The sequence below is a fragment of the Microcaecilia unicolor genome, chromosome 2 (genome assembly GCF_901765095.1).
Source record: "Microcaecilia unicolor chromosome 2, aMicUni1.1, whole genome shotgun sequence".
NCBI lineage: Eukaryota > Metazoa > Chordata > Amphibia > Gymnophiona > Siphonopidae > Microcaecilia > Microcaecilia unicolor.
The window spans coordinates 215,396,849-215,468,937 of NC_044032.1; positions in this window are offsets into that span (position 1 = coordinate 215,396,849).

Consider the following 72,089-nt stretch of genomic DNA (forward strand, 5'->3'; position numbering starts at 1 on the left):
CCCGGTATGACAGTGTCCCACTGGTTATCCTCCTTCCACCAGGTCTCAGAGATGCCTATTATATCTAACTAGTAAAAGAGGCCCGTTTCCAACAGAAAGGAAATGGGCGCTAGCAAGGTTCCAGGACCTCCTCCTCCCTCTCCTCCTCCCCCTCCCCAAAGACCCCCCACCCTCTCTCATCTGAAGACCCCACCTCCTCCCACCCTCTCTCTCTTCTCCTCCTCCCTCTCATCTCAGGACTCCCCTCCGATTTCCGCCGCCCAGTGCCTCCCTCCCTCTGTCTCTGTGGCCTCCGAGTGCAAGGAGGACGTGTGCAGGTGCCCCAGCCCTTCGTATGTGGCAGCTGCTGTTTAAAAAGTTTTACCTCCTGCTCGGCCGGCAACACTCAAGTCCACCAAATACAGACGCCGCTTCAGACAGGCTGTGGTTCGCTGTTCCTCTGGTCAAGTCCTAATTTCCTGTTTGTGGAAGGGCGGGACCACAGGAACAGCGAACCACAGCCTGTCTGAAGTGGCGTCTGTACTTGGTGGACTTGAGTGTTGCCGGCCGAGCAGGAGGTAAAACTTTTTAAACAGCAGCTGCCATGTACGAAGGGAGGCCACAAAGACAGAGGGAGGGAGGCGTTGGGCGGTGGAAATCGGAGGAGAGGGGGGACGTGGAACTCGAACGGCAGTGGGGCCATCACGGCCCGTGGAACTTGGATGACGGGAGTGGAAGGAGGGAGGGAGCGAGGGAGGTTGGGGATAATGGAACTCGGGTGGGGGTTGTTTGGTTACTCACCTTTGGTGGCTGCTGCTAGGTTCCCTTCCCTCTCACTTCCCATTGGTACGCCCTGTGACGTCATCCCCAGGGTGGACCAATAGGAATTCTGTTATGAACCCAGGCAGCAAGACGGAAGTGCAGAGGTCCAAATTATTATATAGGATTTTTCATGTAGTGCAATATATTCTAACACTCCCATCTTATTTCCTAGGCTTCTGGCATTCACATATAGACATTTCAAACTATGTTTGTTGTTCCTATTTACATCATCATCATCATCAGTATTAATTTGAAATATTTTGTCTGACTTTTATTTTTATTTAAGGACACTGGTTCTACTATGGTCTCTTTTGCAACCTCACTATCAGGATACCCTATCTTCCCTGATTTGGTGATATCTTTGAACGATACCTTATCCCAAACCATGCGCTTTTGAGCGACTGTCGGCCTTTCCTCAGTTTCTAGTTTAAAAGCTGCTCTCTTTTTTAAACGCTGATATCAGCAGCCTGGTCCTACCCTGCTTAAGGTGGAGCCCATCCTTTCGGAATAGGCTCCCCCTTCCCCAGAATGTTGCCCAGTTCCTAACAAATCTAAAACCCTCCTCCCTGCACCATCGTCTCATCCACGCATTGAGACTCTGGAGCTCTGCCTGTCTCTTGGGCCCTGTGTGTGGAACGGATAGCACTTCAGAAAATGCTACCCTAGAGGTTCTGGATTTGAGCTTTCTACCTAAGAGCCTAAATTTGGCTTCCAGGACCTGTCTCCCACATTTTCCTATGTCATTGGTACCCACATGTACCAAGACAGCCGGCTCCTCCCCAGCACTATCTAAAATCCTATCTAGGTGATGCGTGAGGTCCGCCACCTTCGCACCAGGCAGACAAGTCAGCAGACGATCGTCACATCCACCAACCACCCAGCTATCTATATGCCTAATGATCGAATCACCAACTACAACAGCTGTCCTAACCCTTCCCTCCTGGGCAGAACTTGGAGACATGTCCTCGGTATGAGAGGATAGTACATCCCCTGGTGGGCAGGTCCTGGCTACAGGAGTACTTCCTACTTCAGAGTGACACTGTGCTTCTAGGAGACCTCCCTCCTCTAAGGTAGCACAGGGGCTATCAGACTGAAGGTGGGACTTCTCTACAACATCCCTGTAGGTCTCCTCTATGTACCTCTCTGTCTCCCTCAGCTGCACCCATTCTCTGACAGCTAGGAGCTCTTTGCATTGGGCTTAAACATATAACCACTCACCAACTGGGAGATAATCATACATGTGACACTCAATGCAAAAGACTGGATAGCACCCCTCTCGCTGCTGGACTGCTGACTCCATCTTAGTATTTTTGAGTTTTTCAATAATTTAAAACTTGCTAATGTATTAAGGATATTAGCCTAATATGAAAATGTCTTTTAGTTTATATGATATATTGTGTGATTTATTTAGTGTTTCCTTCTTAGATGGTAATGAAATGTATTTAAAGCTCTTATACAATATAGCTAAACTCCCACCTACTTACCCAATCGAGGAGAGTGAAGAAGGCTATAACCTAAAGGATATAAATGGGGAATTAAAGGGCTACCTTGCTCAGCTAACCATGTCTCGGTTAAAAACTTAAAACTTACCAACAGCAGAAACAACAAGATCATATAACAGTAACATTGAGTTATTTACAAATATAACATTAGTATATAGCGAGGGTACCAGTGTACTAATAAACAATGACAAATCCATCTTAACAGGTTTTGCATATGAATGACGATTGTGAAGTGGTCATTTAAAGAAGGCCTGCAGGGCCAGCTTTGGGGGGGGGGGGGGGGGGGGCAAATGGCAGAGGTTTTCTAGCATGGGAGTGATTGAAACACGCTACCTTGGGTGAAATCCGGCTCCTTGGCACTCTTCCTCTGCCGCCTTGGTCCCGCCCAAGTGGAAACAGGAAGTTGTGTCAAAGGTGGGGCAGACTGTGACAGCAGAAGAGTGCCGAGGAGGCTGAATTTAGCCAAAGATAGCATGTTTAAATCACTCCCATGCCGGAAACCCTCTGCTTAGAAAAAAAAATTAAGTTAGACCAGGAAACTGAAGGAGACGCTGGACCAGGGTGGAGAGAAGGGGAAGGCATGTGGCCCATGGGGTCACCCTAGAGCAGCTGTTTTTTAACTAAATTGGGGGGGGGGGGGTTCAAAGAGAGGGGGAAATGCTGGAATGAGGGTGGTGAGGAAGGTGAAAGGGAAGAAATAATGGGAGAGAGATGGTGGACAGTAGCATGGAGGGAGGCAAGAACCTGGTAGAATCCCAGTTGTGAGAATGATATGGCCTACTTGCCCTCAGAGAAAGCAAAGTTACTTACCTATAACAGGTGTTCTCCAAGGACATCATACCAATTATTCTCACAAACCTTCCCTCCTGTCTTGGTGGTGTTTTTTCCAGTTATATTATTAGACTGCTAGTCCTGCACATGCTCGTCAGACAGGAAGGTACCCACACATGTGTAGTGGGATCCTGCCAAAGGCCTCTTAAAGAGACAGCATGCCACTCAGTGTCTGCACCAGACTATCAAATTACTGTTTATTGTTTATTTATATTTGATATAACACCTGACACCTAGCCTAACTGGCAGATCCAAGTGGTTTACAGAGCAATACCAATTACACAAACTTAGTTGAAAGGAAATACATAGTCATGATAGGAAAGAAAACAGCATCCATATCAGGAAAGGTAACTACTCAAGTACAAGGGGAGGGAAAGGCCAAGCAGACAGGCTGATAGTGATCAGAAATCATAACAACTAGACTAACTTATGCCAAAAACTTGTTGAAAGAGCCAGGTTTTTACTGCACTTTTAAAAGTTTTGAAGGATAGTTAGGAGCAAAGAATTCCCGAGTGACAGGGCAGCAAAGAAAAAGGCAAGGTATCTAGTGGATTGCATCTGAGCATTGCAGGGATTGGGGAGCACTAAACAGAAGTCACTTAATAGAGCAGAGTAACCAGATGGGCAAGTTAGCAATAGTGAGTGAAGGTAGGAAGGATGGGTCTCCTAGCCTAAATGCCTTAAAGGTGAGCATCAGCAGTTTATAAAGTATACATTTTTCAACTGGAAGCCAATGCTATTTGCGAAAATAAAGAGAGATGTGATCAGGATTTCGAGCATGACAGAGGTGACGAATTGCAGTGTTCTGGCGTAACTGTAGTCTTTTCAATTGAGATTTAGAGTAGCCCAAATAAACAATAATGCAATTCTCAAGCCTAGTGGTGAGTATGGATAAAATAAAGGAATGGAGGGAGTCTGGATCAAAATACCTCCTTAATGAACACAATTGTCACAAGACTAAAAAAAACAAAAACAAATTATTTCACATATTTTAGACACTTGTGGGGCAAGCAGTTAAACAAATAATGTTCCTTTACCTTTTTTAACTAGGTCTTGGTGAGACACAGAATATGTACATCTACAATTAAGAAGGTCAATGGAAACATTCATGGTGCTGGAGAGAGATAAACTAGTGGAACTAATTAATGTGATATGATGTACCTGAGGGTGAGAACTGGTTCTGGGACCAGCCATAGAGTGGTGTCCTGTGATCACCGGAATCCTACATCCTTGCAATGAACGTGTTGGTAGGAAAGAGAGAGTACCCTGAGCAGATGAGACACTCCAAAAAATTAGGTTGGCAAGCAAAAGGGAAGCAAAAATGTTCCTTGTAAAGAGGGACACCACACGCAGTTGTGAGAATAATTGGCCTGCTGTAGGGTAAGTAACTTTGCTTTCTTGCTGAAGAGTACATGCCCATCCAGTGGCTCATCTAAGTAGGTATTCCCAAGCCCTGATCTGGCCCTCTAGGTCACTCCTCTGATCAAGATGTGGCTATCTAACTTTCCAAAATTGGGCTATCAGGCTATGGCTTCTATTTTGCAGAAGTCCTCATGCACATACAACAGCATGCACTTCATGTTCAAATATACACACATAAATTTGTTCTTTCATATTTCTATATGTGTACTTTTTGCAGTACATATGAATTTGGGGGGGGGGGGATGGAAGGAGTAGAATTACATTTATTTTAGAAACTGTGCGGCTCCCACTCCATACTTTAGGCAGCCCCAATTCCTACCACACATCTCTGCTTACTTAACCAATATAATATTACCATCAAAATGGGAGAAAACCTTTAAGGGATAATGTTTGAACTGAGTACATACCTAAATAGTATACTCATGTGATTAATATTCTGAAAATTATTCCAGGGAATTTAAGTATTTACAATTTACGCTTGCTTTTTTGGGTTAACTTATGTGCACGCAAGTATAATGTCAATAGTATTCACATAACTGCAAACTCCTCCCTAACCCCATTCCCAAGGAACTCCTTTCTGTTCATTTTGGTTAAAGTGAACATGCATGTAACCTATACAAAAGCAACTTTACATGCATATCATACATAAAATATTATGAGCAACTTTGCTTTATCTCTAAAATGGTTTTTCAAATTCTCCATAACTGCAACAGCTAACCTCAGAAACAAAAGCATACAGCCAAGAGAAGCAGGGAAGGTTAAGAGCCAGACTGATACTGGTGAACATCATTTGACCTTCCATTCAGATTTTTTTCCAACCTAATTTTCTTGAGAGACAGCTGGCCAACAGAATGCGGTTAGACTTGGCCACACTACATCCCTTCACCAATGAAAATATTTGAAAAGTGATCATTTTTTCCCTCTTTCTCTCCTGCTGTGTGACTTCATGTAGAAACAGAAATCTTGCAAATCTCCTACTCTTGAATTACTTCAGGGTCAACTGCATTATTTAACAGCCTGCCTCCTGTTTGATTTCCAACCATGGGCCCTCTGGGGATATCTCTTTATTGTTGTGGCATGGCTGTATAGCTCTACAGACTAACAGATCAATTCAACCTTCAAAGCATCCTATCACCAGTCAATAAAAAATTCAAGCAATTACTGAAGTGGGATGGCTGCAAAGCTGCTGAAAAACATTCTTTATTGATTGGCTCATTGCACCATCCAGAGTATGATGAACTTGTTTAAAACAATCGATTGGTCGCATTGATTTTTTTTTTTTTTTATCAGAGAATCTTATGAATGTAATTTAAGTCACAATGGTTCAAACGTTTTTTTTCTTTTTTTTCTTGAGCGCTTTCAGGCACTCAGTAGTTGCAACATTTTTACAAAAAAGATAAACAGGCACTAATTTAGCTAGTAGAATTCTTGCTAATGTTTGGAAAGTGAAGCCTTTCTTTCTTAAAATTATTGGAACATGTACACAGTGCATTTTTTTCTCCATTAGTTCTCCTTTGCCACAGGAAATGTATGTTAGCTAGGTGGCATTCTTCAAAGTAACAAATATTTGAAACATGCTGCAGCTCACTTGCTCTCATCAATGTGATTGAGCAGAGAATTAAATAACTCACGCTGAAGAGTTTTGATAGTTTTACTACCAACTAAACCAATTAAGGTAGATTTGACTACAGAAGTTCAGCTTCTAATTGAGAATAGTGATAAAGAACCTACTGCCGACCTGTACTATAGGGAACTATCACTACATGAGCTTTATGATACTTCATTTCCCAATTTGATACTGGTTAAGGCAAATCAAACCTTTTCCTGCTTATTGATTCAACTCCTCACTGCCCCTAGGCATAGCTCAGGGTGGTTGAAGAAGCCATTTGCATGTTTCCACTATGTCATATTGTGCTAAGCATAGAAAAGAAGGCAATAATGATCAATTCAATTGACCAGTTCCACCATTTCTATCAGGGCTGGCATTTGGCATATCTGAGTATGTGCGTTGGGGGGGGGGGGGGGGGACAAGACAATTGTCCTGGGCCCCGTGGCTATAAGAGGCCCCTGAGAAGCAGTTGGAATCAGATTCTACATTTGAGATAGATCTGTACAGATAGGTAGACACTCCCTCTTCCTGATTATTTCCCTGCTCGATCAGCTCAAAGTATAACACGTTCATGAGGTAGTCAAACAATAGGGGTGTTGATTGGAATGGACTCTGATTTATTGAATGCATTCAACTAATTGTAGCCCAAGCCAAACAGTTGTTGGATTTATCTTGTGTTCTGGCTATTCTGGTGCAACACAGTGGGAAGACACCAAGGAGAAGGGAGAGACTTGCCTGGCTGCCTGGAGCTGTGCCATGCTAGTGCTTCTTCCACAAATTTTATTGATCAGTTTAGAGGCTGCGTTGCAACATTATTCTTGCTAACAAAGGTGGCTGGATAGAATAAGGAACTGAGAATAGGAGACAGAGACATGAGGCATATTTTCAAAGCACTTTGGGAGGCTAAGTGCCATAGATTTCTATGGAACTTTGGGAGGCTAAGTGCTTTGAAAATAAGCCTCTAGAGTGGCTTAAGATTGGGACTTAGAGGTTAGGAGGGAGAGAACACATTCAAGGGGCTGGGTTGGATTTGGGGACTGGGAATGAGTGAGTAGGTGCTTTGGGCTAGGGATTGGGATGGAGAGAAAGAGAGAGAGAGAGAGAGAGAGAGAGAGAGAGAGAGAGAGAGAGAGAGAGAGAGAGAGAGAGAGAGCACATGCCACCTTGCAGATAGGAAAATGGAGAAAAGTGCTGGGGTGAAGTGGGGAGGTAAATTTCACTGTGTGTTAACATATACTATATTTCTTATAGAAGAAGTTATATTGTGGGGCTTATAAGTGATTTGTTCACATTCTTGATGTGTCCTACTGTTGAAGAAAGCTGTTCTGATTGGTCTGTCTCCTGAACAAAAGTCATTTTACATTGAATGATTATTAGTGAATGGTAGCAATAGTAGGGGAGGGAGAAGAGAGTATTAGGGACCCCCTCCATTTTTGTGTCCTGGGTCTCAGTATCTCTGACATTGACCCTCTTTTCCATTACGTATACCTCTGAAATTTTGGGGACATGCAATCATAGGCATAGGTGATTAATTTGAGTTACGTATGTTATTTATAACAGAAGCATAGCTCTTGGTACAGGGTACTATTGTTAAACATATTTTGCCCTCTCCACCACCTCCCGCGGGAGGGCATTCCACATATCCACCACCCTTTCAGTGAAAAAATACTTCCTGATGTTACTCCTGAGTCTCTGCCTCCCTTCAACCTCAATTCATGTCCTTTAGTTCTACCGCCTTCCCGTCTCTGGAAAAGGTTTCTTTGCAGATTAATACCTTTTAAATATTTGAACATCTGTATCATGTCACCCCTGTTTCTCCTTTCCTCCAAGATATACATGTTCAGGTCAGCAAGTCTCTCCTTGTACCAGTGGCGTAGCCAGATAGCCAGTTTTGGGTGGGCCTGAGCCCAAAGTGGGTGGGCACAAAATTTTCTCTGCTCCGCCCTACCTCCACCTCAAAATATAAATACTTTAGCTAATGAGGATCCTCAAGCTCAGTCAGCTGAAGACTTTCTCTGAAGGTGGCCAGAACTCTCTTTTACCAAGCTTGGCAGGCAGCAGCAATGACCCTAAGCCACTGATGCCAGCACCCCACACATGCTTAGCTGTCGATGGCTCAAGGATGCTGTTGCCAGAGCTTGGTAGAAGGGAGTTCTGGCCGCCTTTGGAGGAAGTCCTTAGCTGGGGATGCCTGGGAATCCTCACCAGCTATACAGCAAGGGTTAGGACTGTTGTAAGACCTACTTGGCCCAGGTCAGAAAATAAAGGAGGGCTCCCCTCCCCGATTCCCTCTCCTCTTTGCCTCCCTTCCAATTTTCCACCTGCCATTACTATCACACCAACAGAACCTCACCAAACACAGAACAAGGGATCACAAATTAGAAATAAAAATATTTAGACAAAAATTGAAAAGGAACCCCAAGAAGTTAAACAGCATTACTGCAACACTGGAGACACAAAACATGCATTTCCTTTTCTACAGAACACAATACAAAGACATTTCCTATGCACATTTCCAAAAGCTAACATAGTCCATTTAAAACATTTGAAATAAAATGCTTTGTTTCTACCTTTGTTGTCTGGACATTTTATTTTTCCATCTTGCTGGTTCCAATTTCTCTTTTCTGCTTTCCTCTCTGCCGTCTGCTAATTCTTCTTCAAGCGGCTGTAGTCCATTTGTCTTTTCTCCTCTCTCCTGTCTGTTCCCTCAATATTCCTGCCTCTGACATGTTGGTCATTCCTTTGTAGCTCTTTTCTGCCTCTCTCTCACCCTTCTTTGTCTCCTTTTTACTTTTCAACTACCTATCAAATTTCCATCTTCTTCTTTCACCCACTAGCTCTCCCATTCCCCATCTTACTCCTCCCCATCCCTACTTTTTCTTTTATCTTTAATCTACTCCCCATTACCATATTTCTACCCTCTGTAATCACTATCTCTCATTCATTTCCTTGCCACCCCCTCCTCCCCCTCTTGCCCTCTCCCACAGGGTTCCACCATTCCCATCATCTTCTCCCTCCACCCTTCTAACCAGCATCTGATCCCCTCTCCACCCCACCATGGTAGCCTTATATTTTCCTGCCCCTTCTCTCTTCATTCCTGTTAAATAGTAATAGTAGTAATCCTCTCCCCCATGGCCCAGCATTTCCCCCCTCACCACCTACTGTGTACCTCTCATCCACCCCCATGTCTATCTCCCCCTCTCATTCCCACTGTCCAACGTCTCTCTCCCCTTCCCATACAGCATATCTACCTTCCTCCCCTCTACCAGCATGTCTAACATTTCTCCCTTCCCTCCACCCCTATGCCCACCATTTTGCCCTCCTCTCCACCCCTATGTTTAACATATTTCCCCCTCTTGCCACCTATCCCCTCTCTATGCAGCATGTCTCCCTCTCCTCCACCTCATATGCAGCCAAGACTTCTCCCTTCCTGACCCCTCCACCCCTTTAGTGGATCTCTCCCTTCTTCCCCATGCAGCTTCTCCCCCACCCACCATGCCTCATCATTCCATCTTCCCTCCTCCCTGTGCAGCATCTTTCCTTCCATCTTCTTCCCTCCCCTCCCCACCCCGTGCAGCTGCTGTCCCCGTCTTCCCTCCCCCATTCCAACATCTTTTCCCCATCATCCCTTGCCCCGTTGCGTGCCGCAACTTTCATCCCCATCTTCCCTCACCCTCGCAGGCCCGCCCAGCAGCGATTCCGATCGCAGGCAGCTTCTTCGGCTCGTACACGCTGCCTGCCGGCTGCCGCTCAAATCTCCTTGCAGCTACTAGCAGCGCTAACCCGGAAGCCTCTCCTCTGAGCTTCCGGGTTAGCGCTGCTAGTAGCTGCAAGGAGATTTGAGCGGCAGCCGGCAGGCAGCGTGTACAAGCCGAAGAAGCTGCCTGCGATCGGAATCGCTGCTGGGCGGGCCTGCGAGGGTGAGGGAAGATGGGGGTGAAAGTTGCGGCACGCCACGGGGGAATGGATGATGATGGGGACCGGAGCCTCCGGAATCGCTGTGCTGCTGGGCGGGCCTGACCCCAAATTGGATGGGCCCAGGCCCACCCGGGCCCACCCGTGGCTACGCCCCTGCCTTGTACGGTTTGCAACGCAAATCCCATTCCATTTTTGTAGCTTTTCTTTGCACTGCTTCCAGTCTTTTTACATCTTTAGAAAGATACCGCCTCCAAAACTGAACACAATACTCCAAGTGGGGCCTCAATAACAACTTGTAAAGGGGCCTCAACACCTCCTTTCTTCTGCTGGTTATACCCCCTCTATGCAGCCTAGCATCCTTCTGGCCATAGCCATCACCTTGTCACATTGTTTCTTCACCTTCATATCCTCTGACATCCACACCCCAAAAGGACGGTGATAGGAGTGTACTACTGTCCGCCTCGCCAGGATGAGCAGGTAGACGCAGAAATGATAAAAGAAATTAGAGACGCAAACAAAATGGGCAATGTGATAATAATGGGTGACTTCAATTATCCAAATATAGACTGGGTAAATGTAACATCGGGACACGCTAGAGAGGTACAATTCCTTGATGAAATCAAGGACAGTTTTATGGAGCAGCTGGTGCAGGAGCCGACAAGAGAAGGAATAATTCTAGACTTGGTCCTTAGTGGAGCGCATGATCTGGTGAGGGACTGGGGTCGCTTGATAACAGTGATCATAATATGATCAGGTTTGATATCAACCTTGAAGTAACTATACATAGGAAGTCAAATATGTTAGCGTTTAACTTTAAAGAAGGAGACTATGATAAAATGAGAACGGTTAAAAAAAACCTTAGGGTGGCAACTGAGAGGGTAAAACCTGTACAACAGGCATGGGCGCTGTTCAAAAATACCATCCTGGAGGCCCAGGCCAAACATATTCTGTGGATTAGAAAAGAAAGACGAAAGTCCAAAAGACAGCCGGCGTGGTTGAAAAGTGAGATGAAAGAGGCTATTAGGGCTAAAAGAAACGCCTTCAGAAAATGGAAGAAGGAACCATCTGAAAATAACAAGAAGCAGCATAAGGAATGTCAAAGCAAATGCAAGGCACAGATAAAGAAAACCAAGAGGGATAACGAAAAAAAGATAGCATTAGAGGCAAAAAAACATAGTAAAAATTTCTTTCGGTATATTAAAAGCAGGAAGCCGGCAAAAGAATCGGTTGGGCTGCTGGATGACCAAGGGGTAAAAGGGGCAATCAAGGAAGACAAAGACATAATGGAGATTTGGATGGGATACCGGTATTGGAAATGGTATTTCAAGCGGACGAGTCGGAGAAACTTACTGACTTCACAGTAAACCTTGGGGCAGTTCAGCAAACTGAAGAGTAGCAAATCTCCTGGACTGGATGGTATTCATCCTAGAGTACTGATAGAACTGAAAAATGAGCTTGCGGAGCTACTGTTAGTGATATGCAATTTATCCTTAAAATCAAGCATGGTACCGGAAGATTGGAGGGTGGCCAATGTAACGCCCATTTTTAAAAAAGGTTCCAGGGGAGATCCGGGAAATTATAGACCAGTGAATCTGACGTCGGTGCCGGGGAAAATGGTAGAGGCTATTATTAAAAACAAAATTACAGAGCACATCCAAGAACATGGATTACTGAGACCAAGTCAGCACAGCTTTAGTGTGGGGAAATCTTGCCTGACCAATTTACTTCAATTCTTTGAAGGAGTAAACAAACATGTTGGCAAAGGGGAGCCGGTTGATATTGTGTATCTGGATTTTTAAAAGGCGTTTGACAAGGTACCTCATGAAAGGCTACATAGGAAATTGGAGGGTCATGGGATAGGAGGAAATGTCCTATTGTGGATTAAAAACTGGTTGAAGGATAGGAAACAGAAAGTGGGGTTAAATAGGCAGTATTCACAATTGAGAAGGGTAGTTAGTGGGGTTCCTCAGGGGTCTATGCTAGGACCGCTGCTTTTTAATATATTTATAAATGATTTAGAGATGGGAGTAACTAGCAAGGTAATTAAATTTGCTGATGACACAAAGTTATTCAAAGTCGTTAACTCACGAGAGCATTGTGAAAAATTACAGAAGGACCTTACGAGACTTGGAAACTGGGCAGCTAAATGGCAGATGACGTTTAATGTGAGCAAGTGCAAGGTGATGCATGTGGGAAAAAAGAACCCGAATTATAGCTACGTCATGCAAGGTTACACGTTAGGAGTTACGGACCAAGAAAGGGATCTGGGTGTCGTCGTTGATAATACACTGAAACCTTCAGTGTGCTGCTGCGGCTAGGAAAGCAAATAGAATGTTGGGTATTATTAGGAAAGGTATGGAAAACAGGTGTGAGGATGTTATAATGCTGTTGTATCGCTCCATGGTGCGACCGCACCTTGAGTATTGTGTTCAGTTCTGGTCACCGCATCTCAAGAAAGATATAGTAGTATTGGAAAAGGTGCAGCGAAGGGCAACTAAAACGATAGTATGGATGGGATGACTTCTCTATGAAGAAAGACTAAGGAGGCTAGGTCTTTTCAGCTTGGAAAAGAGACGGCTGAGGGGAGAAATGATAGAGGTATATAAAATAATGAGTGGAGTGGAACAGGTGGATGTGAAGCGTCTGTTCACGCTTTCCAAAAATACTAGGACTAGGGGGCATGCGATGAAACTACAGTGTAGTAAATTTAAAACAAATCGGAGAAAATCTTTCTTCACCCAATGCATAATTAAACTCTGGAATTCTTTGCCGGAGAACGTGGTGAAGGCGGTTAGCTTGGCAGAGTTTAAAAAAGGGTTAGATGGTTTCCTAAAGGACAAGTCCATAAACCACTACTAAATGGACGGGAAAAATTCACAATTCCAGGAATAACATGTATAGAATGTTTGTACATTTGGGAAGCTTGCCAGGTGCCCTTGGCCTGGATTGGCTGCTGTCGGGGACAGGATGCTGGACCCTTGGTCTTTTCCCAGTGTGGCATTACTTATGTACTTACGTTTCCCTCCTGAGTCATGCTCACTAATCTCTCCCCTCCGGTATCTCTCTTTTGGGTTTCTGCACCCCAAGTGCGGCACTCTGCACTTCTTGGCATTACATTTTACTACTACTACTACTACTTATCATTTCTATAGTGCTACTGGACATACACAGCACTGTACACTTGAACATGAAGAGACAGTTCCTGCTCAACAGAGTTTACAATCTAATTAGGACAGACAAACAGGACAAACAAGAGATAAGGGAATATTAAAGTGAGGATGATAAAATAAGGATTCTGAACAACACTGTAACCAAACTCTGGGTTAACCTATTGGTCAGTTTTCTATTGTAGAAAACTGAATTAATCCAGGAACCTCTTGGTAATTTTTAAATACAAAAAATGAAATAAACAAAATAATAAAGCAAAAAATAATCATAAAGAATATATAAATGTGAAGAGTGCTCAGTTTTTATGGTGCATTACACAGACGGGAGTCATCAATAAATGTAAAAAAAACCCACTCCCACATCATAGCAATTCCAATCCTTCCATCCTAATATGTCAAAACCTTCTATTCACGAATTTCAGGAACAAAATGATCCAAAACACACAAAAGATGTTACTTATCTTAGTTCACTATGATGATTCACAACTAGGTGGTGTAATCCTCGATCATCAATACAGTTTGTGCAATGCTTTTTCTTCAGTGCCACCAAACGAATCTAAATGCCAAACCTTAAAAATCCATGAATTAAAAATCCATGTACAGTCAGTTCCAATGGTGGTATGTCTTATCCTCAATAATAGTGTCCTATGTCCTCAACATGGTCCATGTTTCGCATACTGTAGCATCATCAGCTCCCCTCGTGGGATAGCCACCTTTTCCCTTCTTCTACCAGCCTCTCCTCCCAAGCAGCCCTCTGCTGTTTCACCTCCTTTCCTTCCAGTTTAGTCAGAGCAGCAATCTCCATCGGCTCCTCTTGCTCTAGTTCCTTCCCCTTTTCTTCCCCTTGCCAGTCCATAGGTTCCTCCCCACACCCATTGCTCTGCTGCTCTCCATTTGCTTGATTGGGAAGGTTCAGAACTCCTTCCCTCATCCTGGCTCTCTGGGACAGGTTTTTCCAACTCCCTTCTCTTGCTCTTCTCCTGATCTCCTCTGGGGGCTGTTGGGGATTGAAGTCCCTGTTTCTACCATGGGACCTACTCAGGAGCTGCTGGGAATTGTAGTCTTTTCCTTTTCTTCAATCCCCCAGGGTAAAAGACTCCTTCCTTTCCCCACCCAGTCTCCCTCCCTCTCAAGCCTCCTCGTTCCTCCATGGGCCTTCATTCTCCCTCTCACCCTCATATTCCTCACAATATGTATGCTCTAGAGGAGAAGAGGGACAGGGGGAGATATGATACAGACATCTAAATACTTGAAAGGTATTAATATAGAAACAAATATTTTCCAGAGAAGGGAAAATGGTACAGCTAGAGGACATGAATTGAGGTTGTGGGGTGGTAGACTTAGGAGTAATGTCAGAAAATTATTTTTCACGGAGAGGGTGGTTGATACCTGGAATGCCCTCCTGAGGGAGGAGGTGGAGAAAAAAAAACTGTGGCAGAATTCAAAATGGTATGGGATGAACACAGAGAATCTCTAATTAGAAAATAAATGTTATAAAAAAAACAAAACTTAAAGGGTTAAAAATGTGTTTGCATATCAAGCGGTACTTAGATGGCAACTCTGCCTGTATCAACTAAGGCCAGTGCTGGGCTGGCTTCTACGCTCTGAGTGCTGCATATAGCAATCTGGTTTAGGATAGGCTGGAGAGAGCTTTGATGAAAAATCCAGTAAGTGAGTACAGATATGTTAGATGTTTATGGTCTGTGTCCCACAAATGATAAGGCGGATTTGGATAGACTTTGTGATAAAGTCACCTCCAGGATAGTTGGGTTAAGGCAGTTTCAGTCTGAAATACAAGTCCCAGAAGGCATTGCAGGCAAGGAGCCAGAGGGAGAGATGAAGAACCCGGACTGGACTCCTAGCTGCAATCAGGGAAGACATGGGTGTAGGCTGGCAGGTTGTGTAGAGGGGCTGCCACTAGGTGGAAAGAGAGTTAGGAAACCCTGTATGCAGGAGCTCATCATTGGTCTCATTAGTTTAATGCTCAACTCAGCTGGTATGGGTGTGGGGAAGCTAATGGAAGGAGAATGATTGGTGGTGGAAGCTGAAGCCAGGGATTGATTAGGCAGGTGGGAAGGAGTCCCAGCAGTGGAGTTCAGTTCAGGAGAGGAGCTGAAGGAGAGAAGCAGTTGCAGGCTGAAAACCCTTGGGTAGGGAGGTCCCTAAAGTACGGAAGCAGGCTGAGATTCCTTGGGTGAGAGGAAGTCCCAAAAGTATTGAATTCACTTTGAAGCTGATGCAGGGGAAAACCCTTGGGTAGAAGGAGTCCCTAAAATATTGAACTCTCCTGAAGGTAAAGAGGATAGAAGGTAGAAAATGCTGCTTGGTGACTGAACTGTGATGATGAACTGAAAGAACTGTTTGTCTTGGGAATTGAATTACTGTTTATTGTGCACCGGATAAAGAGCCCAGAGTGGAACCTGTAAGCCTGTATTGAATCCTGGTATGTGCTATGCTGCTGTTGAAACTGTGTACTAGAAACCTGCGTGGAATAAAAGTCCTTAAGATTGAAATTACTGGTGGACATCTATTTCTTTATTGTACCGGGAGCCTGTGGCTGGAGGAGATTTTTCTATCCTTGCTGCACAAGAGAGGCATCTGGTTACAACTTTGACAGCAATTCTAGTAGTTGGAACATAAGGACCGAGCCAGGTAGACTTCTATGGTCTATGTTTCAGAAACAACAAAGAAAGACCATGATCAAGTATATAATATGTTCATTGTTAATGTAATCAAGAATTGATATTGAATGTGATTGTTGGGTAGGCTGGATGGACCATTCAGGCCTTTATCTGCCATCATTTACTATGTTATATGTGTTGCATACTTTATGTAGACTGTGCCACAACCATAAAACAGCCACAGCCATCATGTCATGAACATTGAATACACTTGAGATGGTATGTCAACCACTGCTTCCAACGCTGTGGTTCATTATTCATTTGCAACCACATTTTGCTATTAAGTTGCATACAGATTTAAAGCGTTATTGCTCCTAACTTAGGTTTTGGCATTTACAATAGGTTTTAGCAGGTGTAAGTCCAACACCCAAACATTAGGCGTGGGATCTGCACTAAGGGGCCCTTTTACTAAGCAGTGGTAAAAAGGTGGCCTCAATGGCATTGGTGCATGGGATTGTCACGCACTGAGACTGCCTTTTACTGTATCAGGTAAAAGTATTCTTTTTCCCAGGAGGCAGAAAATGGCCACATGCTACTTAGAAAAATGGAATGCAGCCATTTACTGCCAGAGCCCTTACCGCCTCCTATTTAGGAGGTAGTGAGGACTCCGGTGGTAACCCAGCAGTAATCAGGCAGCATGTGGTGCTGCCCAATTACTGCCAGGCACACCTAGTCCCCGCCCACTGGAGACCAGGAACTACAGCCAGACTCCTGGGCAAGTCCCGCGGTGGTGCTGATTTCATGCGTGTAACCCCAATGGTAGCCCTTCTGCCATTTTATTCTATATAAGGCATGCACCCTTTATTGAATAGTGCTTAGCGCTGAACTTTTTTGATGCCGAAGTTTTAGCGCCGTTTATTGAATTCTCTCCCCTGTGTTCTGAGTGCAAACACAATTTCCATGGTGCCATTCCGTTTCTCAGAACAGACTGAAGTTGGAGAGTGATTGAAAAGAGAGAGAGCCTAATGTCTTGGTTGTGAATTTGATTGCTAAGCTAGGCACCTTTGTCTTCAAGTGGTTCCCAGATAGCTTTTGGGCTTTTCCAAAGCAGTCTCTGCTTTTAGCAAAATTGTTAATTATAGATCATAATAAGCCATTAGGAATGAAACACACATACATAATTTGAATGTGAAATGAGGCACAGTACATAGATAAAGGAATTGTTTGCTTAAGAGGTGATTAGCAGCAGCAAAACAAGCAAACTGATACTTGAACCAGAAAGAAATCGCTCTAATTTGCAGTCATTATATCATTTGCTTATTTGTGCACTACAACACTGAGGAAGGTAAATGCATAATGGTGTTAGTTATTTTTTTTTTTTTTTTGATGGAAGGGCCTGCAGTAGATATGCCATATTTGAACTAACATGATATCAGAAGAATAGCCTGCCAAAGGAAATAACTCAGATTCACATAGAAATCGGACAGGGATTTCAATTGCTCTGTACCACGATAAACCATTTCCTACATGTACAGTATATTTTATGCACAGGAAATAGTCCTCACAAAACTCTAGGGCTATAAAGGTGCACATAAGTTCATATGTACACTGAGAATAGGCATTCCCAGGGTGGAGAGCAGGTGGAGGTGATACTTTGCAAAGGTACCTTGTTACCAAATTAGACCAATATGTTTATTAAAAAATAATCTAATCAATGGAGGAACAAAACAGCTTGATTTTACTAAATGTGCTTCTTGGTTGCTTTCACTTTGGGTTTCCCCCTCTCTCCCCCAGTGTTGAACTGTGTGCTGTTTGCCTTATGAAAGAGCATTGATCTTTGTGGACTCAACTTTGCCAAGTTCATGAAGTCATATATATTTTCAATTTCTTTTCTTATGCCCCTAGTAAGATATGTATCTTTACTTTCCTATGATAATGAAAAATATTTGAGCTGAATAATGAGAATAGTGTCTTACATATAGACATGTTGTGTTTACCCACAAAACAATCCCTATCCTGAATTTTGGAATTATGTTGCCAAATTTCCATCAGGAATGGTTTGCTATTTGATTTAACATAGGCAAGGTTTTAAAGTAGTTTACAATAAAAAATTATGCAGTATAGCTGAGTACAGCAGAACAAAATACATACTATAATTGTGATAGGGTATATGTCCTGTGACAGGGGAAGGGGAACCCCTCACTCTGAGACAACTTGGGTATAGCAAACATCGGGAACCCTGCATGGAATGTTATAGTCTAGTAGGGAGGGCTATGTGGGTGGTGTCAGGGAAGGGACCAGGGGCGTAGCTATGTGGGGCCACAGGGGCATGGGCTCCCCAGATTTGGCCCTGGATCCCCCGCTACTGACCCTTTCGACCCCCTTCACCCTGCCGCCGTCAGGTACCTTTGCTGACGGGGGTCCCGCCATAGTAACACTGAAACTAATTCCAATTGAGTCCAGTTTTTCTAATAACAAATCATGATTGACTACATCAAGTACTGTGGAAAGACCTAATTGCATTAACACAGCTGATTGAACTTTGTTAATTATACTACTAATACTACTTATTTCTATAGCACTCCTAGATGTATGCAGCGCTGTACACTAAACATATATGACACAGTCCCTGCTCAACAGAGCTTATAACCCTTAGGTAAGATGTTACACTAATACACGTGTTTCAGTGCTATAGAAAATTTGAAATTTGAATATTCAGCCATCAGCTGTGAGCATTTTGCAATTAGAAGACACTTTGCAGTGTCGGAGCAGTTCTGTAAGGAGTGATAAAAGTTTTTGTTTGGATCATGTAACTTGAGTATCATAGAAGTCTGGACTGACCCCTAATGAAAGGCTGTCTAGCTGAAACTAGGCCAGATTGGGTCTTCTCTCAATAAACAGTTATTGCATAACCTCTAGTGACTCCTCCTTTCTTTGAACACCTTAGTTCCTGTATGTGCTTTATGCTCTGTTGAGGGTTTCCTCTTTTTTGTTGTGAACCTTCATGTACAGCCATTAATCAAAGAATGGGAAATCGACCATTTTACTGCTGCAGTAGAAAGTGGCCTTAGTGCATGGGACAAGGGCGCATTAAGGCCATTTTTTTTCCCCTGTATCTTTGTAAAAGGAACCTTTAGCCAGTTATATGTTTTAATCAACAACCACAGTATCAACATCTCAATTCATAAATCAACAACCTATGCAAAACAAGGTTTTACATTTTAACTGCAAATTCTTGTAAATGTAGAAGCCCGAAAGGTATGCTCTTAAATTTAGGACTTCCATTTATTTGCCTAGATTTAGGAGTCTAATTTAAATACCTAGTGCTGAAAATCAGAGCTAAGGTCCTTTTTTCGCTGTTCCCTCCCCTCCCCCCCCCCCACACACCCCTTACACACTTTTTTGGGTCCTAAGTTTAGGATTCCAGTGAAACTAGGAGTATAATTTTAGGCACTCTGCCTTTGCAAATTTTCAAAGAGGTCCAGTTTTCTACAGTTTACCCTGGGAGGAGGGGAGGAAGTGTTAAGAATCGTAATAAGGGTTACAGAAGCCTGGAGGGTGGTTTTGTAACTTGGGTGTAAAGAAATGAGTTAGTGGTTTGAGTGGGATGTTTGAAACATACACCTGGTTTTTATTTTATTTTACAGGATACCATTTCTCATTTAATAACACACAGTAAAATACAATAACTGACTGAAACCACCAGGTGTATGTTTCATAGATGGCACAGGGACAAAAAATCATGAAACAAGTCTACGAACTAAACAATCATTTGGTCACAATGAGCAAGTGCTCCATACGGCTCATAAATCTACATTTGCAACTAGACACAGATGCACCCTTGCATATAGTCATTCTAGTAGGAAGTACATTTATTAGTGTGCCTTTTAAAAATTTGACCCATTCTAAATTGACTAACCTACCAATTAATGGTATGTTAAGTGGATTAATACAGGTTACAGCAATTTAGCACTTATTTTAAAATGTTCTATTAAAACAACTTTGTGAAATGAACCCCACCCCCAAACACCTGAAAATCAGGAAAGATTTGGAATAAAGATTAAAACAAACCATACTATTTTTCACTGCACACATCCTTGTGTGTTCTAGCATTCAAAATAAACAAAAGACTTACAACCACGCTATCCATGATATACACAAAGGTTTATTTTTCCCATGGAAGATCTTCTGATTGAATCTTTAAAATGCTTCTAAACCAAGGTTCCTTGGCTGAGCAAACAACAATATACACTTAATTTATGTATAGACATTTACAACCTAATTCTATATGTGTGTCACGGAACCCGGGATGGTGAGCCCTTGGGCTGCAGCCAGGCTGCAGCAGACAAGTCCTCTGGGGAGGCGCAGAGCAGAGGCGAACCAGGCACTGAATACAAACAGGATACCAGACATGGCAATTAGACAGAGCACACTCAAGACAAGCTTAATAAGCACCACCAGAAAAGGGAGATAGACCACTCAGGCGGCCTCACAGCCGATCCGGAACCCACTCATACAGAGTCCAAGCGTACGGGCCTCATGGCAGAACTGGAACCAAATCATACTAGAGGGAAGGGAAAAGAAACAGAACGGAATCTCTTGAGCTAGTACTACTCAAGCAGTGCATACACACTGCACTAAACAGAGCCACAAACAAGGGGTCAAAAGACCCTACACACAGGCACAAAGAAACTCAAGGGGAAGAAACAACCCCACTAGACTCACATGGTAGGAACCACAAGTAAAAGATAAGAAAACCACACAGGAAGGCAGCACCGGACTGGGCTTAGAACCTCAGCTATCAATGAATAGTCCTAACCAAGTAAAACACACATGACACAGAGAGGTAGCTCAGGGTTGAGCTAGTAGTCACAGCAAACAGAAGAACCACCCACTCAAACCAAATCAAACAGAGAGGATGCACAGGACTGTGCTAGTAGACACAGCTAAACAGAAGAAGCAATCCACTCAAACACAACCAGAAATCTCACAGAGAGAGAACTCAAACAGAAAGCACACAGGGAACTCTCAAACAAATACAAAGGAACACTCACAGCTATGCCATACAGAACTCAAGAATAAGGGAAGCCGCTCATAGGAATACACAAGGCTGGCCACGCAGCACTCAAGGGTAAAGGGGAACCAACTATAGGAATACACTCTAGGGCTGAACCATACAGCACTCAGGGAAAAGGGAAGCCACTCATAGGAATACACAAAGCTGGCCATGCAGCTCACAAGGGTATAGGGAAGCTGCTTATAGGAATACACAAGGCTGTGCCATATGGCACTCAAGGGTAAAGGGAAGCCACTCATAAGAATACATAAGACTGTGCCACAGAGTCAAATAACAGACAGTAGAAACAAAGGGAAAAGCAAGCAAACAGGGAAAGCTGCCTTTACACACACAGATAAGGAGCAATGTTCACAAGAATCAGAAGACAGACCAAGCAGACCAAGAGTTAAAGCAGGCTAAAGGGAAGAGCTGCTTCTAAAACACATCAGAAAAAAGCAGGGCTTACAATGCAGTCAAAGGTTTAAAGCAAACAAAGGAAAAAACAACAATGTTCTTACCAGAACTCAGCCAGGAAAGGAAGGGAAAAGCAGGCAGAGACAGATTACACTCAGCTGCATGGGAGCAAGGTAATCAGGGAAGCAGCTAGGCTGTGGAAGCAAAGTAATCAAGAAAAGCAGCTGGGCTGGCAACAACCGGCTCTCTGAACAGTGAAAGGTAACATGGGAAACCACACAAGGAAACAAAACAGATTTAAGCTAGAGAGCCTAGAAACAAGAAAGGAATCTATTCAGGTTCAAACCAGAACCACACACAGAACAGGACTTTGCTTGAGGAGCAAAGTTAACAGACAAGTAATCCATACAGGTTTAAACCAGAACAACAAAGACAGAAAAACAGAAGAGGGCTTTGCTTGAAGGCAAACCTAACAGGAAGGTAATCCATACAGTTTCAAACCAAAACCACTTATACAGGGCTCAGGGCTGTGCCTAAAGACACAGATTAACAAGAAGACCAGTTCCCTCGGAATCAAACAACAGAACAACAAGAAAAAGGAAAATAGACCTGTTGCAAAAGCAATGCAGGAAAGCTCCCTGGGTCCTTATAAAGGAGTAGGCTGATGATGTCACAAGTAGGAAATGAAACAGAAGCAGGGAGATGAAAGCGAGGCTTGGCTAACAGGAAGGACAACAACAGGAAAAAAGGCAGACTGGAGAGGTCACAGAGCTAGATACAGAGAAACAGTAGGTCTGAACATAAGGGCACATCCACAACCGTGACAGTGTGATGGAAAAGTAATGGAAGCGATGCTGAAGGAAAGGATAGTGAATTTCCTGGAAGCCAATAAATTGTAAGATCCAAGACAACATGGTTTTACCAAAGGTAAATCGTGCCAAACGAATCTCATTGAATTCTTTGACTGGGTGACCGGAGAATTGAATCAGGGACGTGCTATAGACATAATTTACTTAGATTTCAGCAAAGCTTTTGACACGGTTCCCCACAGGAGGCTCTTGAACAAACTTGACAGGCTGAAGATAGGACCCGATGTGGTGAACTGGATTAGGAACTGGTTGATGGACAGATGCCAGAGGGTGGTGGTTAATGGAATTCGCTCGGATGAGGGAAAGGTGAGTAGTGGAGTGCCTCAGGGATTGGTGCAGGGGCCGATTCTGTTCAATATATTTGTGAGTAACATTGCCGAAGGGTTAGAAGGTAACATTTGCATTTTTGCGGATGATACTAAGATTTGTAACAGAGTGGACACCCCGGAGTGTCGCGTTCTCGAGGGCCTTGGCATTCTGTCAGGTCCTCGAGGCAAGACTGGAGTTCGTGAGCCCTTGGGCCACTGCCGAGGAGCAGCAGCGGCAGGCAAGACCACCTCGGGACTGGAAACACAGAAGAGCAGTACTGGAACTCTGGACTGGAGTAGTACAAGGCAGGCAACTAGAACAGATGAGACAGGAAAAGCTTCACCTGCACCTAGCCACGTTCCTCCGGAGTTGAGCTCCAAAGTGCAGGTGGCCGGCAGGACTTGCAGGAGAAGGCAGGAACTGAAGATCCAGAGGACCCACCCCGGGGTCTGGGATACACGAGGGCGACAGGGCACGGAACTAGACTCAGACAGTGTGCTGCTGCACAGCCACTAGCAAGACCCAGAAGACAGACCAAGGAACACAAGGCGTACAGAAGCTAGCAGGAGCAAGGACTAGGGCAGCAACACACTAGACAGAATGGGGATCCGGGAATACCCACAGGGTAAACCCTTTAGCTAGGTGGAGACAGAATACAGGAATAATCACCCAGGAAATACACACTAGCTAGACAGATACAGGATTCAGGATATACAAGCAGGGTAGGCACACAGGCTAGGCAAGGCAGGACTTAGGGTAAAGAGAGCAAACCAGGAATAACAGGCCAAGGGTCTTGGGCAGGCAGCAGAGCAAACAGAGAAAACACGGACAGCGGCTTCACCCCAAACACAGGGTAAGCCGGAACAGAGGCTTCACCCCAAACACAGGGTAAGCCAGGAAGGACCCGCAGTCCACAAACACACAGTGGCAGGGAGGAACCCCCCACAGGAAGACAACAGACACAGAGTGAAGCTGGGCTGGAACCCAGAGAGAGGCTCAGCAGTAGTGCAGCAGACACTTACTAACCTGACCTGGCCTAAGAGCATAACACTATCAATGCAAAGGCCTAGAATGCCAGCACAGCACTTCCTTATGAAGGCTCTCACTGATGAGGTCATCAGCAGCAGGACAGAAGCAGGAAGTACCTTGACCCCAAAGAGAGGCTTGACACACATAGGAAGTAAGCCCACAGGAAAGACAAGCAGGAGCCATCTTGGAAGCTGGCATAGAGCCGGTGGCAGCCATCTTAGATGCTGGCTCCCTAGAGAGGCATAGCCCACACAGGCGAGGTCTAGTGAAGCAATCAGGTTCATGCTGGAAGCAGCCAGCACACCAGGACAGAGACAAGACTAACACAAACACAGAGAGAAGCCAGCACAGCCGCTGGCCCCCAGAAATGAGGTAAGTCTGAGGGTGGTCACGGCCACCGACGTGACATGGAGGGAGTCGAAAACATGAAAAAGGATCTGCAGAAGCTAGAAGAATGGTCTAAGGTTTGGCAATTAAAATTCAATGCAAAGAAATGCAAAGTGATGCACTTAGGGAGGAGAAATCCACGGGAGACGTATGTGTTAGGCGGGGAGAGTTTGATATGTACGGACGGAGAGAGGGATCTTGGGGTGATAGTATCTGAGGATCTGAAGGTGACGAAACAGTGTGACAAGGCGGTGGCTGTAGCTAGAAGGTTGCTAGGCTGTATAGAGAGAGGTGTGACCAGCAGAAGAAAAGAGGTTTTAATGCCCCTGTATAAGTCGTTGGTGAGGCCCCACCTGGATTATTTTGTTCAGTTTTAGAGGCCGTATCTTGCTAAGGATGTAAAAAGAATTGAAGCGGTTCAAAGAAAAGCTACAAGAATGGTATGGGATTTGCGTTACAAGATGTATGAGGAGAGACTTGCTGACCTGAATATGTATACCCTGGAGGAAAGGAGAAACAGGGGTGATATGATACAGATGTTCAAATATTTGAAAGGTATTAATCCGCAAAGAAACCTTTTACATAGATGGGAAGGTGGTAGAACTAGAGGACATGAAATGAGATTGAAGGGGGGCAGACTCAAGAAAAATGTCAGAAAATATTTTTTCACGGAGAGAGTGGTGGATACTTGGAATACCCTCCCATGGGAGGTGGTGGAGATGAAAACGGTAACGGAATTCAAACATGCATGGGATAAACATAAAGGAATCCTGTTCGGAAGGAATGGATCCTCAGAAGCTTAGCCGAGATTGGGTGGCAGAGCCGGTGGTGAGAGGCGGGGCTGGTGGTTGGGAGGCGGGGCTAGTGCTGGGCAGACTTCTATGGTCTGTGCCCTGAAAATGGCAGATATAAATCAAGGTAAGGTTTACACAAAAAGTAGCACATATGAGTTTATCTTGTTGGGCAGACTGGATGGACCGTGCAGGCCTTTTTCTGTCATCATCTACTATGTTACTATGTTGTGTGGCTCTCAAAATTGTGTGTGCAAATATGCATGAGCAACTTAATTGATAAACAAGCCAATTAGTGCTGATAAACTGGTGCTAATAATCAGGGGTGTGTAATGGACAGAGAATGGGTGTTCCTGTGCTAACCAGTTAGTGCATCTACATAACTGGTTAGCGCAGGGTAAGCTCTTTCCACATACAAGATGGGTAGCGGTCACTGCCCATGTGCTAATTTTTAAAATGGCTGCATGCTAATGGCAAACATCAACACATTGAAAGATATTAATCTACAAATAAACCTTGTCCAGAGATAGGAAGGTGGTAGAACTAGAGGACATGAATCGAGGTTGCAGGGGGGTTGACTCAGGAATAATGTCAGGAAGTACATTTTCACAAAGAGGGTGGTAGATACCTGAAATGTCCTCCCGTGGGAGGTGGTGGAGATGTAAATGGTAACAGAATTAAAAAATGTGTAGGATAAACACAAAGGAATTTTGCATAGAAGGCATGGATCCAAAGAAGCTTAGTGGTGATTAGTTGCCAAAACCAGTAATTGAAAAGCAAAGCCAGTGCCAGGCAGACTTCTACGGTCTGTGCCCTGATCGTGGCTGGACAGATTTGGATAGGCTGGAGTTGGGCTTCAATGACAACTTCAGAAGTTGGGGAACAAGGACAGTGCTGGGAAGACTTCTACAGTCTGATCAGAAGGTTGCGGGGACAGGTCAAGGTCAAGTATGCATATGTAGTATTGCATCATGCCTTATGCTATGAGTTTGTCTTGTTGGACAGAATGGACTGACCATACAGGTCTTTCTCTGCTGTCATCTACTATGTTACTATAGTTACATGGCCATTAATACATAAAATAGAAAATTTACAATTTTGCAGCTGCTGTAGCTTAGTAAAAGGACCCTTTAGTATGTTATTGTGAAATATCGCATGTAAAGAAAAAAAAAACAGATAATAGAAAACAACTTCCATTATTTTGTGTTAGCATGTTTTTTTTTTTTCTCAAAATGAAAGAAAAATAGCATGTTTTTTTAGTAGTAGGCTCCAATATAGGTATTTTGATCTATTGTACAAAATATTGTTTATTCAGTCCTTTTTTTTCTTTTTCTTTTTCAACATTAGTGGCACCTGTTAAAAAACACCGCTTTCAACACAAAAAATGATCATAGTATTGATTAGTATCTCTTGATTCTGTGTTTGATTTCTAGTAAGGTTAACTATATTTTCCTTAGTCTAATACCTCTCAAGACATTTGCGCTATGATATAAAGAACTTGTCTTTATTACAGCCCTGACTCATTGCTCAATTAACAATGTCAAAATCTGAAACATGGTCCTTGAGCACAGCTGCCTTGAATGCAAGACCCAACATGTTCATTACAATAAATGATGTACTGGAAAGGACACACTGGATGTGCTCTCTCTGTACTATACATTGCAAGACTGTGGAACCCAGTTTTCTTGGACTAACAATAGAAGAAATCCTATTGTTAGGTATTAAAAAGATCCAGGGCCTTGGCTCTTAGATCCCCCTGCCCCTGTCCCAAAGTTGAAAAACTTAAAAAAAATAACAAATGACTCCTCCCTATAAAACCTGATGCCATAAAAACATATTATATCTCATATAATACCCTGCTCTCACAACTATTCAACACATTTTCACCAATAGTAAAGGGTATTAATATATTGTATAGGATCCCTCAGATGTCTCTGTCACCACCACACAGGCTTAATAACGTGAGTCAGGCACTTTTATGGTGGGCAGATATTCCTTATTTGATCCATTTTACTATCAAAACACTCTTTAATATAAATTCTTCATTTCTTAAATATATGTCCTTTTTCACTTTTTATTCTTTCTCTATTTTTTAAATATATCTAAATGTATTCAAAACTGAAGCACTTAGCTTTTAAAACGTGGTCTCAATCTATACTCCTTCATCTTCATTTCAAAACTGGTCATTCATCTCGGAGAACATATTACCGACATGAATTCACGTTTCGCAACTAGTGCTGTATCAAGGTCTATCTCCTAGAACTGAAAAAATATATATATTAGTACTTAATTTTCCATCATCAACAATCCATTTATACAATATCAATACCTCAATCGAGCCTGGAAACAACTTCCTGCTTTCTTTTTCATGTTTCAAAATGGCCGCGGCGTTCTAACCTTTTAAATAGGGGGTTTCCCAACTTCATTACGTCAATATTTTTTTCCACCAATCCCAGAGCTCATCTAATAAACTCCTCCTCCTTATTCAAATTACTGACATCCATTCAATTTCCCGATTTAACCCCTTCGGTTGCATAGAGTTTAAAGCAAAAATCCACGATTGTTCTTTATAATTCAAAATGCTTTCAACGACGAGACGAGAGCAGAGCTACACGGAAGCACTTTGGTGCAATATTTGAAAAAAATCCATGATTCCAAGGGGTTTGCGGGTCATCAAAGAACCTAAGATGTTCACATCAGATAAGGAATTAGTTGATAAATGGGTGGCGATTTTAAATAAATGTAGCCGGGATCTGATGGTATTGATAGTAGAAAAAACAAGTGCTATGTTGAAAGCATTTTGAATTATAAAGAACAATCGTGGATTTTTGCTTTAAACTCTATGCAACCGAAGGGGTTAAATCGGGAAATTGAATGGATGTCACTAACTCTACAAACCTGGGTATGAACTTCCTATAGCACCCAACTAGGCCTAAGAATGCCCTTAGTTGTCGCTTAGTTCTGGGTACCTGTACTTTCTGGATTGCTTCCACCTTGGAGGGCATAGCCTACCACCACCAATATGAACTGGTATCCCCTTTTTGTCCTGTCCAGTGGTCCCACAATGTCCACCCCTATCCTATCAAGGGTCTGTTCCATAATTGGTAAGGGTACTAGAGGCGCGCTCTCTGGCAGCTTTTGGTATACTTTCTGGCACCCTACACATGAACAACAGTACTCTCTTACCTCCCTATGAATGCCAAGCAAGAACTGGGTCAGTAGCCTGTTCCTGCATCAGCTAAGTGTCCTGCAAGGGGATGGGAGTACGTTAATAACAATAGTGCCTTCCTAAAAACCTCAAGCACCATGACCTGCCTCTGTTCTCATCCCTGTGCTCCCTCAGTTACTCTATATAGCAAATTATTAAATTTCTCATAAGCAGAATGCCAGTTTCCCTCCTCCGACTGCAGGCCCTCTGTTTTATCTCCATATATGTGTAATATGGGTTATTTCCTTTGCTCTAGGGGTAACTGATGGAACTTTTTCATGACCTCCTCCCCAACCGCCTCCACCTGTCCAAAGGGAATCAGTCCCTTCCACTTCTCTGCCCTCCTCTGAGACCGGGATTTCCAAGACTTTCCTGGCTCGCCTATTACCCCAGGTCCCTCAAAGGGAAAGAGGTCACCTAATTGAACTGAATCCGCCTCCTCACGACAATAGTCCCTTGAGTGAGTGGATATCTGCCCTTCCTTTGGGGTCAGTGCGTCATGCATTCCCCTCTAGCCTTTGCCTAAGATTAACAGAAAAGGTAGTTGATCCACTATCGCCACCCTTAAGGGAAAACTTTTCCTTTCCCAGGCCAGATCAGTCTCATACATGGGATCCTGTTTAACATCCCCATGTACGCAATGGACCTGTACAGAGCCGGTGTAACTTCCCATCCTTTATCCAACTCCCAACCTCCTGGCTATTGGTCCTGAAACAAGGGACCGATTACTGCCTGTATCCAGAAGAGCGATTAGGTCTATCCCTGCCACCCTTACTGTCCCTGTCACCTTCTTATTTCAACTTTCAAAAGGAGTTAAAAACATATTTATTTGGAAAACATCTATTAGTATAAATTTCTATACTTTTTCTGCTGTATTGTAGTATTTTGTAATCTGCTTTGAACCTCTTTTGGGAGTTGGTGGAATATAAAATACCATATATCATATCAATGTTGTCAATTAAATAGTGTGGTAGCAGTTTTAATTTGGTTTCCTTTTGGAGGTAGAAATAAATGTCATTGGATTAAGGAAAATAATCCTTCGTAAAAGCCTTGGCCAAAATGAACCTTTTTCAAATCATGTGCTTGCCTTTGAGCTGGTCTAAAACCTGACATGGAAATTTTTTCTCATACATATGTATTCCCTCATAAAATGGAGGATACAAGTATAGATTTTATTCCCACCGCAATGAAGCCCAAACCGTACCTTCTTGATATCTGTGTGGTTTGGATCATCATGTGTAAACAACAGCTTTCTGAAACTGGTATTTACATGTGTTTGCAATATAAATGTGTAAATGCCACTATCTACATGTGGATATGTTTCTAAAATAATGGCCTCAATTATAGACTAGGAACTTTAGTTTCAAGTAAGATTTTTTAAACACTCTGTTAAGCAGTTCTGTAATACTTGTTTAATAATTTTGCCCTCGTTCAACTATGATTTTGCAATTGATATATAGTAATAGAAAAGGCTGTATTTTATTTAAAAGTCAAATTTACAAAAAAAAAAGCATTAACTTCACAAAACGTATTATAAGCCTTATTGTTTCCACATGGGTTAAATTTAGATTACATTTTATTCTTGAACTTGGCAGCATATTTCTATTTTTCCGTGTCTAGTACAGTATCATACCCGCAAAATGTGCCTATCCACATGAGATAACTTATTTGATTTGCAATGAATATGTAACAGTGGTGAGTAAACTATAGCCTTCAAGCCACATTGAGTCTATAGCAATGAGATAGGCTCCAGCCCCTTGCAGTGACGACATGTCACTTCTACGAGAAAGTCACCAAATCATTATGCGCCTCACTAGTTTCCTTTTCTTAAGCTGGAACTCCGGTGACATCCTACTCCATGTTCTTCACTATCCTGTCCCTCAACTTGGCTGGGCCCTCAGTGTAGCCCTCTATCTATATCTCTATCCCTGAGATATAGGGTTGATCCATTCAAATTCTCTGGTCACCCAGTCAAAAACATTTATCAGAATTATCTTATACTACCTACCTTTGGTACAACTATGCTTGCTTCAATGTTTTAATTGTTATGCGCTAAGAACTTTGGATTAAGCAGGCTATAAGTTTTTAAAATAAATAAATAAATACTCATTTTAATAATGATCACCTTGTTGTAATAGATTTGCATAGGGTTATCGGTAGCTGCTATGGGTAATGGTAAAAGGGACTCAGAACCCCTTTGTACATTAGATGCTAAATAATATTTGCTTTAGACTGGCTAAAACCAATGTTGCAAGCACAGTAAACTCTGTGCATTGGTCAATAGGTTTCATGAGAGCATCAGTCAGCTGTGACCCTTTTACACAATGCATTATTTTGCTTTCTATTTCTCTAAGTTAGAGCAATGGAGGATGAAGTGAATGGCTCTGAGTAATAGGCCCCAGCAGTGGGATCTGAACCCACCACACCTGAATAAGTCAACTGTTCTAACCACTAGGCTGTAACATATTTTACATAACACTCTGTTTTGGTTTGGACAAGTTCCTGGAGGAAAAGTCCATAGTCTGCTAGAGACAGACATAGGGAAGGCACTGCTTATCCTGGGATCGGTAGCAAGGAATGTTGCTACTATTTGGGTTTCTTCCAGGTACTTGTGATCTGGATTGGTCACTATAGGAAATAGGATACTGGGTTAGATGGACCATTGGGCTGACCCAGTATGGCTATTCTTATGTTCTTATCTGTACTGAATCTATTGGAGGACTGCCTGTTCATGTATAAGATCACTGAATCCACCCCGACAGCCTTTTCCCTCATGATGTCACTCCCTCATGTAAAGCCCCATTACTGCTTAAGGTTATGTTTTAACCCAGTAGGTGAAGGTGTTATAAGAAAAACTCACTTTAAAATAGTTTAACACTTTATTTTGGACATCAGATAGAAGTTAATTACAATGTAATAGTTAATGTACCAAAATTAGAGTAAGAGAAAATAGACTTGAAGCAATTTGAACACACTTTCTATGTCCCACTATTCCTAGTACAGGGTTGGGTGAGTAGTAGCTAAGGTGGGAATCCCGCCCAACTCTCCTGGCTCCTAGGCTACAGCCCTATAGACTAGACCACTTCCCAAACCTCAAACCCACAATATCTCACATTGTTAGCACTGTGGAACTTATATTCCCACCACCAAACTTTTCACAGCTTGCACCCCAGCCCTAAGGTCTTGTGAGCAGGGTGCAAAAGCAGCAGAGGATGCCAACATTCTGTTGCTGGAGGCAGATGAGAAGGATATTGATGACACAGGCATGGAGGCATGAGAGCAGGAGGATCATCTGGAGCAGAAGCCACCACTAGGAGAACAACTGAGGAAGTTCTTGTCTACCCTGAGCATGAACAAGAAGGAGAAGAGGGACAGAATGTTAGATAATTGAACAGCAAGTCCTGCTCAGGGAAGAGGCTACTGGCATGCGGGAGGAGCTAGCAACAGTAAGTGAGGGTGGAGGGGGAGAGGGGAGCATGGGGTCACTCTTTATGTTAATTTGTATCACTTATTTGACTATACTGCACACTGGGGGTGGGAAGGGAGAGGGGTGATGGTGGTGGGGAATTCACAGCTATGTGCTCGCACTAAAAAAATATCTCACCATTGTCATATAAAATTCATCTGGATTAGATGGTCTTGAACATCCTGACTTCTCTGTCTTGCTTGCAGAGGTGGAAGACCATCTCTGGGTCGATCAGTCTCCTCTCCAGCCTGATCCTGGGGTTTAGGCATATTGCAGGATATCACCAATTTGTACAGCATGCAGCAGGCAATGAAGATGTCGCAGACCTTAGAAGACCTATACAATAGCTCACCCCTAGAGTGGTTGAGACATCTGAATAGACTGTAGGAGTCCAAATGCTTGTTCAATCACTGCCTGGGTGCAGCTTGGACCTTGTTGTATTTTTGCTCCATGGTGTGACTGCACCTCGAATATTGTGTTCAATTCTGGTCACTGCATCTCAAGAAAGATGTGGAGGGGCATTTTCAAAAGTGACGTCCAAGTTTTGATGAGGACGTTCTCACAAAACATCCCCATCCAGGGGCAGGGAAACCCATATTTTTGAAACAAGATGGACGTCCATCTTTTGTTTTGATAATAGAGTCAGGGACACCCAAATTCTGAAATTTGGTCGTCCTTAGAGATGGTCGTCCCTAGACTTGGTCGTTTCTGATTTTCAGAGATAATCGAAACCAAGGATGTCCATCTCAGAAATGACCAAATGCAAGCCATTTGGTCGTGGGAGGAACCAGCATTTGTAGTGCACTGCTACTACTACTACTACTATTTAGCATTTCTATAGCACTACAAGGCATACGCAGCGCTGCACAAACATAGAAGAAAGACAGTCCCTGCTCAAAGAGCTTACAATCTAATAGACAAAAAATAAATAAAGTAAGCAAATCAAATCAATTAATGTGAACGGGAAGGAAGAGAGGAGGGTAGGTGGAGGCGAGTGGTTACAAGTGGTTACGAGTCAAAAGCAATGTTAAAGAGGTGGGCTTTCAGTCTAGATTTAAAGGTGGCTAAGGATGGGGCAAGACGTAGGGGCTCAGGAAGTTTATTCCAGGCGTAGGGTGCAGCGAGACAGAAGGCGCGAAGTCTGGAGTTGGCAGTAGTGGAGAAGGGAACAGATAAGAAGGATTTATCCATGGAGCGGAGTGCACGGGAAGGAGTGTAGGGAAGGAAGAGTGTGGAGAGATACTGGGGAGCAGCAGAGTGAGTACATTTATATGTTAGTAGAAGAAGTTTGAACAGGATGCGAAAACGGATAGGGAGCCAGTGAAGGGTCTTGAGGAGAGGGGTAGTATGAGTAAAGCGACCCTGGCGGAAGATGAGACGGGCAGCAGAGTTTTGAACCGACTGGAGAGGGGAGAGGTGACTAAGTGGGAGGCCAGCAAAAAGCAGATTGCAGTAGTCTAAACGAGAGGTGACAAGGGTGTGGATGAGGGTTTTGGTAGAGTGCTCGGAAAGAAAGGGGCGGATTTTACAGACATGCCAGGACACCAACCGGGCACCCTAGGGGGCACTGCAGTGGACTTCTTAAATAGCTCCCAGGTACATAGCTCCCCTTACCTTGTGTTCTGAGCCATCCAAACCACCCTAAGACCCACTCCCCACAACTGTACATCACTACCATAGCCCTTATGGGTGAAGGGGGGCACCTAGATGTGGGTACAGTGGGTTTATGGTGGGTTTTGGAGGGCTCACATTTACCACCACAAGTGTAACATGTAGGGAGGGATGGACCTGGGTCCACCTGCCTGAAGTACACTGCACCCACTAAAACTGCTCCAGGGACCTGCATACTGCTGTCATGGACCTTAGTATGACATCTGAGGCTGGCACGAAATATTTTTAAAGATGTTTTTTGAGGGTGGAAGGAGGTTAGTGACCACTGGGGGAGTAAGGGGAGGTCATCCCCGATTCTCTCCGGTGGTCATCTGGTCATTTTGGGCACCTTTTTGTGCCTTGGTCATAAGAAAAACACGACTAGGTAAAGTCGTCCAAGTGTTCGTCAGGGATGTCCTTGTTTCTTTCGATTATGGGTCGAAGACATCCATGTGTTAGGCACGCCCAAGTCCCGCCCTCGCTATGCCTCTGATACGCCCCCTTGAACTTTTGCCATCCCTGCGATGGAAAGCAGTTGGGGATGTCCAAAATCGGCTTTCGATTATACCGATTTGGACGACCCTGTGAGAAGGACGCCCATCTTCCGATTTATGTCGAAAGATGGGCGTCCTTCTCTTTCAAAAATGAGCCCAATAGTGGAATAAGAAAAGGTACAGAGAAGGGCAACGAAAATGATAAAGGGGATGGGACAACTTCTGTATGAGGAAAGGCTAAAGCGACTAGGGCACTTCAGCTTGGATTAAAGATGACTGAGGGGAGATATGATAGAGGTCTATAAAATAATGGGTGGAGTGGACTGAGTAGACGTGAATCGCTTGTTTACTCTTTCCAAAAATACTAGGACTAGGGGGCTCACAATGAAGCTAGAAAGCAGAAAAAATTAAAATGAAACAGAGAAATATTTCTTCACTCAACATGTAATTAAACTCTGGAATATGTTGCCAGAGAATGTAGTAAAAGAAGTTAGCTTAGCAAGGTTTAAAAAAGGTTTGGATGGCTTCCTAAAGGAAAAGTCCATAGACCATCATTTAAATGGACTTGGGAAAAATTCACTGCTTATTTCTAGGATAAGCAGCATAATATGTATTGAACTTTTTATGAGATCTTGCCAGGTACTTGTGACCTGGATGGCCACTGTTGGAAACAGGATGCTGGGCTTGATGGGCCTTCAGTCTGTCCCAGTATGGCAATCAGTGGCATAGCCAAGGGTGGGCCTAGGTGGGCCCAGGCCCACCCACTTTGGGCTCAGGCCCACCCAGTATTAGCACACTTATGATGTGGCTGGCAGAGATTCCCAAGTCCCACCAGCTGAAAACTCCCAACAACTGTTCCTTTTGCATACCTTGTAAATAGTAGATCTTCGCCTGCAGCAAGCAGTGACTGATACATACTGCTTGCACCGCCCCCACAGCCTTCCATCTGATGTACTCCCGCCTATGCAGAAACAGGAAGTTGCATCACTGGGAAGGCTGTGGAGCCAACATGAGCAGCGTGCATTAATTGCTGCTCGCCGCTGGTGAAAATCTGCTATTTAAAAGATGCAAGAGAGGGGGGATGTTTGAGAGACCATATGGCATGCAGGAGTGACCAAATCACCTGTGGGATGGTGCAGGGTTCTGCCCACCCATCTTGGGCCCAGGCCCACCCAAAATTGGGTATCTGGCTACGCCCCTGATGGCAATACTTATGTACTTATGTATTATGTACTTAAGACAAAGGGCAGTACCAGGCATAGAATCAAATCCAAATGAGGAGGCAAAACTGAAGTCCAGGTTCACTACCAGGAGACTAACAAAGGTCAAACACCATGAGGTAGCAATTTACAAGGCACTCAGAGACTCACAGGAGGCTTATCTAAGGATATAGAAAGTGGGGAGTTCCAGGGATATATAGGTACAGGAAGCCAATTAGCAGAGATAAATATTGTAAGAACTATATAGATAGGATTCTAGATAGTGCTGGGGAGGAGTCCGCTGTCTTGGTACATGTGGGTACCAATGACATAGGAAAATGTGGGAGAGAGGTTCTGGAAGCAAAATTTAGGCTCTTAGGTAGAAAGCTGAAATCCAGATCCTCCAGGGTAGCATTTTCTGAAATGCTACCTGTGCCACGCGCAGGGCCCAAGAGACAGGCAGAGCTCCAGAGTCTCAATGCGTGGATGAGACGATGGTGCAGGGAGGAGGGCTTTAGATTTGTTAGGAACTGGGCAACATTCTGGGGAAGGGGGAGCCTATTCCGAAAGGATGGGCTCCATCTTAACCAGAGTGGGACCAGGCTGCTGGCATCGGCGTTTAAGAAGGAGATAGAGCAGCTTTTAAACTAGAAATGGGGGGAAGGCCGACAGTCGCTCAAAAGAGCATGGTTCGGGATAAGGTATCATTCAAAGATATCACCATAACAGGGAAGATAGAGTATCCTGATAGTGAGGTTGCAAAAGAGATTGTAGTAGATCGGGTATCTTTAAATAACAATAAAAATCAGACAAAAGATTGCCAATTAATACTGTCAAGTACTAAGCATGATGTACTTAGGAACAACAAACATAGTTTGAAATGTCTATATGCGAATGCCAGGAGCCTAAGAAATAAGATGGGGGAGTTAGAATATATTGCACTAAATGAAAAATTAGATATAATAGGCATCTCTGAGACTTGGTGGAAGGAGGATAACCAGTGGGACACTGTCATACCGGGGTACAAATTATATCGTAGTGATAGGGTGAATCGGATTGGTGGAGGGGTAGCATTGTATATTAACGAGAGCCTTGAATCAAATAGATTGAAAATTCTGCAGGAAGCAAAACACTCCTTGGAATCACTGTGGATTGAAATTCCATGTGCAAAGGGGAAAAGGATAGTGATAGGAGTGTACTACCGTCCGCCTGGCCAGGACGAACAGACGGATGCGGAAATGTTAAAGGAAATCAGGGACGCAAACAAACTGGGCAACACAATAATAATGGGGGATTTCAATTACCCGCATATAGACTGGGTTAATGTAACATCTGTACACGCAAGGGACATAAGATTTCTTGATGAAATCAAGGACAGCTTCATGGAACAGCTAGTTCAGGAGCCGACAAGAGAAGGAAAAATACTAGACTTAGTCCTTAGTGGTGCTCATGATCTAGTGCAGGGGGTAACGATACGAGGGCCGCTTGATAACAGTGATCATAATATGATCGGTTTTGATATTGGCATTGAAGGAAGTGAAACTAGGAAATCAAGTACGCTAGCGTTTAACTATAGAAAAGGTGATTACGACAAAATGAGAAAAATGGTGAAAAAAAGACTGAAAGGAGCAGCTCGCAGAGTAAAAAACTTGCATCAGGCGTGGATGCTGTTTAAAAACACCATCCTGGAGGTTCAGGACAAATATATTCCACGTATTAGAAAAAAGGGAAAAAAGACTAAACGTCAGCCGGCGTGGCTAAACAGTAAGATAAAGGAAATCATTAGAGCCAAAAAACAATCCTTCAGAAAGTGGAGAAGAGAACCAACTGAAAGTAACAGGATAGATCATAAGGAATGCCAAGCCAAATGCAAAGCGGAGATAAGGAGGGCAAAAAAGGACTTTGAGAAGAAATTAGCGTTGGAAGCAAAAATACATAGTAAAAACTTTTTTAGATACATTAAAAGCAGGAAACCGGCCAAAGAGTCGGTTGGGCCGCTGGACGAAAATGGTGTTAAAGGGGCGATCAAGGAGGACAAAGCCGTAGCGGAGAAATTAAATGAATTCTTTGCTTCGGTCTTCACCGAGGAGGATTTGGGGGGGACACCGGTGCCGGAAAGAATATTTGAAGCGGGGGAGTCGGAGAAACTAAACAAATTCTCTGTAACCTTGGAGGATGTAATGGGTCAGTTCAGCAAGCTGAAGAGTAGTAAATCACCGGGACCTGATGGTATTCATCCCAGAGTATTAATAGAACTAAAAAATGAACTTGCGGAGCTACTGTTAGAAATATGCAATCTGTCCCTAAAATCGAGTGTAATACCGGAAGACTGGAGGGTAGCCAATGTTACTCCGATTTTTAAGAAAGGTTCCAGAGGAGATCCGGGAAATTATAGACCGGTGAGTCTGACGTCGATGCCGGGCAAGATGGTGGAGGCTATTATTAAGAATAAAATTGCAGAGCATATACAAAAACATGGACTGATGAGACAAAGTCAGCACGGATTTAGTGAAGGGAAGTCTTGCCTCACCAATCTAATGCATTTTTTTGAGGGGGTAAGCAAACATGTGGACAATGGGGAGCCGGTTGATATTGTATATCTGGATTTTCAGAAGGCGTTTGACAAAGTGCCGCACGAAAGACTCCTGAAGAAATTGCAGAGTCATGGAATCGGAGGTAGGGTATTATTATGGATTAAGAACTGGTTGAAAGATAGGAAGCAGAGAGTAGGATTGCGTGGCCAGTATTCTCAGTGGAGGAGGGTAGTTAGTGGGGTCCCGCAGGGGTCTGTGCTGGGTCCGTTGCTTTTTAATGTATTTATAAATGACCTAGAGATGGGAATAACTAGTGAGGTAATTAAATTCGCCGATGACACAAAATTATTCAGGGTCGTCAAGTCGCAGGAGGAATGTGAACGATTACAGGAGGACCTTGCGAGACTGGGAGAATGGGCGTGCAAGTGGCAGATGAAGTTCAATGTTGACAAGTGCAAAGTGATGCATGTGGGTAAGAGGAACCCGAATTATAGCTACGTCTTGCAAGGTTCCGCGTTAGGAGTTACGGATCAAGAAAGGGATCTGGGTGTCGTCGTCGATGATACGCTGAAACCTTCTGCTCAGTGTGCTGCTGCGGCTAGGAAAGCGAATAGAATGTTGGGTGTTATTAGGAAGGGTATGGAGTCCAGGTGTGCGGATGTTATAATGCCGTTGTATCGCTCCATGGTGCGACCGCACCTGGAGTATTGTGTTCAGTACTGGTCTCCGTATCTCAAAAAAGATATAGTAGAATTGGAAAAGGTACAGCGAAGGGCGACGAAAATGATAGTGGGGATGGGACGACTTTCCTATGAAGAGAGGCTGAGAAGGCTAGGGCTTTTCAGCTTGGAGAAGAGACGGCTGAGGGGAGATATGATAGAAGTGTATAAATAATGAGTGGAATGGATCGGGTGGATGTGAAGCGACTGTTCACGCTATCCAAAAATACTAGGACTAGAGGGCATGAGTTGAAGCTACAGTGTGGTAAATTTAAAACGAATCGGAGAAAATTTTTCTTCACCCAACGTGTAATTAGACTCTGGAATTCATTGCCGGAGAACGTGGTACGGGCGGTTAGCTTGACGGAGTTTAAAAAGGGGTTAGATAGATTCCTAAAGGACAAGTCCATAGACCGCTATTAAATGGACTGGAAAAATTCCTCATTTTTAGGTATAACTTGTCTGGAATGTTTTTACGTTTGGGGAGCGTGCCAGGTGCCCTTGACCTGGATTGGCCACTGTCGGTGACAGGATGCTGGGCTAGATGGACCTTTGGTCTTTCCCAGTATGGCACTACTTATGTACTTATGAGTATGTGCATTGGTCCAAGCAGAGTGTGCCAGATCATCTGTCTATGAAAAGTGACAGCATAAAGGACAGGAAGAGGCTTGGGCTTACTTATGTGGTGGGACCAGCTTCTTGGTAGGTAAGTGCATTATAGACTCTAGGAGTTGGGTGTGGGAAGGAAAGTGCTAGAATTGTCTTCTTCTTTAATAAGAAAACAGCCATCCTGGTCCAGAAACTGCCTGCATCATGGTTGTTAACATATAGAGTCTAGCAGAGGTTCATTCTATCACTCATGCTATCTAATAATTAATCTGAGACCACTGTATAATAATATCAGTTTGGAATTCATTTTCACATCTTTGTTGATGATATTCAGCTTTTTCATTTTAGAAAAAGAGGTGGATAATACTATCCAAAAAATTAATAACTGTTTGGTAGCTTTTGCTTTACAGTAGGATAATAGCATAGGCGTAGACTGGGGGGGGGCGAGGGGGGCAATGCCCCCCCAAACGACACGAGGCGCCGCCGCGCCATTCGTTTAAAAAAAAAAAAAAACCACGCAGGCACGCGCTCCTCTCCATCCGCTTGGCTTCCCTGCCCTCTCTATCTGCGTCCCGCCTTCCTCTGACGTCATTTCCTTTCGGGCGGGACGCACGACGCAGACAGAGAGGGCAGGGAAGCCAAGCGGACGGAGAGGAGCGTGTACGTCTACCCCTCTCCATAGGCGCCCGGTATAAGAGGCTTGGGGAGGCTAAGCCTCCCCAGCCAGAAGTGCAGCAAGGGCAGGGCAGACTGGACCGGACTGGACCACCCGGGTGCAGCTCCCGCTGCCTTGAACATCTCCCTCCCTCCCGTGGACCGCGCGATCATTACCGCCACCCCCCCCCCCCCCCCGACTACTGCAGTATCGCTCTCCCCCTCCGCTCCTGTCCTGTCACGTCGTCTTTGAATGTCAAGGATTCCTTCCGGTAGCAGCAGAATCGGCAATGATGTAAGCGCTGCTTTCAGCCTGCCCCGGAAGCACTCTCTGTACAGTTTCCCGCATAGGAGGGACGCTGTCCAGAGAAGGCTTCTGGGGCAGGCTGAAAGCAGCGCTTACATCATTGCCGATTCTGCTGCTACCGGAAGGAATCCTCGACGTTCAAAGACATGACAGGAGCGGAGGGGGAAAGCGATACCGAACTAGTCCGGGGGGGGGGGGGGGGGGTGGGAGAGCGATGCATCATGCCAGCCAGCTGCTAGACCAAAGGGAAAGGGGGTGGAAGGTGCCACATCTAAGGGGAAGAGGGAGGAAGGAAAGCAATGGCAGGGAATAGGAAAAGGGGGGTGGAGAAAGGAGTGAGAGTGATGGGAGCAAGAAGGGGAGGGAAGAGAAAGGTAGGATGCATGAGGACGCTGGAGGAGAGAGAGAGAAAGTGGAAAAGTGCAGGGGAGAGCCAGGGACATGCAAAAGAGCAGGAGAGAGTCAGAGAGAGATGGGGAGCGAAAGAGGGGACATGGAAGAGAGCAGGGGACAGCCAGAGAGAGATGGGGCGCGAAAGAGGGGACATGGAAGAGAGCAGGGGAGAGCCAGAGAGAGATGGGGAGCGAAAGAGGGGGCATGGAAGAGAGCACGGGAGAGCCAGAGAGAAGATGCTGGATGGAAGAGGAGAGAGAGAGAGATTAGTGGAAAGATGGGGAGAGAGAGAGAGAAGCTGCTGGGGAGAAACTGGGGCAGACCCTAGCTGTCAGACGGAGAAATGCTGAATGAAAGGAGGGAGAAAGAGGGAAAATGCTGGAAGGAGGGGGCAGAAAGAGGGAAGACACTGGACGTAAGGGTAGGGAGGGAAAGAGGAAAGACACTGGAAGGATGGGGATAGAGAGGACATGCTGAATGGAAAAGGGTCGAGAGAGAGAACTGTTTAGAAGGAAGGGAGATAGAGGGAGACAATGGATGGAAGGAGAGGGAGACAATAGACGGAAGGATTGGGAGAGGGTAATGGGTAGAAGGATGGAGAGAGAAAGAGGGATGACACTGGATGGAAGGGTAGAAGAGAAAGACATGGATGGATGGAGGGGAGGGAAGAAGGAGATGCACACGGATGGAGTAGAAGGGAGAGAGGAGAAATGCCGGACATGGATGGAGGAAAGACAGAGGAAGTTCATGCACATGGATGGAGGGGAGACATGCTGGATTTGGATGGAGGGGAAATTGCTGAATTTAAGGGCTGGATTGGAACACTTTGAGGGCAGATGCTGAAACTGGAGAAAGGATAAGGACAGGGCTACAGATGGTAGACAGGACGCATAAGGACACAGGAGGATGGTGGACATGTTGAGAGAAAAAATATCAAATGGAAAGAAGACACTGGGACCAAAGAATTGAAAAACTAAATGATCAGACAACAAAGGTAGAAAAAAGTATTTTATTCAGAATTTATTAACTGGAATATGTCAGCTTTTGGAAATGTGCATCTGTGATATTTTGCATGTAAGTTTCAATTTTTCTAGTATTGCTGCATGCTGAGTCTGACTTCTTGAGGTAACTTTCCAGTTTTGCCTTCATATCTGTTGTGTCATGTGTTTTTCATGTGTAATCAAGGTGCAGTATTCTACTAGTGTGTAGTATTTACAGCCCTTTTTTTTGTTTGTTTCAATAGGTTGTGTACTGGTGTTTTAGAGCCCGGTGTAATTACAGTGCTGCTTTTCCACGCATAAGGTTGTAGCTCATCCTGTCCTTGGAATTAGTGCTGTTATGGTTTGCTAAGGTTATGAGTGTGTTTTTGCACAAGTTTGTGTATAGTGTTTTGCAGTGGAGAGATTGTGTGTTGGCATTACTGAGGTGACACCAAAACATCGGAAAGGGTTTTAGAGCCTAAATCATGACACACTACCTCTTGAAGGATCTATATATAGTTGTTAATAAAAGGAGCTAATTGTGAACACTATCCACCCTATAAGGGTGTTTTGTGGCTCTACATGAGAATTGTGATATTATGATCCCTTGTTTCATATTGTTGACGGTCTGCATTTTCTATATGGGTAGTATATTGGTGTATTAGGGTCTGCCTAGTGTTATGGTACAGTAAGGTTTGAGTATGTTTTTGCACAAATTTGTGCATAGTGTTTTGCAGTTGAGCGATTGTAGTTAGTATATGCTTTGAGCAACCACTTTATTCTTTGACATATGATACATATCTAATATCTAAATTTAATAAAAGGTATTGTGACTATTTTATTTTTACTTATTTTTTTTCTGTGTTAATTGTGGCTATAAGCCGACCGCCTATGCCCCTCTCTCTTCCTCCCTCCCTCCGGCGCAGGCAGCAGTCTTTTCCAGCGTTCCTGGCAGCGGTAGCGTTGTACACGCTGCCTTTGGCTCTGCCCCGAAGCCTTCTCTTCAAGTTCCTGTTCCCGCATAGGTGGGAACAGGAACTTGAAGAGAAGGCTTCCGGGGCAGACCGAAGGCAGCGTGTACATCGCTACCGCTGCCAGGAACGCTGAAAAAGCTGAAGATTGTTGCCTGCACCGGAGGGAGGGAGGGAGGAAGAGAGGGGGTAAACGGAGTCACCATCTTGGACCTCGCGGGGGGGGGGGAGCAGAGGGAAGATGGATGGGACTGGGAGGGGTGGGAAGCAGAGGGAAGGAGCAGGAGATGGATGGGTCTGGGTGGGGTGGGAAGCAGAGGGAAGGAGCAGGAGATGGATGGGACTGGGAGAGGAGGTGAGCAGAGGGAAGGAGCAAGAGATGGATGGGACTGCGAGGGGTGGGGAGCAGAGGGATGGAGCAAGAGATGGATGGGACTGCGAGGGGTGGGGAGCAGAGGGATGGACCAGGAGATGGATGGGATTGGGAGAGGTCAGGCACAGCAGAGGGAAGGAGCAGGAGATGGATGGGGTGGGGTGGGAAGCAGAGGGAAGGAGCAGGAGATGGATGGGACTGGGAGAGGAGGTGAGCAGAGGGAAGGAGCAAGAGATGGATGGGACTGCGAGGGGTGGGGAGCAGAGGGATGGACCAGGAGATGGATGGGATTGGGAGAGGTCAGGCACAGCAGAGGGAAGGAGCAGAAGATGGATGGGACGGAGGGATGGTGAGCAGAGGGAAGGAACAGAAGATGGATGGGACTGGGAGAGGTGGGGAGCAGAGGGAAGGAGCAAGAGATGGTTGGGACTGGGAGGGATGGTGAGCAGAGGGAAGGAACAGAAGATGGATGGGACTGCGAGGGGTGGGGAGCAGAGGGATGGACCAGGAGATGGATGGGATTGGGAGAGGTCAGGCACAGCAGAGGGAAGGAGCAGAAGATGGATGGGACGGAGGGATGGTGAGCAGAGGGAAGGAACAGAAGATGGATGGGACTGGGAGGGGTGGGGAGCAGAGGGAAGGAGCAAGAGATGGATGGGACTGGGAGGGTGGGGAGCAGAGGGAAGCCTACTGGAAAGAAGACACTGCATAAAACAGAAGACACTGGGATCAAAGCGAATAGAAAAACTAAATGATCAGACAACAAAGGTAAATAAAAGTATTTTATTCATAATTTATTAATTGAAATGTGTCAGCTTTTTGAAATGTGCATCTGTGATATTTTGCCTGTAAATTTCATTTCCTTCTTCCATATTAGCATATTCATTTGCATATGTATATATGCAAATGATATGCTAATATGCTCCGCCCATTCTTTGCCCCCCCAAATGAAACAGTCAAACTACGCCTATGGATAATAGACTGAAACCTAGGGCCTCATTTACTAATTTACATCATTGTTTTAACGTGTATATGTACTATAACCCAGAAGATAGAAAGAAGCACAACAATGGCTGTGGCAAAATGTAGGACCAGCAAGAAACAGCCAGAAGCTGTCAGAATACAATTTATTGATAAGACAACCTTTTGTAATAGTGCATTGGTCTATTATTCAAATTAAAAATAACTGGCCTGACATGTTTAAGCAACTGGTGCCTGCGTGAGGGGCAAAATCATTTCTATTGTAAAGATAACTGTCACACTTTAAATTAGGCACTCAATATATCAGCGGGTGCCCCCACGGTTCCAGTATGCACTGCTTCAAAATAATCTTTAGAAACCCCACTCAGTTGCAAAACCTCTCACATGTTGTGGGAACTATTATTTGGTCAGACCATGCACCGATGTGGATGGATCTTAAAAACACTCTTATGGGTCAAAAGAAGGCATGTTGGAGGCTTAATTATAGAAATTAATTGACTATACACCATCTTGGGTTTGAAGAAGCCAACCAGATGATCAATGTGGAATAATGATTCAGATAAATAATAACTGGGGATAATCAGGTTAATACCATGTTTTCTTGGTTTACTGTTGTTTAATTGATCTCCTTGTCTTGTTTCACTCTCCCTATTTATTTTGTGGTCTAAGATAGAGAAAGATTGTATATAATCTATCTAGTTGAGATTGTTTTCTTCTAATATTGTATTAATGTACAGTCATCTCTGTATTACTGTTTGCAAGTAATCCTTCTAAAATGAAAAATTATAAATAAATTATTAAAAAAAAAAGAATATTAAATTATGTCAAAGCTTGTAAAAGTTTAGAAAAAATATTCTTGAAATACTTTCAAATATAAGACAATGGGGAAGTCTCTCAGTTTATGGTATGGGATTGCATAAGAGTGGTTTCAAATGGCAGATCAAGTAATTGCTTGGTCATCTAGACAGCAAAAAAAAAAAAAGATAGTAAGGTTAAGCATTTAAATCAAGTGGTTGCTGAGCTGGAAACACAGCATAAGCAGAATCTGAATACAAAGATATTTCATCAACTGCAGAGTTTTACAGATGAGCTGTGTTTTCTGTGCTAAATTCAAGTTGGGTAACGTCTTCAAAACTGGAAATAAAACATAATATATTGCAATTCAGTCAGATTTATCAATTTTATTTGAACGTATATACTATTAATGTTGACACCCAGAACCAGTATATCACTGCTTCTCTGTCCGGGATCTTGCTTCCAGTCCTCATGGTACAACTGCAAAACTTCTTAATAACTTTAGCTTACCAGTGGAGGTAGCATTAGCAATTAATAAAGTGAAGATCGGTAAAACCCCAGGAATGGATGGGATTGTGGCCAAATTCTGCAAGAAATTTAAGGAGATTTTGCCCCAGTCTGGCCACACTTTTCAGCTGTCTTCAGGCAGTTGCTGAGCTGTAAACCTTAATGACAATAGCTAGCGTTACTATAATTCACAAAGAGGGCAAAGATTCCACAGCCTATGGTTCATACAGACCTATCTTTGCAAAATCAACATTAAAATCCTGGTCACTAGCCTTCAATTGTTTCTAGCACATCTGGTACATCCCAATCAGGTGGGCTTTATACCAGCTAAACAGGCTTTTGATAATATCAGGCATCTACTGAATTTGTTCTGGGTCTGAGGTCTCAGAATCTGGTCCTTGAGAGCTACAATCCAGTCACATTTTTGGATATTCTTAATAAATATGCCATAGAGAGATTTTCAGGCAGTGAACAGGCAAATCTATCCCAGGGCACCCTGACATAATAGCCCTGACAAAATAGCCCCAACAAAAAAGCCCCGACAAAACAAACTTGTAACAAAATAGCCCTTGACAAAATAGCCCCCTAGAAAAAAATAACATCACAAAAAAGATGATAAACTACAAGTGAAATCTCCACTGATAAAGGCTCCTACCAGCATTGCAATGTATAAAGCATATATAAATAAACAAAATTCTATAGCTGCCAACTGGTATTCATGATCTATTCTGCTGTTTAGTGAAACTATTCTTTCATCAACATGCTAATTAAAAAATATATATATATTATCATCGTTTTCATAGTCTTACCAACCTTATCCTTTTTAGCAAGGTAAGATTATTAGGGAAAAAATGCAGTGCCATATTCTTTGCAGACTGATTGTGCCCTTTTGAAGGGGGGGCTAATTTCTCAAGGGCCACATTGTGGGCAGGCCATTTTGACAGTGACTGTTATGTCAGGGGCTATTATGTTGGGAGCTTTTTTGTTGGGGCTATTTTGTTGTGGACCATTTTGTCAGGGCTATTTTGACTGGGTACACTATCCCAGGCATATTCATTAGGGATATCCTGAAAACATGACAGGATTGTGGTCCTCAAGGACCAGAGACTGAAATCCCTTAGAGGTGCAAATCAGGAAGGAGATCTGTATCTATCAATACAATGAAGATATTTGACAGAATTCATTGCCGTTTTAGGACCCCTTTTACCAAGCTGCGGCAAAAGAGGACCAGTGCTGGCATCGGCGTGTGTTTTACACGAGCAACAAGGCCCCCATTTATCACAGCTGGTAAAAGGGAAGCCTCGCTTTCTGACAGGAAATGGCCAGGTAGCAAGTAAAGCACTTGCCGCGCAGCCATTTCGAGGTTGGGGGGGGGGGGGGAGACCTTACTGCCACTCATTGAGGTGGCAGTAAGGGCTCCCATGTTAACCCAGCAGTAACCAGGCAGTGTGTGGTACTGCCCGATTACTGCTGGGTGTGCTCCAGCGCTACAAAAATAAATACATTTTTGTAGCACTGGAAACAGTGCACTAGGGATGGGAAGTACCGCTGGGTTGCTGCAGTAGCCCGGTGGTACTTCCTGTATAACGAGCAGTAAGGCCGCATAGGGCTTACCGCCGCTTAGTAAAAGGAGCCCTTAGTTGGACAACAAATGGGGATTGGGAATAATATTCTTAAGTGGCTCAAGACCATGTATCACTCTTCCCAAGTTTGTAGTAAGGTCAATGAAGGATTCTCAGAGACTTTTTCTCTAGGCCAAGGTTATTGTTGTTGTTAAGTGCTGTCAAATTGATGTTAATTAATGGCGATTCTGTGGATAGTTGTCCTGTGCTGTGTTCAGTGTTCAATGAAGCAGTTAATCATTAATAGAATGGCATGCATAGCTATTGTTGATGTAACAATCTATTACATTGCTGGCCTTCCCTCTTTCATATTGACCTTCAGCCTTGCCAATGATTGATTTGCTTTTCAGGAAGTCCATGGTATACAAAGAACATAGGGCTCTTTTACTAAACTTAGTGTGTGCTAACAGATATTAGTCTGTGCTAAGTGATAAGTGACCAAATAAAAGAAAGTGCATAGGGAGGTGGAATAAAAAACAAGACAAAATTAGAAAGTTGAAAGAAAGGGAAGACATAAACTTCTTGTATATTTTTAACATGGCCAGATGTAGGTAGCACTTGTAGCAGTGGCGTAGCCACAGGTGGGCCTGGGTGGGCCAGGGCCCACCCACTTAAGGCTCAGGACCACCCAATAGTAGCACACATTTAGTGGTAGCTGATGGGATTCTCAATCTCCACCAGCTGAAGACTTCCCCCTGAAAGTAACAAAAATGCTGCTTTCCATGATACCAGCATCTGCACATGCTCAGTTTTCAGCACATGCCTGCTGCAGACTGCCAAGGTGGAAAGAAGCGTTTTCCCGCCAGCTAAGATATATTTTTTGGTGGAGGTGGGGTGAGGGGGAGGACTTTTTGCCTAGGCCCACCCAAAATCTGTTGTATGGCTACACCCCTGACTTGTAGACACCCCTAAAATCCCTTTACCCTCAGGAAAAAAATGTATTAAAAAAAAATATATATATATATATATATTGTTTTGATAGAAAATAAGACATTTGCAAGGAAAATGCAATTGAAAGGTTGTACCTAAAGAAATAAAAGATTGCTGCATAGACAAGATCGTTCTCCTTCTAAGCTGACATTTTCACACCCAAGAAAGTAGTATTGATAGATGTAATAGTCTCAAGATTGTTTCTTTGTCTTGTAAAAATACAAAAGAGATCAATAAGATACACCTGCCCATGACTTCAATAGCAGATGTTTGTTGACTTTCAAAAACATCTAACCCAATTGCTTCCACCATATTTTCTGTTTCACAATTAGCTGAAGAAATATAATGTATCTTCTGAGTAGGTGGTAAGTTAGTTTTTGGATATTTCAAAACTGATATAAACAAAATTATGAAATATATCTTTAGGGATGACAACCTGGATACTACAAAACTCAAGTTTCTATTATTTTCTTCCAGGTTTTTTACTTTCTTCATACAAATGTTTTTTATGAATTTGAAGGATAGATACACTTTTCATTTCCAAAACAGATATTTTAATATTATAATATTATCAATCCTGAGTGGTGTAGAATGAGTAGAAGTGAATTGATTTTTTTTACTCTTTCAAAAAGTACAACAATTAGGGAACACATAGAAATACTTTTAAAACAAATAGGAGGTAATATTTTTTCACTCAATGAATAGTCAATCTATGGAACTTATTGCCAGAGGATGTAGTAACAGTGGTTAGTGTATCTGGGTTTAAAAAAGGTATTGACAAGTTCTTGGCGGGAAAGTCAATAGTCTGCTATTGAGACAGACATGGGGAAGCTACTGCTTGCCGTGGGATTGGTAACATGGAATGTTGCTACTATTTGGGTTTCTGCCAGGTACTTGTGACCTGGATTGGCCACTGTTGGAAACAGGATAATGGCATAGATGGTCCATTGGTATGACCCAGTATGGCTACTCTTATGTTGTGAGAAAAGAGGAGCATACCTGATGCAGGCTTTCCAGAGCAGTTCACAGTGCCTCCATTGTCACAGTTTTTGGTTTCACCAGTGGTTTATAGGGAGTCAATAAAACTGGAATACTCACAGGTGCACTACCTACTCCTATAGGGGTTTCTTTGGGTTCTCTCTACTCTCCCCAATCAGATTGCTGCAAAAACAACCCCTCTAGTTTTGGCATTGCGTCCAGCAATAACACTGATGGTTCAGAAATCCTTTCTGGAGCCAGCAAGGGAGTTTGCACCACCAAACTTGAAATTTCACCCAGGACCTCCTGCAGCTATGTGAGTAATTGCTACAATTCAAAAACCCAAGGAGTAGGACAATTTGATACTAAACCCAAAAGAATTGTTCTCCAAATAACCTGAACAAAATCCCATGACTGAAAATTATTATAGAAAATGTACGAGTCCTCAGTGAAATATCATTAAGTACTGAGATAATGGACTATGCCACATTCAGAAGGGGGGCTATATGAACAGCCTCTCCCTATTCACAACTATAGGACTCTTCCTTATTCCCCTAATTCTGTAAAAGTCACCAAAAATTTTCTTGCATGATTTAATTAAATTATAAACTAATTAGTGCCAATAATTGGCTTGTTAATTAAATACGAATTAAATTTAATTGAACTTTATGTGTATAAATTTTATGCACGATCTGAAAAAGGGGGCACGAAATGGGAGGGCCATGGATGGAATGGGGTATTCCTAAAATTAACATGCGTTGTTATAGAATAACGGGTATATATGCCTAATGTAGGTGCACACATTTACAATATGTTTCAGTTGGTGCAAATGGCCACACCTAAAGTTAGGCGCGATTCCTAGGCGTAAGTGCTATTCTATAAACCATGCCTAACTTTAAGCACAGCTTATAGAAGAGCGCTTCTTTTTCGGCACTGATTTTTTTTTGGCATCCTATACAGAATCTAGCCCTATGTCTGTATGTATATATGTGAATCTTTCTTTTACCCACATAGTCCGTCCAAAGTGTCCATGTCACAAAATAATCTTTGTTGTAATAAATTACTTTGCTACACTTCCCTTGATATACATTTAAAGATATCCCAAATGTGACTCAATACCATAAATTCTAATAAAAATATTTTTTTGGAACTTATCTCTGATATGTATGATGTCCCAACACAGCAGATATTTGGGGGTTTAGTAATTCCTGTGGCATTTTTGGAGGAGAAGCCCAGTAAGGTTCAATGAAACTTTCTTGCCCAAGTCAGACTCATTCTTTAGCCTGACAGTGGATCTGTCCAAATCAGAAGGCACTACAAAAAAATTAGGGCTGCATTTCTGAAGTAGGCTGTAAAAACTGTAAGGCTGTTTTTTTTTACGTTTCCAAAAAATTTATTGAAAGTTATAATAGGTAACAACAACATAATGAATCACTACAATATAATAACAGTAATGAACATCGTGAAAGGTCATAATACAAAAAAAGAAAAAAAATAGCTAACATCCATGAAAAGATGAATATATGACGTTATGCATTCAGAGTATAAAGGCTATACAAAATGAATAATTATATGTAAATAAGCAATATAATGTAACTAATAGAGTGGCAAACTGTATTCAAGCTCATATTTTGCTGTCAAACATACTGTGTTCCACCAAGGGTTATGATTAAATGAGGTATTGTTTATAGCTATTGTGCATGCTATAATTTGCCAATTTGTATTTTGTATGTTTTATCTTTTCATTATTTTTTATTCTTTAATTTATTTTAGGGCCCCATTTTGATTAAAATTTGTAATGGTGATTAATCACCTAATTCAAGATATGCTATTTATTTATTTTTGTTCCTACTGCAGTGTCTTGTGACTCTGGGCAATGGAGCAGAGACCGCTCACTTCACACAGATTTCAAGGATTTTTCAATAAAGGTCTTTTTCAAGACCATACTTCCTCATCTGCATGTATCAAAATTTATCGAACATTTGATGGTTTTACGTATTTTATATAAAGACTCCTGAAGCAGGCTGACTGCTGAAACACAGTGCTGTGTCAACTCTTCACTAATAAACTGTTTGCCACCATTCGAAGTCTGCTTGTTTGTCCCTGGCTAGCCTGGTCTATTTCCCACTCCTTTTGTTTTCCTGGGAGGAAGCTAGCCCATAGAGAGTGGCTTTGAAATAAAATGCAGAGAAATATTGCCCTGGTACTGAAGATTGATAGGGGGAGGAGTTTGGAGGGAGATAAAACTAGAGTTATGCCCTTTAGGGGGCTCTTTGCTATAGGTCTCGAATTGCCCATATAACCCCTGCCATTGACCAGCAAGACTTCTACTACTAACTTATCATTTCTGTAGCGCTACTAGATATATGCAGCACTGTACATGTGAATATGAAGAGAAAGTCCCTGCTTGACAGAGCTTACAATCTAATTAGGACAGACAAACAGGACAAATAAGAGATAAGGGAATTACTGAGGTGGGGATGATAAAATAAGGGTACTGAACAAGTGAGTAAGGGTTAGGAGTTAAAAGAAGCATCAAAAAGGTGTCTTTTAGCGTACATTTGAAGACGGCCACAGATGGAGCAGCAAGATAAAAGGAAGGGAGTCTGGAGTGAGCAGTGGAGAAGGATGCAGATATAAGAGAGTTACCCAGTGAATGGAGTTCCAGGGAAGGAGTGTAGGGAGAGATGAGAGTTGAGAGGTACTGAGGAGCTGCAGAGTGAATGCACTTATAAGTCAATAAGAGGAGCTTGAACTGTATGTGGAAATGGATAGGGAGCCAGTGAAGTGACTTGAGGAGAGGGCTAATATGAGCATAGTGACACTGGCGAAATATAAGTCGTGCAGCAGAATTTTGAACAGATTGAAGAGGAGAGAGATGGCTAAGTGGGAGACCTGTGAGAAGTAAGTTGCAATAGTCTAAGCAAGAGGTGATAAGAGTGTGGATAAGGGTTCTGGTAGTGTGCTTAGAAAGGAAAGGGCAAATTTTGGTGATATTATAGAGAAAGAAACGACAGGTTTTAGCAGTCTACTGAGTATGTGCAGAGAAGGAGAGAGAGGAGTCGAAGATGACCCCAAGGTTATGAGCTGATGAGATAGGGAGGATGAGAGTGTTATCCACAGAAATAGAGAATGGGGGAAGAGGAGAGGTTGGTTTAGGGGGAAAGATAAGAAGCTCAGTCTTGGTCATGTTTAGTTTTAGATGGTGGAGAGACATCCAGGCGGCAATGTCAGACAAGCAGGCTGATACTTTGGCCTGGATTTCAGCTGAGATTTCTGGTGTGGAGAGGTAGATCTGGGAGTCATCAGCATAAAGATGGTACTGAAAACCATGGGATGAGATCAGAGTACCAAGGGAAGAAGTATAGATGGAGAAAAGAAGAGGTCCCAGGCATAACAACTGACAGTGGGATAGAAGTGGAGGAGGATCCACCAGAGTATACACTAAAAGTATGATGGGAGAGATAAAAAGAAAACCAGGAAAGAACAGAGCCCTGAAATCCAAGTGAGGACAGTGTATCAAGGAGTAGGCTGTGATCAACGGTGTCAAAAGCAGCAGATAGATCGAGAAGGATGAGAATAGAATAGAGACATTTGGATCTGACCAGGAACAGGTCATTGGAGACTTTAGGCTGTTTCAGTTGAATGAAGGGGGCGAAAGCCAGATTGAAGTGGATCAAGAATAGCTTGAGATGAAAGAAAGTCAAGGCAACGGCGGTGAACAGCACATTCAAGTATCTTGGCTAGGAAAGGGAGGAGGGAGATGAGGCGATAGTTGGAAGGACAGGTAGGGTCCAAAGAAGGTTTTTTAAGGAGTGTTGTGACTGCTCACTCTCCAGTTTCTCTGTCCCCCCCTGTGACCCTCATGAAGAGGAATGCTGGCTTTGGCCTAACCCCTGGTAAGCCTTTCCTTGGCTAAGAGGTACCCAGCTCTCCCACCGGCTGCCTTTCAGGTGCTGTGGAGGACTTGCAGCTCATCTGCATATCTTCACAGCCTTCTCTGGGGTGAATCCCAGGTCCACTCCGATCCACTCAGGGCCTCCGCTCTAGGTGTCCAGTGCTCCCACCAGGTGCTGTGGAGGACTTGCATCCTAAAAACTGGCTGTGAGAAGCAGGTTGTGGCTCCAATAAGTAGCAACTGGGAGATAGTGTGCTATGGGTGGGTAGAGGAAGGCCCAGCCCAGGATCAGGGGACCGGAGCCAAGGAGAGCTTGTCCCAGAACCAGGGTGGACCAAATGCACCGCGTTACATGTTTAGGTCAATATGATCTGGACCCCAATCATCTCTTACTCTCAATTTTTCCAAGTGTATTTTAAAGAAGTGAGCCCATATCTGAATGCAAAGTTAGCTGAACAATCAATATTGCTGGTAGCTCTAGTTCCTCTTCAGACCTCTCAAGGAAACTTGTTAATTCCAAACTATCCATGGGTAATTCCAAAGGCTGTCTTTTCTCCTGAGGAAGACAACACATTTTTGAGAGCAGAAAAGAAGCTTCTGGCATCTTTACAATCTCAAGAAGGTATCTCTTAAACAAATCACATAGCATAGTCATAAACATTTTTGTAGGAGGCTCAAATTGTCCCTTATCGGCAAAGAAATATTGGAATCTACCTTTCTTTTTTTTTTTATTATTTTATTTATTCATTTTATATTACATTTATGTCCAATACATAAATGGGAAAGAAAAGAGAAAATATCAATTAAAACAAACATTAAGGAAAAATATCATCTTTGTTAGTCCACATTAATGTCCACAATTGGGGGATCCAAGATCAGGAAAACAATCTCAACGAAAATAAGAAAAACACGGAATGGTTAATCTTACAATTCATATTTTCTGAGGGAGGAAGGTTAATCGGTAATTGCAGCCGGCACAGTGGTAACTTAAAGGAAGTTGCTGCAGAGGGTTCTTCATCTGTTCTTTTAACTCCACAAACTCTTGTAATTTCCTGGGTTCAACAAATAAGTAATCAGGAAATAAAACACAAGGGAATCGCACTACGAAGGTCCCACCTAGGGCAATGATTCTTGGCTTAAAAGCCAAGAGTTCACACCTCCTAGTCTGCGATTCCATTGATATGTCAGGAAATATATTTATCTTTGAACCCCAAAAAACTATCAGCCATATGTCGGAAATACAATTTCAAAACATTGTTCCTATCTAAATCAAAGGCAAAAGTCATTAATAATATAACTCTATATACAAGGTATTTTAGGAAAATTTATCTTTCTCAAGTTATTTTTCCTTAATTGGTTCTCCAGAAGTTCCAATTTTTTACAAGAAACATAAATTGTCCTTCATTACCAGATTAACTGATTTTCATAGAGAAACCATTTCCGAAATGAAAGTCTTTATTTTTTTTATCTTGGACTTCCACTTTGCTAGACAAGTATTGATATAATCATATATTTATTCCTAAAAAAATTTTGACATCTGAAGAAGAAAGTTATTCACACTCTGCAGCACTTCCCATAGTGCGTCCATTGTGACATTGTTTGGCTTCACCAGGTCCAATTTCTCCACAGAAACTGCTCCGATATCTTTGGGGGAAGAGCTCACTCTCCAATCCCCCAGTTGGTTTATTATCCGGAGTCAATGCTGCGCCAGGACCTCCTCGGATCACGTGAAAATCCTAACCCACTTCGGGCGTTTCCACTGTCAATCTCCATAGCGAAGCGTTACTGTTTCCGGGTCTTGGAGAGGTCATGCCAACAGGGGGACTCAAAGTCACTCCCTCCCCACTGAGATTCAGCAATAAAGCCTTGCTGTTCCCCGAAGCAGGAACCGATATCCCCGACATTATGACCCCGAATCTTTCCAAAGTAGATTGAGAAGTGGTGGGAACCCCAGCCGTGTTCGAGGAGGGCAACACCACGGCTTTGCCTTTCTTCTTCCCCATTCTCTGGGGAGCGCGCCTACTTCTTCAGGTATTCTGGTGTAAAACGGGAACTCAACTAACGTACATCCTCCCTTGACACCATCTTGGATCCTCCAGGAATCTACCTTTCTTGTCTTTTCCTCAGTCTCCAATACCCTTTAAAGGGTGTTCTGCACAGAATGTCCATCATAGAATACTAGCATAGAGTGCTTCCTGTGCCTAACTTTGGGTGTGAAGACTTATGCCTGCCATAAGTTGGTATAAATGCTGATGCCCAACTGATAGTAGTTAGGGGGGCAAATCCAAGTATTCTATAACATCACGCCTAATTTTTAGGAATGCCCCTATCCTGCCCACGGGCACACTCTCTTTTTGCTGCACACTATGACATTTGGGTGTACAATGCATGTTATAGAATAGGGCATAGGGCAGATGTGTGTGTAACTCCTAGTTAGTGCCAATTAACTCCAATAATTGATTCTTAGCTCCTAATTGACAAACAGTTTATGTGTGCATCTGGGATCTATGACCAAATTTAGGCAACTTATATAGTATCTGGGGGTTTTGTAATTTCTCATTGTCCTTGACCACATAATAGGAGGATACTTCAGTATGTTCCCTGAATTTTGTAGGTTCAGTACCAGTACAAAGCTTTTCATTTTCCATGCTTATAATGCTGACAGCTTGTCAGTAAAATTTAAAATCCTGTTTCACAGATTTCCTACCTACCATTGATATCAGTAGCGGCCCTACAATTAGGCCAACTGAGGTGGGCGTCTCACGCGGCATTCTTTATGGAGCGGCTTCTCTCCACACTGGCTGCGGTTTGGCATCTCCCCCCATCCTTCTTTCCTCAACTGTCTTCCCCGATCTACCTTCTTTTCTTGTTTTCCAAAAATAGGCAGCAGCAATTCCCATAGGCTTCCCTGCCGCCGGCACCAGCCTCTTCTCTCTACTGCTACCCACCTCTCTATGTCATAACTTCCTGTTTCCTCAGAGGTGGGCTGCAGTAGAAGGAAGAGGCTGATGTCTGTGGCAGGGAAGCCTATGGGAATCGCTACCACTGCTGACTTTGGGAAAACAAGAAAAGAAGGTAGATTCGGGGAAGGGAGTTGAATAAAAAGGTGTGTGTGTGTGTGTGTGGGGGGGGGGGGGGGGGGGGTGAGATGCCAGACCATAGCCGGGGGAGGGGAAGGGGGAGGGAGTTGGGAAAGAAAGAGAGAGTGTGAATGGAGAAATATTGGACTCAGGGGGCAGTGGGTGGAAGGTAGGAGCAGCATCTCATCCCTTGCCTCAGGTGGCAGATTGCCTTGGGCCACCCTGATTGATCTGTTTTATTGTCTTAAGAGAAAGGTAACTTTGCAATATTTTTGTTGACTATCTATTGCTAACAAAGTGTGGAAAATAAAGATAAGAATTCCAATATCAGCAAACACGGGGCCCTGTTTACTAAACCACACTAGAGACGCGTTAGTGTTTTTAGCACGCGCTAACCACATAGATGCCCATAATATTCCTATGGGCATCTATGTGGTTAGTGCATGCTAATTTTTAGCAGGCATTAAAAACCTAGCGCACCTTAGTAAACAGGGTCCACAGTGTCCTTATCGCAGATGGACTCACTTGAGCCGATTGCAATGTGCCTTATTAGGCAAAAACTAAGCACAAACAATTAGCAGGTTCCCTTTCCCTTATATCAAACAAGGATTAAAATGTTTGATTGTAAAACACTGCTTACATTGTATTAAAACCTCACAGCAAATCTACTTTCAAGTTTTAGTATCTTTGGGTTCCTTTTACAAAGCAGCGCTTCCGATTAGCGTGCACTGAATGCGAAGAAGCTATTGAACTGAATGGGCTTCTTTACATTCAGCGCACCGCTTATTGGTAACGTTGCTTTGTGAAAGGAGCCCTATATGTTTCATATCTCGATCAGATAGGGAACACCTTGAAATAACTTTGATGTAAAATGCTTTTATCTGTTGAACATTTTTTCATACGTTCTCTTTCTACTTGCCTGGAAATTTGCTTTGTATTCTACCCTCACAAAAAAAGCACTGTTTCCACAATAAAGAACAACTCTTCAATGCTGTAGCAGCTACAAGGGAAACATAAAGATGCTACAATTATATTTTCTTACCGGGGGTGACCTCTAGTGTGGAACAATGGCATTTTAGAATTCCTTTGGGTTCAATTTGAGAGCCATTTGCCAATTACTCTAGATTTTGCACATTATCTTGGTGTCATTGGGACCAAAGCTATTTAATCTTTTCCAAAGGTTTATTCATAGTGCAGTTCCTTATTTAAATTATTCCAACAGAATATGAATGTCCTGCAATCTTTTGTTTCCCTGCTTTTTTAGTTTTTTTTTAACTTTTGTATGTATCGCTTTTTTCTTTTGAAAAATTATCATTCATCTCATTTGCTCCAAAAACACTCTCCCAAGCAAATAACTTGGTTACAGTTAAGTTTATGCAAAATTGTGTAATAATACCAAAGATCTCAGCTGAGGACAATGTAGTATAGCAGTAAATCTATTAACAGACTCAATTTCCATAATAATGTACATGCATATAGGAACGATTTATGGTAAATTACCTTTTCAGTCTTTTGATGTAAAGGTTTTATTGACAGCTAGTAACATTCATTTATAATCACACTATAACTAGAATAACTCTGTTGAACTACAACATTTTTCAATAAAAATGCTCCAGTTTAAAACAAATTATGGCAGTATAACTTTGAAGGAGAATAAATCGGTATCCACGTCTAAAACACATTTTTTTCTAGTTTCAGAAAATGCAATTACTTTTTATTAAGTATTTGCTATACTGATTTTTGACATAGGACAACATAGCAGTTTACAAGTGGAGGGGCATTTTTGAAAGAATATCCAAGTCAGAATTGGAACGTCCTGTTCATAATGTCCCAAAATAAAAAAAGTCCATCTCACAGCCATTTTTGAACAGGAAAAATTGTATTTCCTGTTCAAAAATACATGAGAAGGTTGTTCTTGCACTGAAAAGGTCCAAAATGAACAGCCATTTCCCAAAATGAAAGTCCCAAAACATGAAAGCCAAAACAAAAAAGCAGGCACAAAAATGTCTATCTGGCATCATTTGTATAAAAATGACAACACAAACATCACTGCAGAGCAGAGGGGCAGCCTAGTGGTCTGTGTTGTGGATTTTAAACAATGGGAACAAGGTACAAATCCTACCTTAATGTCTTTATATGTTATCGTGAGTCCTCCTGGAACAGATAAAAACTTACTGTATCTAAAGGTACACCACTGCAACAGCCATCACACTTTTAGGTGTCTCATAAATTCAGGTACAGTAGGTATGTCTATGTTCCAAGAGGAATCACATATTTGCACAGAAATAAAAGTGTTAAAGTAGGAGATACACCTGGGTCCCATTGTTCAAAGTCCACTGCACTGACCACTAGGCTACTTATTACACTTGCTTTTTGCTCTATTAGGAATGGCCATAATACCTGAAGCTGTCATATAGCCTGATATATACTGTCATTTTCACATCTAAAGGGGGTGGGAGGAGGTTAGTAACCCCTGTGAGATTAAAGAGGGGTCATGCTTTCATCCTCCCAGTGGTCAGCTGCTCAATCAGGGGACCTTGTTGTACCCTGGATGTGATTGAAACAGGTCTAGATAAAAAAAAATGTCCTTTCTTTTTGTCTTGGATGCAGGGCCAGTGCTAGGGTTTCTGGTGCCCTCCTTCAGCCTATTAGTTAGCTCCTCCTACCCATCAAGGGGCAGGGTCACTATGGCCCCACTCCTACAGTAGCCACACCCCTTTTACCAGCCATGGCGCATATAAACAGGCATCATTGAAAATATTACACCAGTATAGGAGAAGAAAAATAACTTGTTCTTTTTTCCATTATAAATAATTTCTGTAAGCTGTTATAGTTCCAGTATACCCAAAATGACACAAACCAAATTAGCATACAAACCAGGAATAAGCAGAACAGTCTTGCCAAACCTGAAACAATATGTTATCAAAATCTCAGAACCTAAGAAACATATCCCCATTCAGATACTTGGCCTTGCAGTCACACATTCAGAAAAGAGATAGCCCCTCTTTAAATTTTAACCTGAAATTCTAACAAGCTAGACTCTGCATGTAGCAGAATACCAGAAAAACAGAAAGAAACACATTGCTACATGTTGCAAAATAAGACAGTAGATGTAAATTCTCAGGTTGAACATATTCCAAACACTAAAATGAAAATAAAATGATTTTTTTCTACCTTTGTTGTCTGGTGACTTTGTTTTTCTGATCATATTGGTCTCAGTCTCTGATTCTGCTGCTTTCTATCTGTTCTCTTAACTCCATTTCCAGGGCTTCCTTTTCATTTATTTCTTTTCTTTTCTTCTTTCTTCTTCATTTCTTGCCCTATATCCATAAGTAAAAGCTGGGTCCTCCGTGGACTTGACTGGAGAAGGTATAGATTCGATCCAGCTTTTGCTTATTTTCTCCATCCATGCATAGTTATTCTCCTGTTTTCCCTTTCCCTCATCTCTGTTCAGTATGCATCTCCTTCCGCTTTCTTCCCCCTCCTCCATCCATGTCCAGCATTTTTCCTTTCCCCCCTCCATCCATGTGCATCTCTTCCTCTGTCTTCCCTCCCCTCCATCCATGTGCAGTTAGGTCAATCCACACCTAAGTTAGGTGCCAGCATATACACCTGCTTTTATAGGGTGTAAGTCCTGCGCCCAACAGTTAGGCATGGATTTGCACCTAAAAAGTTTGTGCACCCTTTACAGAATTGCACTTAGCAATGACTTTTTTGGGTGCAGAATTTTGAACACCATTTACTGAACTCCCTCCAAAATAGGGGTCCTGAGAACTGGAGGGTGGCAAATATAATGCCAAGTTTTAAAAGGGGCTCCGGGGTGATTTTTCAAGTACTTCTCTAGCTAGACAGTGTACATTTTTGGCCTTGAAGCAGGGTTAATCACTTTGGGAGTTGATATAATTTAAATTTCCCTGTGAAGTCCTTTTTTCACAGGGCATTTATACCAACAGGAGGCCTCAAGGAGCACATGCCTACTGCATCCATGACCTGAGTTCAAATTCTGCACTGGGATTTCTGTCAGGTAGGCAGCCTTTGAGAACTCAGCCATCCATCCATCCTTGCTAATGAAGAGCCATACTTGATGGGAGAGGAAACAGCAAACCATCCCAATAGTCTGCCAAGAATCCATCAAGTTTCAAGTTGTTTTAAGGTTTGATATACCACTCTGTCAAGGAACTTTCAGAGTGGTTTACAAAATATCAATACAACAGAGAAGAAAAGAGGAACTACATTATGCAATAGGAAAGACAGAGAAGGAAGATTGTAACATAGATCCCACCTTGACAGCCCAGGCAAATCCCTAAGTGTGGGAGAGGGAAAGGATTAAATATTAAAGGCACCATGAAAAAGAAACATCTTTAAGCCAGTTTTAAGCATCTCAAAAGATCATTCTAGGTGAGCAGCCCTCTAAGTCATTCATAACTTGGTACTTGCATACAGGGACCACTTTTGCCATTATCTGAAGCAGAATGTTCACAACTTAAGCCTATTTTTCAGAAGGCTCACTGAAAGTGTGTGTGTGTGTGTGTGTGTGTTTTAGAATTTATGCTGATGACATCCCACAGATGAGATCATATGACTATAAACTGAGCTATGCTCCTCAACTGGTAAAATATTTGACTCTCTGCAAATATTTGCTTTCTGCAAATAAATTTGTTTTTAATGTGACAATGACAGCGTGGGTGAGATGACATCCTTCCTCAGTGAGTGCAACCAGTGTACAAGTGGCTTCACAGATTCTTCCTTTATTGTTCTCTGCCTTGAGGACTCAAAACTGTAGTTGAAGCTACAACTTATCTGATTATTAGAACAGCTTTGTATATCTACAAGAACAGCCAATTAAGTGGCCATGCTTCAAAAATCAATATTTTTCATTTTAAAGGTCATTTAAAATACAGGTGGCTAGTATGATTGCCCCTGAATCACTTTTCTAAAGACCCAGCTAAACTGAGCATTTTGCTGTTATTTAAGCAGACCTTAGAGGAAATGCAAATGCTGCTGAAGATCTTGCTGTGCAAGATCAGAAATACACTTAGAGATGGTCTTTTACTAAAGATTAGCCCATGTTATCTGCAGCAGGGCCCCTTAGAAATAAAATGGACCCTGTGGCAGCATGTACTAATCTTTAATAATAGACTCCCATAATTTCATGAATTACCTAGACCACACCAAGAACATACTCCCTTTGAACCTATGCATCCTGTTGCAATTACACATCATAAAATCAACATTTACATATCCAAGCCATCTAGATGTGAAAATGTTGCTATTTCTACATATGATTGGTGACCAAAGCATGTAAAATATGCTCCATATTATATTTGATTTTCAGAAGATAGTTGATGAAGTCTTTCATGAGACACTCATCAGGAAATTTTAAAAATCATGGGATAGGAGGAAACGTCCTCTTGTGGATTAGAAAATAGAAAAAAGATAGGAAACAGAAAGTAGAACTAAGGGGTCCTTTTACTAAGCTGCGGTAAAAAGTGGCCTGTGGTATTGTGGGCATGTGGTTTTGGCATGCGCTGGGCCATTTTTTTTACCACATCTGGGAAAAAAGGCGTTTTTCAATGGGGCAGTAAATGGCCATGCGCTAATACTAAACATAGCACGTGGCTATTTACTGCCTGAGCCCTTACAACCACCTGCTACTTGCAAGGTAATCATGCAGCACACGCCAATATGTCCATGCAGCTGATTATCCCTGGGAATGCCCCCTAAGGTAGAAAATAGGAAAATATTTCTACTTTGGGAAACAGTGCACGCCAACTTTGAAACTACCACAGGGCGCCCACGCTGTTTAGTAAAAGAACCCCTTAGTGATCAGTTTTCTACATGGAAAAATGTATGTAGTAGAATTTTCCATGCATCTGTACTGGGACTTGTGCTGCTTAACATATTTATAAATGATCTGGCAAAGGGAGCAAAGAAAGAGCTGATCAAACTTGCCTTTGACACACAATTATTCAAAGTCATTAAAAAAGTACAGGATTGTGTGAATTTGCAGAAGGATCTTGTAAGACTAGGAGACATTGGCAGGCAGATGATCTAAAGCCCCGCGTTGTTCCAAACAGCACTCTAAAATAGCGCTGGAACAGCTTGGGGCACTATTAGACCTATGATCAGAGATAATGCATGCAAATTTAAGCAGCGCAATTATCTCTGATCATGGGGTAGAAGTTCGGGCGAATTGTGCCGAGCATGTGCTCAGCAGAATCCTCCCGCACTTGTTTGACAGGTCTGGGCTGTCAAAAGCCCAAACCTTTCAAACACAGGGGCTGGAGGTCCATGGGACCACCAGGCCCTGACTACCCCTGCCCCGAGCAACGGGGGCTGGAGGTCATCTAAATAGTAGATGAAATTTAATGTGGACAAGTGCAAAGTGATGCACATAAGGGAAAAACACCAACTGCAATGATAAAATACTGGATTCTAGGTTAGGAGTTACCACTCAAGAAAAAGATCTTGGAGTCAGTGTGGACAATATATTGACATTTTCAGCCATGTATAATGCATCTGCCAAAACCAAAAAAAAAAAAAAAAAAAGAAATGTTATGTTATGTTAGGGAGTATTTGAAAAGTAAAAGAGAAAAAAAAGCTGAGAATCTCATTATGCCTTTGTATAAGTCTCTACTGCAACTGTACCTTGAGTATTGTGTGTACTTCTTGTCATCACATCTCAAAAGGACAGGGCTGGCTCAAGGCATGTACCAGGTAAGCACCAGCTTAGGAACCAAGCCTGAAGGGTGCTGAAAGCCTGCTTCACCTGATCCCCCACAGCAGCCAACTCCCTGCTTCCCCGGTAAATCAAGTCTCCTTGTCCCCCATCTCTGGCAACCTCCCCCCCTCTTTCTCTCTCTCAACCCCCTCCTTTCTCATGATCTGGCTGCTCCCCCAATGTACCTCTCAATGCCTATTTCCCCTTTCCAGCACTGGCAGCAGTAGTAGCATTTCACAAGAGGCTGCCTGTGTTGATGCTGGAGTCTTCCTTCTGCCTTGCCCCTCCAGAAACAGGAAGTTACATCAAAGGAGCTGGGGTGTGGCAGAAGGAAGACTCTGGGGCAGCCTCTTGTGAAATGCTGCTGCTGCCAGTGCTGGGAAGGGGAAACAGGCATTGAGAGGTACACCAGGAGAGTGGCCAGATTGCCTGTGTGTTGAGAGGGAGATGGGGTTTACCTTACCTGGGCACAGATGGGGGGAGAGGGAGAGACATGCTGGACAATGGGGAAAGGGGGAGGAAAAAAAAAGCGAGAGAGAGAGAGAGATGATAGTCTCAGATCCAGAAGTGGAGGGAAGGGTGAGAGGGAGAGATGCTGGAAAATGAGAGGATGGAGAGATGTTGAATCATGGGGTGGAGGTGAGGGAGAGAGAGAGTTTAATTTTAGTTTAATTTAGTTGTCATTTGATATATCACCTTTCAAAACAATCAAAGTGATTTATAATAAAATCATAGGAAAATGAAAGGAACTACATAAAATCAAGAGGACAGTAGAGAAGCAAAAGAGAAGAATAAAAAATGTTAAAATTATACACATTGCTAACAAACTGCACACTACTTCTAGGCAGTCCCAGCTCCTAGATGTTCAAAGGCTAAGGGAAATAAGTAGGTGTTTAGTAAGACCTTAAATATTGGATAAGACTGCTTAGTGCAGACTGAAATAGGAGCGGACACAGAATAATGCTAAGTGGCAGGTGGACTCCAAACAGGAGCAGTGGATAGAGGCGATAGACAGGAGATAGGCCAAGGCTGAGTGCAAAGGGTGGGAAAGGAGAGATGCTGGATAATGGGAGGGTGAATTGAGAGATATTAGATCAATCAAAGTTGTCCTTGGTTATATCCTAGTTTCTTTTTGTTAGCCGCTTAGAACTGAGAGGTTATAGTGGTATACAAGATAGTATGTTATGTTATATTATGCTATATTATGTTAAAGGTGCATGGAGGTGCTGGATCAAAGGGTTTAGTAAAGGGAGATGTTGGGCATGAAGAGGGTATAGGGAGATAGAGGGAAGATGCTGGGCACAGAAAGGGAGACTAGGAGAAGATGGGAATGGGGAGAGATGGGGGAGAGAGTATTGATGCTGGATATGGGGAGATAGTGCAGATAGTGGACACATGGGAGGTGGGAATTGGAAGATGGAGAAGAAAGTCTGGACATAGGATGATATAGGGAGATAGAAGAAAGATAAAAGACAGGATGGGTGCATATGAAGATGGAGGGTTGATGTGGGACAGGGAGATGTAAGGAGATAGAATTGAGAGACAAAGAAGATGTTGAATATAGGAGGAGAGAAAGAGGAGGGCAGATGTTGGATACAGGAGGAGAGAAAAAGCAGAGCAGATGCTGGACACGGGGGGGAGGGATAGCAAGAGAGAAACAGGAATGCTGGGCACATGGGGATAGGGAGAGAGAGAGCAAAAGAGGGAAGATGCTAAGGGGGAAGTTATCAATGTGGGCTACTGTTATCACGGGTCATTTTACCACAAGTCATGTTATTTTAGCACAGGGTCTCATTGTAAAAAACAGGACCCTGTGCTAAAATAATATGACTTGTGGTAAGATAACCTGGCTTAATGGTAGCTCACATTGATAACTTCCCACCTTAATAGAGGAGAATGAGAAAGAGATTTTGGGAGAGATGGTGGACACAGGGGAGGAGGAAGTCACTGAAAGGCTGAGCAAAGAGAAATGTGGAATGGTGGCTAGGATGAGGGAAAGAGATGAAAAATGCAGTGGATGCAGTAAAAACAAAAAAAAAGAGATTGAGGAGTGGATAGAGAGCTGACAGGTAGAGATCAATGTCCGAGATGGATATAGGAAAGAAAGTCAGGAAGATCTTAGGGGAGAAAAAAAGGTATCAGATGGACTAGAAACACTGGAAGGAGATTAAGAGAAAACAGAGTGCAGCAAAAACCAGGGACTGAGACCGACATGATTAAAAGAAAGACATTTCCAAATAACAAAGGTAGAAAACAATTATTCTCAATTGGTGATTTGAATATGTTGATTTTTGGAATTTAAATCTGCTATTTTGGGGGTCCTTTTACTAAGCTGTGGTAAAAAGTGGCTTTAGCATACATACCCTTACTTGGGGTCAGTTTTACTGCAGCAGGAAAATGGCTGATTTTCTATTTTTCCTATTAATGGCCATGTGCTAATGTTTCCATTAGCATACGTGGGCTTACCTCTCGCTAATCTTAAACTACCACCAGCCCAACACGGCCACTGGCGGTAGTTCCAGCTGGAGCATGTGTCAATTGCTGCGCTCCGTGAAATTTTTTTTCTCTAGTGCTAACCCTACAGTAATTGGGTATCGCCGTGCGCTGCCCAGTTACCACTGGGTTCCCATGGGAGCCGTTACTACCACCTCAATGGGTGGCGGTAAGTGCTTCCCGCTGCATGGCCATGCGATAAAGGTTTTCTTACTGCTTGGCTATTTTTTGGAGGGATTTTTACCTGCTGCGGTAAAAAGGGGTCCTGGCACATGGGAGAAATGGCCCTTGTCACTACAGCAAGGCCCCTTTTCTGCAGCTTAGTAAAAGGACCCCACGTAGTGAGCAGATAATCTTAAACTACATTCTGGCTTCAACTGAGAGCCAGTTCACCTTTTCCAAAATTGGCATAAAATGATCATGCATCCTTTTGCCAGAAAGCAATTTGGCTGCTACATTTTGCAATAACTTCTGCCTTTTAAACTAGTGAAACCAAGCCTCTGATAAAGAGAATTTCAATCTTGTTAATATCATTGATTGTGTCAACATGATAACATTATTCTGATGTGAAAGACTGTAACTGAAGAATAATTTAAAGATAGTGAAAACAAGACTGTACTACTGACATTTACAAAATGCACAGCCCATGCTCCATCAAATATCACACATCATTTTGTATAATTGCTGAATGTGGGAAATAGTATGGCCAGGTTAGAGCATTCAGATTCCCCAAGTATTTTACAAAAGGCTCTGCTGAACATGGGGCCTTTTGTAAAGTGCATATTAGGACATGTGTATTTAGTGGGATGCACAATGGGAGCAAGAATTTTATACAACTGCATGCAGATAGAAAGAGTTTCCATATAAGTGTTGGCACTTATATGGGGAAGCAGTAAATTTGCAACCTCTAGTGCTTATTTTCAAAAGAGAAAAACATCTAAAAAAAACTCCATCATTTCATTTCATTTTCATTTATTAGAGTTTGCTATACAATCATAAACTAACTGGCATTTCTAGGTGGTTTACAATACTAAAACAGAAAAATGGAAAGGAACTACAATAATGACAGAAAAGATTAAGCATTCAACCAAAACCAAAAGAGAAAGTAAGGGAGCCGCAGAAGGATGTTTTTCTTGCAAAAACATCTAAGTTGCGATTTTCTCCGTAGTTTGTCAACATTTCAAGGGAGCATTTTGGGGGTATGATTTGGGCAGGACTTGGGCATTTCCAAAAGTTGAATTCTTTTCTGCCATAATGGAACAAAACCAAAACGTCTAGGGCAAAAACTATGGTTGTGTTTTTGTCTAGACCTGGTTCAAACACAAAAGGTGCCCTAAATGATCAGATGACCACTGGAGAGATAAGACATAATCCCCTTTAGTCCCCCAGTGATCACTGAGCTCTTCCCAGTCCCCAAAGATGTTAACATGACAGTACATACCAGACTCTCTCTATGACAGGTTCAGATATGATGGCTATTCCCAAACAGGTCCCAGGAATAACAGAGTGGTAGGTGCAGTGGACTAGAGAGAGGGGGAGACCCACTGCTCTACTGGGATGTCTGTTTGGACATTCCACTAAAAGTGCTGGCCCACATATAAAACCAATGGCTTGTTTTTCCCTAGGATGTTTTTTTTTTTAATGGTACCTAAAAAAAATGCACTGAGCACAAAAATGTCTAGAAAATTGAACTTCATTGCTCCATTTCTAGATGTTTTTCACAAAACATCTAAAATTGGACTTAGACATCATATTGAAAATGCTCCTCCACATGACTACGTCCTGACACTTAAAGATGACAAATTTAAAATACACCTATGTTGCATTAATTACACAGTAACATGGTAACACAGTAGATAAACTCAAAGCATAAAGTATGATGTGATACTTCATGTGTATACTGGATCCTAATTAGTCCTTGACATTTTCAGGGCATAGACTGTAGAAGTCTGCCCGACACTGTCCTTGCTCTCTAACTTTTGAAGTTGTCATCGAAGGCCCACTCCAGCCCGTCCAAATTTGTCCAGCCAAGTCTGACCAGCACTGGCTTTGCTTTGCTTCCTAATTACTGGTGTTGCCATCTAATCACCACTAAGCTGAGAAAGATTTTCTTGTTCCAATTTAAAAACAAAAGTAATACATAGGGAATTAAGGGTGTTAATGCCCTCAGTCTTTTATATTAAGCCCTGTTTAAAACAAACATTTTTTGAAAGGTTGTGTTAGCTTTGGAGTACGCGCAAAGGCTATATGGGAAAGTTGTATAAATATATGTGTATTTTCCTTATAAAATTGGAAAAACTTATACATGATCAAACCATCTAAACCATACACTTTACATACCCCTTTGGAATCTTGGCATCCCTCACAATATACATAGTGGCTTCCTGAATTGCATTTATATGTACATGTCAGTGGTTATTTCACTAACATTATACTATTTCAGCCAGAAGTAAAGTACCCTGGAGTCATTTTAGACTCTTCATTTACATTCCAGTTCCAGGTAAAAGTTTTATTAAAGAATTTTTCATTTTGTTTGCACCTGTCAAGAATGCTGAGGTATATATTCTCAGCAAATATATTTTTTGTTTGATCTTACAGGCTATGTTTTTGCCAATTCTTGGTTATGCTAATGTTATATAATGTTATATGTTTGTCTTCCAGGGCTTATTTGAAACCTGTACTGTTGGACAGAATGCAACTGCCAAATTACTGTTCTGTCCCTGTATTCATGGAGGCAGGGTGCATTGTTATATATGAGTATTATTTGTATTCAATTGCATTGTCTGTGGTATAGATAGCACTTTGTACTGGGGCTCCCCCCCCCCCCAACTATACTTTGCAGTATCCTGTGATCGAGTCCTTGTGAGCTTTCCCTATTGCCTGTTAGCTCTGTGCTAGGGCCAGCCCTTCCTCTCTGCCCCTGTGGGCTGTGTGAGAGAGACTTGCTAGCATGCTTTGTGATCAGCAGGTGTTCTAGGGTGATCCCTCCTTCCATCAAGATTATTCACCATCTTCCCAAGTCATTCCCTTTCATTTACTCTGAGTTTCTCCCCTTATTTTCTTTGAGAGTTACAGCTTTTTCCTCAGCTGGGCTGAGATTCTGGCCAACTCCTTGCCTCTGGAGTGGCTAGATACAAATTCTATGTGCAGAAGGCAACAATTCTCTTCTAAGCAACTGAAAGGTAAATTGGATTTTCTTTGGGACCTGTTTAAAAAGCTGTGCTATAGCTAGCATTAGTGCACGCTAATTTTTAGCGCATACTAAAAAGGTAGCGCGCCTATAGCGCAGCTTAGTACACAGGATCCTTTGTTTATTCTGAGTACTACAATAAAGAAGATTTGCTTCTACTTGGGGATGGCTTAAGCTTACTCTATACTTTGCCTAGAACAGTGCAATCACACAGGCCTTTGCTAGAAAGCATATTTCTCCAGTGCTGGTAGACTTTCATTGGCTGCCCATACACTTGTGTATCCATTTTTGTGTGCACAAGGTGGGATGAGCCAATTGTTTTCTGTCGTACAGTGATCACGTCAACAAGGGCTTTTGTTATGCCCTTCTTTGAAAATAGCTTGCTGATTCAGCATGCACTCTCATATGTTCTCAACAGCCAGAATTATTACCAGTGGATCTTGTGGGAGAGTTCGATGTTTTAAGAAAAATTTTAGAGGCCATTTTACCAAGCTGTGCTAAAAAGTGGCTTGTGCTGTACGCAGCGCGGGTGTTTCCCGCACGATGAGGCCACTTTTAGTATGGTGGTAAAATGGCCCTATTTTCCATTTTTCCTATTAATGGCCACCTGCTAATTTCCCCATTAGCACATGGCCATTAGTTTGTGAGCCTTTACTGCCACCTATTTTGCAGGTGGTAAGGTCTCATGCACTAACAGTTCAGAACATGCCTACTTTATGCCCCAGACAAGCCCCCATCACTAAAAAAATAAAATCCATTTTTAGCACATGGGTAGTGTGCGCTGATCCCAAAACTACTGCAGGATGCCTGAACATGCCCCACTGTATTGTTTTTTAGCATTATCGCTTACCACAGATTACCAAAGTATTTGTGTAGAGCTTTGATGAAATTTAGAGTTTTATGACAAGAGAAAATGTTTAGTGGATTTTTATGTATTTTCAGGTTTTTAATGTTTATGCCTATTTATATATGTAGTATTATAACTTTTGATAGATGATGTATACATATTTTAATAACAATAATTATTCTAGGGCTAGTATACTCAGTAAGCGCTGCTATTGGATATATAGCAGTGAGAGGGATATTCAGTGGCAGTAACCAGTGTGCTGCTGAATATATCAGCTGACTACATTTGCACCATCCAGAGAGTGCCCCGGCAATTCATGGACAGGGCAGATTATCCAGACTGTCTTAACTTGGGGTCCTTCTACTGAAATGCATGATTGGGCTAGTAACGAGGAGCAGTTGTTGGCCACTCACAACAACTGGTGAAGGAGTCAGAACTTCAGGCGGATTGGAGAGTCTGGCCCACAAGCAAGATTCAGGGCAAGGCGTAGCCTGCTCAAGGCCGGGGTTCTGCTTAGTGAGGCACACCCGGGGAAGGAGGACAGCTATAAGGGACTGCTACACAAATGCTTAATAAACATATTTTAAAATAAAAAAAATTATATTCAAATTAAATAAGGGACTGTACCTGATGGTAGTGCAGTGAATTGGTGGAGAGGAGAATAGCCCTGAGGTTACACCTGGAGAACAAGATAGGCATGGACAGGAGTGTGTGTGAATATGTGAATAGCCCTGACAAATAAAGAAAAGAATTTCCTGTGCATATACCAGGGATGAAAATGCCGGGATAAAAGTGATATAGGTGTTCCCCACGGAACGGCAGACATATGAGATTGATTTAAATAAGAATTTATATGTGACTGCTGTGAAGAGTCATAGAAGTTGCAAACTGCATGTTGTGGAGGTTACAATAAAGTTGAGTTTGTTAGTAAATCCTTTGGAGTGCAGTATGGCTCCTGGACTGGAGAGCTGAGTGGAACCTGGAACTGGAAAAGTGTCTCCTAAACCCCCAGATCACTATTCCAGACCATTGACCCACCCCAGATCGACTGTAAGTGGACTAGAAATAAGATATGTAGTAAGAGTGGCCTCAGAGTGAGTGAAGACTGTGAAGTTTCTGTAAGGTCTTTTGTTTTTTTGTGACCTGGAGTCAGAACTAGTGCATGGGTGTGACCCATGTTACACACTTTAGCAGAAAGACCCCATTATTTGGTTATTTATGCAGTTAGTGTTCTGAATATTGCTGTTAACTGGATGGGACTTCCAGGTCCGTGATGAAACTGGGCCTGCCAATATCAAGGTACCAGTGCTAAACATTCAGTTTCATTTTAACTGCAGCATCCAGGATTTTAAATAGTCCCTGACCGCCATGGTTAAATATTGTCCCTCAATTTTTATAGCAATTGCCATAAAATGTTCTGCATGAAAGTTATTTGGAAAATTGATAATGTATATTATCTTTGATCCTATACACTTGAAGGAATTTTTGTCTAAAAGGTTTTCTGTTTTGACTGCACTGGAATTCGCAGCAGACCCAGTTGTAACTGAGGCAAACAAACAAAAGTGACAAAACACTCAGCTACTCTCCACTATTTCTACCTCTCCACCCTCCAGCTCAGCAAATTCACAAATGGGTCCAAAGACAGGTTTTACCTTAACCTTAATGCTTTTAAAGCAGGTCTAAATCACAACAATTTTTTCCACCCCCAGGAAGTCATTTTGCTATCCGTTATCACAAAAAAGTCCATCATATAAGGCCACCCACACCATACCTCCAAAACGCCCCTTCAGCAAATATTTTGTTTTTGCTGAATATCAGATAAACGTTTTTTCTGGATATGTTTGATTATATGGTTTAAATGTTTTCATGTGAGAAACACGTCCATCTGCCACTTAGACCATTTATTAGAATTTTTTTTTCTTTTGATTATGAGCTGTTGAGAGTATATAAAGGGGCTCATAATCAAAAGAAAAAAAAATTCTAATAAATGGTCTAAGTGGCAGATGGACGTGTTTCTCACATGAAAACATTTAAACCATATAATCAAACATATCCAGAAAAAACGTTTATCTGATATTCAGCAAAAACAAAATATTTGCTGAAGGGGCGTTTTGGAGGTATGGTGTGGGTGGCCTTATATGATGGACTTTTTTGTGATAACGGATAGCAAAATGACTTCCTGGGGGTGGAAAAAATTGTTGTGATTTAGACCTGCTTTAAAAGCATTAAGGTTAAGGTAAAACCTGTCTTTGGACCCATTTGTGAATTTGCTGAGCTGGAGGGTGGAGAGGTAGAAATAGTGGAGAGTAGCTGAGTGTTTTGTCACTTTTGTTTGTTTGCCTCAGTCTGAACCTTTGCATCCACACATTTTCTGCTTTGTCTCCTCTGTGTCCCAATCACACCCACTCCTTGCTCTGTATGTCACTCGCTGCCCCAAACCCCCATATCTACCATTGTATATCCCTACCTACTTGTCTTCTGTCTCTTATTATTGTTCTGTTTGTACAATCCACCTTAAGGTCACAGCCTCTCTCGCCTTTCTTGTCACTGGCACTTTTCAGTCTGTGCTAGAAGACAAAATAGGCCTCACCCAGCCTGCCACTTCCAACTGTCTTGTCCAGTTCCACAATGCTTTCCTCTCCCACACCTCACAGTATATACATAAGTACATAATTATTGCCATACTGGGAAAGACCAAAGGTCCATCAAGCCCAGCATCCTGTTTCCAACAGTGGCCAATCCAGGTCACAAATACCCGGCAAGATCCCAAAAATGTACAAAACATTTTATACTGCTTATCCCAGAAATAGTGGATTTTCCCCAAGTTCATTTAGGTCTATATTACCGTGGCTAGAAATTTAGGAGGGATATTTAAAACTAAGCCCATTAAGACTGAAGAATAGTATGTAGCGGGCCACACTTCCTGCCAACATTGTGTGTACTGTAGATATGTGTGCAACACTAATTGTGTCATTCATCCTCGGACTGGGAAACCTTTCCATTTGAAGTCGCCCACTGACTGTGAGTCGTCTCACGTGGTCTACGGTATCATTTGCTCGTGTGGTAAATGGTACATAGGGTACACCATAAGGAAAGTTAAACAGTGCATCGCCGAATATATCAGTAATTTGAGGACGCAAAAAAGGGAGGCCCCTCTAGTCGATCATTGGACAAAAGCACCACACAATCTTTCCGACCTTAAATACGTTGTACTGAAGCAAATGAAAGCCATACATGGTGGGAACATCGCTAGAAAATTGAAACACTTTGAGCAGAGAACAATATTTCAATGGGGCACGATGGCTCCTCGGGGGCTGAATCGAGAAATCGAGTGGTTGCATGAGTGACAGCTCTGGGTACACTATTGGTCACACCACGGCAGCCCCATCCAATCTGATTGGTACAATGATAACAGCTGAGCGTACGTCAATAGCTGTTTCACTTTGAAATACCGCGCATGTGCCGACGTGGGTGTAACAGTTGGACTGCGGGAGTGGAAGGCGTACCATCCTCAGGTATGCTACAGCTATTTTTTATAAGACTTTCAGTATAGATTGATGATTAATGGCACACATGAAAATTAGAATTTAGGAAGTATAAGTTATCAGTGGACTGCCGTTCCTAGTGGATTCTTTTGATGTTTACAGGGTGAAGCAGTATACCAGCATTGAAATCCAGATGGGTCTCGGTTCTCCTGATGACACTTAGAGAATAAAGGGCATTGTTGAGATTGGAAGATTTATCAAATACAAGCCGTGTTAAGG